At 40.0% G+C, this 72,089-nt stretch overlaps 3 protein-coding genes and 1 long non-coding RNA gene across 5 annotated transcripts; 1 reads left to right on the forward strand and 3 right to left on the reverse strand.

Moving 5' to 3' along the window:
• The first annotated feature begins 3,742 nt into the window (after positions 1-3,742).
• LOC103697761 (nuclear transport factor 2-like) lies at positions 3,743-20,555 on the forward strand. The gene is made up of 9 exons (XM_008779684.5): positions 3,743-4,132; positions 4,238-4,375; positions 4,500-4,782; positions 4,890-5,134; positions 6,341-6,518; positions 6,601-6,722; positions 6,819-6,884; positions 19,428-19,494; positions 19,860-20,555. Exons 1-9 carry the CDS (start codon positions 4,076-4,078, stop codon positions 20,111-20,113), a joined length of 1,410 nt encoding a protein of 469 aa, XP_008777906.4. The 5' UTR covers positions 3,743-4,075; the 3' UTR covers positions 20,114-20,555.
• Positions 20,556-31,856: 11,301 nt separating this feature from the next.
• LOC149753615 (uncharacterized) lies at positions 31,857-32,181 on the reverse strand. Its single transcript, XR_016400409.1, has 2 exons — positions 32,129-32,181; positions 31,857-32,032 (listed from the first exon to the last, which is right to left on the reverse strand). It is a non-coding gene; the product is annotated as an uncharacterized LOC149753615 (long non-coding RNA).
• Positions 32,182-32,361: 180 nt separating this feature from the next.
• On the reverse strand, positions 32,362-34,226 carry LOC148703452 (uncharacterized). Of its 2 annotated transcripts, none has more exons than XM_089930344.1 (6): positions 33,854-34,226; positions 33,576-33,773; positions 33,251-33,495; positions 32,964-33,167; positions 32,770-32,862; positions 32,362-32,672 (listed from the first exon to the last, which is right to left on the reverse strand). In XM_089930344.1, exons 1-6 carry the CDS (start codon positions 34,017-34,019, stop codon positions 32,553-32,555), a joined length of 1,026 nt encoding a protein of 341 aa, XP_089786470.1. In that variant the 5' UTR covers positions 34,020-34,226; the 3' UTR covers positions 32,362-32,552. The 2 variants fall into 2 exon arrangements, with proteins under 2 accessions (XP_089786470.1, XP_089786471.1); XM_089930345.1 differs by having other exon boundaries at positions 32,368-32,672; positions 33,868-34,004.
• Positions 34,227-56,600: 22,374 nt separating this feature from the next.
• LOC103707152 (ER lumen protein-retaining receptor) lies at positions 56,601-67,301 on the reverse strand. Its single transcript, XM_008791535.5, has 6 exons — positions 67,010-67,301; positions 64,183-64,382; positions 62,611-62,751; positions 62,444-62,524; positions 57,014-57,141; positions 56,601-56,903 (listed from the first exon to the last, which is right to left on the reverse strand). The coding sequence occupies exons 1-6, from the start codon at positions 67,239-67,241 to the stop codon at positions 56,858-56,860; spliced, it is 828 nt and encodes a 275-aa protein (XP_008789757.1). The 5' UTR covers positions 67,242-67,301; the 3' UTR covers positions 56,601-56,857.
• Positions 67,302-72,089: the final 4,788 nt, after the last annotated feature.

Below are 72,089 nucleotides of genomic sequence, written 5' to 3' on the forward strand. Positions count from 1 at the left end.
TCCCCTCTACTAAGGACTTGTTCTTGGAAGAAGTAGGTTTAAACTTTGGTGGTGATACATTATCAATAAATTTTTTAACAAAAATAAAGTAAAAGAATAAAATTTAAATAATAGCAATATAAGTGTTATCTTGTGGTTTCGGTAGTCAAAGTAATTATTGTGAGGGTTAGATTAGAGTTCTACATTTTGTTAATTTTAGTTAATAATATTACATCCGAATGAGATTGTATATAAGGTTGGACTAAATAGGATTATATATAGATAGATTTTATATTCAGGTTCAATTTATATGTTGTTAATCAAATTGCCATATGGTTATTTTAAATTAAGTTTTTCTATTCTATTTATTTTGTTAGGCTTGGTAGAATCTAATCCAAAACAATTTCAAATTGATTCTTTATGGAGAAGAAAGTTGCCTTTATGTAGGAGGGGAGATGATTTTTCTTCTATATTATTATATTTTTCTTTGAATTTATGATATTATCAAGGTAACTAAGTTAAAGGAAGGACATGGGTTTGAATCATATAAATGCTATTTTCTTTCTCCTATGTCCTTTTTATTTTCTCTAAAAATTAGGACAAGGTATTTATCTTCCTTGTCCATTTAAGCAGTATGGAAAAGAGATACATAGAAGAGAGAAGATAGGTAAAAGCATAACAAAAATTAAATGTTTGGACTTTGTATTGGGCCAAAATCTACTTGATCCAAAATGAAATTTTTTTTAGGTCATTAAATGAATCCCAACCCAACTCCTTTACTTCAAATAAATAAATAAATATTAAATAATCCTACTCAATCTTACCATACATTATAACTTAAAAAATATTTAAAACCAAGTTGAGCATATATGGTTCAATCAAGAATGACATCTTTCAAATTGAAAAAAAGAATTACATATAGATAATAGGAGTGCATAATGGAGGTAGCCTTTCCCCACATTACTCTAAATCCTAATAAACTTTGGCACAGATGTGATTTAAACTTGTCTCTTGTACAACTACCAAAAGACTAGAAACTTGATATTAACACCTTCGATATAACTTGGAAGTTAAAAGGTCGAAACCATGCTTTTGGTAGTTCCATTTTAATAATTGGCACTAACAAAATAACTTTTATTGGAATGAGATTTGTTGGGCAGAGAGTTCTATAATGGCAACCTAAATTGAATTTGACTCCAGCTATATTGAATATACCTCGATTTTCACCAAATAATCTGAGCCCATTACTTGTTATGGTAGAAACAATGGCAACTATCTTCTTAACTTTTTAACAGGATCTTTTTGGAATAAAATAATGCTTACACCTTTTTTCATGAAATTAGAACTAAATATGAGAGTACCGAAATAACGATACTGCATGATTATTTTTGCTACCTAAATTGAATAATTATTTTCTATATGAACATAAGTATTTAAATTTCAAAACTAATTTTCTAATTAGATAAATAAGGAAGATATCAAATTATGACTATTATTCCTGCTGCATAACAATGACTATTTAATAAAATATACTTAGATATTGCACAATATGTCTATTCTACTTTATAACTAGTTTTGAGAGTGGAGTCCATTCATGAAGCTTTGCATCCTTGCACTGCCATATAATGTGCATTTTGCAAATACCATACTCCAATTTGCAGTAATGTAGCAAGGTATCTCCAAAATTATTATAATGGACAAATCATAGCTTAAAAATGAGTTAGTACTTACTAGTCCAAATCTTATTTAGATTCAACATATGCACAACTAGACTTTACATGTGGGTCAACATCCATGGCCTGAGATGAGCCCTTTGACCCTAACTTCTTTATTTTGCAAGGCTCATCTCTAATGGATCCAATCTAATACATCAAATCCAATTCTTACAAATCTTACCAGCTTAATCCACTAATAATTGTCAGCTTAGTTGGTTGGCACCTCTTTCCTTAAACACTTGCTCTAGAATGAGATCAGATATTCAAACCTTGGACATTATTAAAAAAATGAAAGAACATAATTCAACCTAATGTAAATTCTCCTAACCTAAATCGAACTCTGCCTCAATGATCTAAGTTGGATCAGAACTCTAATATCTATTTTAATATATTTAAAAATTGGATTAGAAAATCTGGCCCATACTTAATTATAGCTAAAGTACTGCCAGTACAAACCTACCTCAAAATTCAGATAGGATGGATCCAAGTTTGGTTGGATTTTTGTGTCTGATCAATTTACCCCTAGCTTTAGTCTTGTCAATCCAAACTAATTTGCTAACAGAATGGGTCCAAATCAATATAACGTTCCTCTAAAGGCGTCAAAGGGATCATCATTTTTATCTATTAATAAAAAAGAACTTTAGTAAAAGAGTAAGTATTCCAACTCCCTAATATCCAAAGGCGGAACAGTCCACACCGACGTGGATCATCCAAGGCCAAATGCCTAAAGATACTCCTTTCCACTTTCTTCCTTGTTTCAGGTACAATGATTAGATTCATCCAAAGGGCTTATGGTTTCCTCCCGTATTGGTGACTCTCCATTCTCTCGCAGCTGATCGGTTGGCCACGAGGCATCCCGCCACCCACTCCGTGCAATAACAGCGAGATCCAACGGCTCCCATTCCCCTGATTGGTAGCCTGATTGCCAATAATTGTAAATAAGTGCACCCACAACCTGTAACGAGCCCGGAACGCAACCTAGAACTAAGTGGGATCGGTTTCCTTCAATCATATCCATCGGTTCCCACTTGGATTCCACCTCTCTCTCTCTCTCTCTCTCTCTCTCTCTCTCTCTCCCATCTAAGGCTGCAAATGAGTGGTGTTGACCGGTAACCTGATTCGACCCAACCTAGTTAGACCCGACCTAACCGGTTTTGGAGGATCTGTAAGGCTGGGTAGGGTCTAAAATTGGACCTGCTTTATTTTTCGGGGTCGGATCTTGATTTATTGAATCTTGACTCGACTCGAATCCGACTCGATCTATTTTTTTTTTTTTGTCAATTTTGAATCGTTTACCAAACGACCTGATCTGACACGATCCGTACTCGAATTATCCATTTAGGTCCGCAGGGCGTGGCCATAGCCTGCCGGAGAAATCACTCTGAGGTATGTTCACTGCTTTATTAAGCTTTCAGCCCAAGCTTAGCAAGAGCCATAAGTCCATTTGCTTTCTCTTTTGAATCTCGATCATCCGAGTCCTGATTTTTTCCTAAAGGCTGCGGCTAATCTCGATCACTCTGAGACATGTTCACTGCTTTTTCTTTTGAATCTCGATCATCCGAGTCCTGATTTTTTCCTAAGGGCTGCGGCTAAGGTACATTTGGAAAAAACCCTTCTTTCTCGGATGGATCTTCTCCTTTATGCTCCTACAAAATTTTAGAGCGATTCCGCGAGTCTCTTCGCATGCATCTCCTCACACGCATCTCAAGACACGTGTGCTCCCGTTCGGCGAGTCAACGGACCACGCCCTCTCCGTGATTCCACTCCGGCTGATGGAATCGCACGTGCGCCGTCATCACAGCCTTTAGCGGACGGCAAATCGACAGCTCGCACACAAATTTCTCCGCAGCCGTCGTCACGGAATAGTTTGTGCGCACGTGCGATGCGGAGAGCCGCATTCGTACGCGTTCGCCGCTTTTCTCCCAAAGCCGAGGGAATGTGGCGATAAAAAATGCAAGCCGGTCTCGAGGGGCGGTTGCGTAACTTCCTTACTTCTTCTAGATTTTTTTTTTCAAAAAATAAAACAATAAAAGGCAGCGATTTTTTTTAAAAAGGCAAGAAAAAAACCCAGAGAATTATATAAAAGAAGAAGAGAAGGCGAGGGCCCTCACCGCCGCCCCCTCGTCTCCCGCATCTCCGGTCCTTTCCTTCCAGATCCGAAACTCCAAACCCTAGCAGAGCTCGAAGGAGGACCCAAAGGAAGAACACGAATCTTAACCCCAATCTACCTTTGATCGACCTCCGAAGGGTAAACTCAATCGATTCATCGCCTTCTCCTCGAAGCTCCTTAGCTGTGATCCGCGTCGATCGCAGTGATCCGACTCGATTGGATAGCGTTCGGAGGTGTTCTGTGATCGGTGTTGAGAGTTTTGTTCTCCGACATGGCCGCCCAGCAGACGACCGCCGCCGCCGCCGGATCTTCCCCCTCGGCCCAAGTGGTAATGGGAAGTTGTTTTGGATTTTGTGTCTGGTTTTTCTATTTTGTGGTTTTTAGAATTTGGAGAAATATCGGATCTTTTTGACTGATTTGGATGTTGGATTAGGTCGGGAACGCTTTTGTTCAGCAGTATTACCATATCCTTCACCAGACGCCGGCACTGGTGCACCGGTTCTACCAGGAGAGCAGCAAGCTCGGACGGCCCGAGGACCATGGCACCATGATTTCCGTCACCTCCATGCAAGTAAGCAGCACCAAACTTTTTTTTTTTTTGGAAATTTCAGATAAAAGTGGAATCTTGATACTGAAAAATTCTGTCTTGATGGCAAATTCTTTGCTTTCCATCGATTTATTTGCATTGGCAATAGGCGATCAACGAGAAGATACTGTCTATGGACTTCCACGGAGCGGAGATCAAGACGGTTGATGCCCAAGATTCGCTCAACGGCGGGGTGCTCGTCCTTGTGACGGGTTATGTCACTGGGAAGGACAATGTTAGGAGGGACTTCACCCAGTCTTTCTTCCTGGCTCCCCAGGACAAAGGCTTCTTCGTTCTGAATGACATATTCAGGTATGTCGGAGAGGCCGAGCACCAACAGGGAAGCCAGGGTTTGGCGAATGGCGCTGGTGCCCCTCTTTCACCGGAGCAAGGTATGTTTGAACAGTAAATCTTGATTCATTTGATTTTTATAACCTTTTCATAAACATATATGGGAAATGTAGTTGGATTTATTGGTTTCTTATACTGTCACTTTCAGATTCCCCTCCACAACAGGAGCAACATGTTCCGGAGCATAACGTGCCACCACCAGAAGAGGAGGAGGAAGCCAATGAGGAGGAAGTGTCCAACCCTTTGGACAATGGGGAGGGTTCAGTTGTGGAGGAGGAGGCCCCGGTGGGTGAGGTGGTTGATGAGGCCCCAAACAGTTCTCAGGCAGTGGTGGTTGATGCAGCTTCGGCTACTATCCAAGAAGAGGCACCGAAAAAATCATATGCTTCAATTGTAGGTGTTTAGTTCGAAAAATATTCAACTTCTCTCCATTCTTAAGGACTCTTCAGAAATCATCCCGAGTCATTAAAGTTAAAGCTGACAGGTATAATATAAACTGTTAAATGGACATTAACACAATAAATACATATTGATGAGTCATTCTGACGGGGCATTGGTCCTTAACTAACATTTATGTATTCCAGCTTTCTAAATTGTAGGTCTCTGATCATGATCCCATGCACTAATCTTATTCAGAAAGATAAGTTCCATTTAGTTACTATGCTATATGTATTTGTTTTTCAAAATGCAACTCTGTGCTTGTCGCCATCTTACCAAATGAAGTTCAATCATTTCCCATGAGGAAATAAGTTTATCTCCATTTAGAAGTCTCAATAATATATAGTGGCAACAATTTAGAAGTTTATCTGTATGGAGACAGGACTAAGCACTGCTATAGACATTTGAAACTAGAAGCAGTCTTTTAACATGTAAAGACAGGGTTATATTTACTGCAGCCAGGCTGGTGGGGGACATAGCCCCGGTTTGTTTCTCTATGGCTCTGTTTTATTGTAGAATAGGTTATGGTGGAGTAAATGGGTTAATTTACTCCTAATCCACTTTAATCTGGAAGAAACTACCCTGCTCTACATGGTGAAATTGTTTGCTCAGGATTAGGTGGAAAGTGTAGCACCGCCAACTTTCTCAATTGCACCGTACCCTTGGGATAAATTGGTTTTAATCTACTGTTTGGCAGGTTAAAGTGTAATAAATGGAGTGACGACCCTTTGTTCCATTTAACCCTCCTTTAACCTGCAACCAAACACATGATTGTAGATAAACCATGTGAATACCAAATTTTCTCCAGCATTTCCTATAGAAATATATTCACTGGGAATGCATGCAGCTTCTTTCCACTTGGAGTAATTTAAGCTGGAGCTATTATTTATTTATGTGGTTTTATATAGCATTTACATATTACAAGAAGAACTTGGGATACAAATGAGTGTTGTTATGGCATATGGATAATGAGTTCAGAATGCACCTTCTGTTTGACGTGTATTGTTCTTTTTAGTCTGTAAGTTGTTCATAGTTATGTGAGCATAGACCTGTCTCATAATATAATTTAGTCAACTTACTATATGGCTTAGGCATGTGCATTTCAATCTGTTTGATAATGGCTTAAAGAATTGATCTTCTTATATGTTGTAATATATGTAGGTGAAAGTCATGAAAGATAGTGCTGCTGCATTCTCAGCTCCAACATCTGCTTCTGCAAGGCCAGCACCTGCTAAACCAGAACGTCAGGCAGCCCCTGCTCCTATGCCAGCTACAGCACCTGATACTCCTGCTGTCAGTTCTAGTGCAGGTGAAGGCAGCGGTGTACAAGAGGCAGAAGGTAATAATGGTCCCATATCAACTTCAAACACACTCTTTTCGATACCATACCACAACTATCTTTTCCCTGCCCCTTTTTTCAGCTGATGGCCATTCAATATATGTAAAAAGTTTGCCGTTGAGTGCTACACCCGAGCAGCTTGAAGAGGAGTTCAAGAGGTTTGGTCATATTAAACCTGGCGGCATACAAGTTAGAAGCCATAAGGTTCATTTGTCTTTTACTTTTCTGTTTACTTGCATTTAAATGCTTTCCAATCTGCATGTTTTATAATCTAAGAACTTTTCTTCTTATGGAATGTAGCTTCAAGGGTTCTGTTTTGGTTTTGTGGAGTTTGAGGAGGCTAGTGCAGTCCAAAGCGCAATAGCGGTAAATCTCCATATGTCATCAATGATCTACATGTAAATTTGCATACTAGAAAATAAATGATTGACTATTGGTGTATCTAATATATCTTGTCATTCCCTTAATTGTCATTTTTATTATTTTTCTTGCATGAATAAAGATTCAAGAGTTACTCTACTTCCTTTTTCATTCTTTCTTTATGTGCTTGGAGCTTTGGTGGTCCTTTATGGATTTTAGTAAATTGACATTTTGCATCTTTGGAGGTGCATTTCTAGTACTTTGGACAATGTGCTATTGCTTTTTCATGGCTGCAATGCTGTTTGCAGCCCTTTAACCAAATTCTGTTTTTATGTTCTTCTCTTGTATGGTTCGCTAGTTTAGACTGCTAACATGATATTATAGCCCTTCATTGTGTCTTTGCAATTCGGAAGTATTCTGTCTGCAGGATTTTTCCTAAGTTGTATGTCTCTTTGTTGTTTGTTGCATATATTGTCAGCACTTTTCTCTTTTATGCTTGTTGGACTAATCTCTCTTTATTTTTAGGTCTCCAAGTTTGTATAAGTATCATAGCATGGATGGTATACTTTATCATGAATTTGGCTTGCGTTACTACTTAGTTGATTCATCTTGTAGTGAGGCTAAACTCTTCTACAATTAAGTAAATCTAGCCCTTGTAAAACAGAATATTAAGCATTGGTTTTTGCAAAGACTACTTTATATTGTACCATATATGGTGGTTTTGGCCATTGGTAACTTGCAAGATGATCCCAAATGCATTTTATATGCTTTTCTTTGCTATAGAATTTGAGCAAGTGGACCGCTGTTTGATTAAGAGCTGTTGTCCATCAATCTGATTGCTTCCAGTGGTAGTCATATTGGCATGGATTGTGGAAGGAAGAAATCCTTGTGTTGTATATATGGAAGGATATGGTCAGTGCAAAGAATGCTGAACCAGGCCGAACCGGGCGGTTCGGCCCATACTGAGCCGACCCGATGGAAAATCGGGTCGGTTTGGCCTTTAGATTTGACCGCTTTTAGATTTGGTTCCGGCCAGTTCTGGGCCGGAACCAATTTCAAATTGGCTGGAATCGGTCCCAAACTGATCGGAACCGGTCAGAAAAGGTCCGAATCAGATCTTACCGGTGTGAACCGGCCGGTTTCGTTCGAAGTTGGTGCAAACCGGCCAGTTCGCACTGAGTTGACCCGGTTTTGAACCGGGCCCTTCCTTTTTTCCTTTGTGTGGTGTTAAAATGTTGTTGGAAAGGCCTCTTCCTTGTCGGTATGTATGTTGTACTTTAAATATATGTAATTGATTGTATTATTTTATAATTTTTACCTTACTATTTGATTTGAGGATATATCATATTGCTCCCTGTAGCATGCAGCAGTGAGATAATCATTTTATGATTTGTATCATTTTAAAATAGTAAGATGCATCATTTAGGTTATACCAAAATTATAAAAATATAAAAAAATATAAAAAATATAAAAGCATTAAATTAGACTTAAAATCATTGAAAAAGTTCAAAAAGACCGATATCTCATTCTTTTAATTTGAAATATTCCAACAAAAAAAAATTGGGTGTGCCCGTATGAAACCGGCACGTCCTATCGTACCATGTATCTGTAGGTACTGTACCATCCCGTTTGCCGACCGGTACGGGTCTCGATACTAGTTCGGCGGACCTTGGGTCAGTGTCTACATTGAATAATGCTAGCTATATTGGATTCTTTTAATTCTCTCATGAAAGAGTGCTCATAATTTCTGCAGTCGAGCTATGTTTGGCCCATATAAATTGTTATTATTTATTTTTTAACAAAAACAAAAACAATGAAAAAACAAAAACATAAGTATTAGCAAACAATGAAAGTGAGATTCCATGATAAAATGACACCAATAAGATGACACCTCATGTAAAAGATTTGGCACAAGCTACATGTTTTGGATATCAAAGAGTTTATAACATATAAAGCAGCTTGTGGTTGTTGCATGGAAATCCACAAAAAGGGAAAACTGAAGATATTAAAGGTTAAAGTATTGATTCGTATTGGTACTTTGACTAGATAAATGATGTGCAACAACTTCGTTGATACAATACACAGCCTTCAGTTTTTTGAGTTACAATGAGCATTAGATATTGACAGGCATTTTCCTGCTCATGCTCATGTTAGATTGTATTCTATGATTTATGATGGTCTGGTACAACAGGTTGCTAGTTATTTGTAAGGATTGGAAAACTTTTCATTAGATCCACACATACACTTACAACAAAAGATCGACTAGACTAAAGGAAGAATAAAACCTTAATGTGGCAACCAATTAGGGTGCCTTTGGATGTACCATGAGAATCATAATATCTTTTGATACTTTAGGTTTTTGAAATCATTATGATTTTAGGCAACATAGTCTTGATGGTTAAATGGAATTTCACAAAAGTTCCCTCAGAACATGAAATTATAAATTTATATTTTCAGTAGAATATTGTAAGTAAATGATTTTGAGTTTTCTGATGTCTTATAACTTTTAATATTCTGGCCGAAGTCATTCTTCAATTTTGACTCTAAAATATGTTCTAAGCCATTCTTTTGAATCCAATCCATTGCCCTTTTCACTCATCCTCATCACCCCCCTCCCCCCCACCAAAAAAAAAAAAACTTCTAAATGAAATAAAAAGGGAAAAATCAGAGGAAAAATACTCAATTCTTTTCCATTTTAGTGTAGCAATGAGACAGAGGCCTTAACAGGGATGTAAAAGTGAGCCAAATCAGTTTGTGGCCAATTTGGAGATCAACAGTCTCCAACATTTGCGATCAACCTCATCATCCTCCTAGCCTAGTATAGAACATGTGAGCACCTTGTAAAACACATTGTGGCTTTATCCACCATCAATAATTGCTTTATGGAGGGTCAATATGCTTCTTCTTTTTTCCATTATCATTCTTCTGTTCCTTTGGTGGAGCTCAAACATTGAGTTTTGTGGACAGATGGTGGAGGCACAAGTTTAAAATGTTTCTAGTGGGAACAGATTTCTTCTTACTTGGTTACATCAACTCCGCCAATTCCTTTTGACTTTCGACTTCTTATTGAATTATAAGTGGTGCACAAATTGTTGATTTCTACTAGGTATAAGTTTGTGGTTTATGTTGGATGATCATGATTGTCAAAGCATGATCTACAGGTTATGAGGACTTTTCAACAGGAATTTATTGACGCATTCATATATAGCATAGTTAATGGTATGATAAGTATGCTGATTTTTGGAGGACTTGATTGCGCCATTGAGACCGGGTGTCATGGGTTGGAAACACGAAAATAACTTCTTTGCATGTAGGGATAACACTGTGTACATTTGACCCCTTGAGACACCATGGTGGCAGGAGTCTCATGCATGAGGATGCCCTTTTTGATGATAGGCAAGAAATCTATAAAGCATGACTTGTTGTTAATAGGGAGTTTAAGCCTTGTATATCCCATTCAATATATTAGATTTTTGTTTTGCAACTTTTATCATATTCGAGTTGGCCGTGGGTGTAAAATCCTCTTTTTTCTTCCATATATGCCTGCATGCATATGTGCATATATGCATTTTCTTCGATATACGTGCATGCATGCATGGCATGCTTAAAGAATATGTACACACATGCATGCATGCCATGCTTAATATGCAAACATACATGCGTGCATGCATGCATAAGTATATCCATAAATGCACAAAAAATAGATGTATGCTTACATAGATACTTGCATATATTGAGACAGAATTTGTGTATATGCATTTGTTGATTATAGATGATAATCAGGTCGCCCTTCAATTCAGGCCATGGAGGTAATGAGCATAGGAGCGTGAAGTTTTGTTAGAGGAAGTTCTAGAACCTGGACCTTTTTTGCCCGCCAAATCTTATTTACATGTTATTCTATAACTGAGACTTCTGGTTTGCAACCTACTAATTTGCACATGTGTACTCAACCTCAAGCATGTAATGATGCCACTTCTTTCTTGCTTAAATTGTCATATTTTAAGCAATTTCTCTTGATTTTCATGTGGGGGTCCCTATGAAGGTTCACTATCTTATGAGAATTGGGGTTAAACCTCAAGATGGAACCTATTATTAGCATGTAGCTATCCTCTGCCCTCTAAATTTTCTGGTTTACCATGTTTTGTTTGGTCCCTCTTGGGCTATTCTTATCATTTCTTACAAGTGATATATTCGTTTCATTGGAACCACCATTCTTTGGCTATTAGATTGTTCACAATGCCTTTCTTCACTTGCATCATTCAACTTCTTTAGATATTTGGTCTTCTAACACCTCCCCCCACCACCGCGCGCCACCACACCACCCCCCACCCACTCCCCCCCAGCCCCGCCCCGCACCCACCCAAGAAAGCATTAAATCCCTGCAAGGAACTTTGCTAACTAAGGTTTTAGTTTTCTCAACTTACATATGAAGCTTGTTAGAGGTTTTGGATTTAGGATTTTCATCTTCAACCTTAAACTTGATTACATCTTAGTGAATATCTATCATATATTTGAACAGTTTTTTGTCACTCAGAATGAGTTATGTCCTTCAATGCTTTTCTATATAGACTTAGTGTGGTAAATTAGTCTTGGCTTAAGGCTCATGAGACCTGTTCTTTACCTTCATTTGGCTATTGCTGTTCTTTACTCAATCTCTATACCATCTGTGAGCTACAATTACCTTTTGTCACAATTTTGGGCATCCAAAGGTGGCTTGCATTCTCCATTGTGCTCCTTGGGTTTGCTTACTTCTTCGTCTTGTTTGGTGATCATTGTTGCTTGTTTGTAGTTCACAACGCCTTCTTAGGCATGATGTGATCTCAAAGAGAAGGAATTTCTTCCTTCAATCTCCTCAAGTTGAATCTCACACCAAAGAAAATAACAAAGAATGAAACAAATTTTGTGAAAAATTAAAAGCAAGTATGTCGCTCTCTTTACTTTTTGAAAACATTGATGTACAAAAGTATGGTTCAAAGCCTCTATATGTACTAGTGATGTTCGATTCTACTAGTTTGAGTTAAATTACTCTTCCAGTTGAGAGGTCAAATTTTTCCAAAATAGAAAAAAATACAACATTTTCCAAAAATGGCTATAAAAATTGGACACCAACTCCTATCTCAACTTTGCCCTATGGTGCATTGCTAGATTGTTCATTGATTAGGAGATCTTCCCCGGTTAATGTTTACCATTGTAAGTCGAGTTTGATTTAAAATTTCAAACTCCAAATAGCTTGGAATCAAGGTTGTTTCAAGCCCAACTAGTCTATTGGTAGGTTGCCATGTCATAGATGCCATTCAATTTCAAAAGAGAAAAAAGAAAATACTAAAAACAGAAACTGTATGTGAAAGTTGTGCCTGTCAAAAGATTTGCTGTAGGAATTGATCCTAGATGTGGAAGATGTTGCTCCTAAACCCTGTCCAGAGTTACACAAAGTGGCCTGGTTAGTCCACAGTGGGTTTTGTGAATGGCTTGCATCAAGTCATTTGTAGAATTATCAATGCCGCCTCACAAATTGTGGGCATATTTTGCTTGCACCTCATATATAATTTTATTGTTATTTGACTTAGCTAGCCAATAGCTAATGCCACCTGACTTATTAAGCTTATGCTTTTGCTTTCAGCTTCCATAATTAGCCTCTTAAGTGTGCAATATCGATCTTGGATCAAGGATCCTGCCATGTGCTGCTTTGTTTATCACTTGTTCAATGCCATCTTGATGCAATTGTTACCATTTTTAGCTCACTTGCAAATTTATCCCGTTACGCTTCATTGCTTCGACTAATCAGCTGTATCAAAGCGTTATTGTGCTCCTAATTCTTTCTTAGTGGTCAATCTTCATATGCCTTCTTAGCTCTTATGAGTTCATGCATAAGCCATCTCTAGTTAAGTGCTACCTCCATGGCATCCTTTCTTCCTAGTTAGTTGTTTTTTTGTTGAATATAGACCTTGTAAAAATCTGTATTTTACATATTTTGGTTCATTTCATTATTGTAAAATATATATAAATAGGGGAAGGGGAATCTTCTTCCATCCTCCCCTCCCACTTTTGGTATGCCTTTGTCTCTCCCCCATGCTTCTCTCTCTCTTAATTTCTCTCCTCTCCCTCTCCCCCCGGCATGCATTAGATAATAGAACTTGTAATGGTTCAGTCCTCTCAGTTATGTTATATTATTTTAGATACCGACCATTATAATTGTTTTGATCTCTCTTTGCTATATTATGTTATACTAGATTATGACATGGATAGCACACGTTTTTTTTAATAAGATTGTAAATGCTAGAGGAAGGTTTTGATCTTTTGACCCTATACTTTAAAAAGAATAAAATAAAATAACAAATGTCAGAGGAAGAGCTTAAACCTTCGAACTTATGGTTAATAACCACGTGCATTGAACAACACGGAGTGAAGCTACAAAATGAACTTTGGCTGGGACGTAAGGAATGTGATTGGGAAACAAAAAGGGAAGCGCAGATGGCTAGGCACGCCTCACACGGAATATTAGAGGACATTGCATTTATTAGAATAAATATAATATTGGGCTAACCTATAATTGTTATTATACCAAGTTATTTTGTATTACAAGGCCATAAATCATATCTGATATTTGATATCTGTACTATTCCTTTTATTAAAATATTTTTTTCCAAAATTCAGTTTTTCAAATTTTATCTTTTAAAAAAGTTTGTACCATCTGAATTTATTTTTTAAAGAGGAAATAATTTCTAAGAATATTTATAGAGGTTTCAGCCCTTTGTTATATCACAAGTAATATTGGGATTAGTGTTCGCCGAACCGGTATCGAGTCATACCGGTCGGTGACCAGTATCATATAGTACCGGTACATACATTCTGCATTATGATATATTTGAACTGGGGAGAGAAAGGAGGGGGAGGGGGGGAGAGATGTCGAGGCCTTCGAACACACTTGAGAGAGAGAGAGACTGAGGCTGAGGCGTCTGACAACAGCTTTGTGAGGGGATATAGACTGAGGAGGGAGAGGGAAAGAGAGTGCTTCGAGAGCTTTAAGCCATTGATGGAGAGCTTCGAGAGCTCCAGATCTGACGACGAGGATCGAGAGAGAAGGGGGGAGAGACTCACCTGGACGAAACATCATTGTTATCATCGTTATACGCCATTGATGGGGACTGAGGGCTTCAAACAGGCTCAATGGGGACCAAGGGCTTCGAATAGGCTTGATGAGGACTAAGGGCTTCGAACAAGTCCTTTTATAAATTCCATTTTGACCGGTTGAACTATGCTGATAATTGACCGGTCTGAATCGATGCGCCTTCAATCGGCCAGTTTGACAGTTCAACCTACCCTGATTGGGATTAAGGGAAACAATTGTTATATCATATTTTGATTTTATAACGGTTTCAGATGATATAAATTATTTGGTATTTTCATTGTTCTTTTAATAAAACATTATTTTTCAAAACTCTCCCTCCAAAAAGGTTTTTACTATCTGAAAAATTATATTTTGTTCAGCAGTGATTCTAGATAATAATGCTATCATTTTTATTTTTTTTATTTTCCATTATAATGCTATTCTAGTGGCCATTAGAGTACTTATTAGTTTAACATTTAATAGAAATATATTTGACATGTGCCTTGAAATGATTATTAATGGTTTTGTGAGGGATCTATTATAATAGAATAACACCACCATGAAAATCTTGTTTGATACCAAAAGGTGAAGGTAAGATTTGAATATTGGCATTATTTTGTTATCACGATTGCAATCAAGGTCCGTAAAACCGGTATTATGAATCACGTTAGTATGATACCAATTTAGTACGGTATAATCTCTAAGGTACAATATGCACCCTATACCGAGACAACGTCCCAATACTTTTTCTCACTCCTAGTCATGGTACTGCTTGAAACCGGCTACTACGGGTCAACACAGGGTGGTTCCACTTTGTTCAGACTGTTTTGGCTCAAATATCATTAGTGCTGCTTCCTTCGTAGGTTAGGTTAAGTTACCCGTTTAATGAAATGATTAGGTTTGGGTCTAGATTTTTGACCCGTTTGATAAATATGTCGGATTCAGGTTGATAGATTTTTAATCTGTTTTTGTATCTGACCTGACCTGCTTGCCACCCTTGACTGCAGGCCTCAGTTGCAGAGCGTTATTTGTCTCATCTTATGTTAATTGAATCATTTCACTAAAATGATGTCTATTTCAATGATTGTTCTAATGTTGCTATCAAGGATTGCTGTGTTGATACTGGAGCCCGTAGTGGTTGGCTGGCGGTATGGTTCGTTATGCTCACTTGTTGTTCTGTGTCGGGCCCTTATTGCTATGGGAGAGGAGGAAGAGGGAGGGATAGGAAGAGGAAGGGAGGGAGAAGGCCGGCAAAGTGCGGCCCCGACACGGCAAAGACGGTGGGGGAGAGGAAGAACATGATGGAGGAAAAGAGAGAAGGGGGAGGGAGAGAGATGGAGGCTGGCGGAGGACTTCGGAGTGTGGCGGAAGCCTCTGGAGTGTTGCGGAGGGCCATTGCTTTGCGCCCCTCTGGCGGCCTCCGTCGGCCGTCTGCCACCCTCCATCTCTCCCTTTCCCTCCCTCCTCTCTTTTCCTCTCTTTCCTTCTCCCTTTCTCTCCTTCGTTGGTTTCTCATTTTGAATGTTGGAACTGTTCCGGGCCACCGCCAGTATGGTTCGGTATGCTCCGAATCTAGCAGTTTGGGATGGTTCCACGTTCCTTGGTCACTATAATGAAAATAAGGATCCTCCACCAATATCCTCTCTCCTTTCTGCTTAGCCCTCCTTTCCCCTAAGGAGGGTTGAAACTTATCAGATTGATGACTTCTTGGTTCCATCATTAATGGTCAGGAGGTTTTTGTTCGTCTATAGAGTCCTTTGTGTCCCTCCCCTCCATTCTCTTCTTAGACTTCCGTGACTCTCAGTGTAATCATGTTAAGTGAGCTTGAGCTAAGCTCGATGTGCCTTTTAAGCTTAAGAGTTTGTTTCAATCTTGCTTAGAGTGACACAAGTGAAGTAGCTTGACTTGGCCATGTTCAATTCTGATGGAGCTCTAGTTGGCCTAGCTCAGTCATTCTATGGATAAATGGGTGAAGGGGCACCAATATTTGGTAAGGGAAATTGGTTTTAACCCTCAGGAGAGTTTCTTGGGTTTATTACAATAGGTAAAAATCCCTTTCAAGGATTTAGATGATCTCATTGAGGAAGGAAAGGGTTATTTTATTGAAATGAAATGGGAGCTTAATTTGGTTTGAAACATTTGTGGGGATCAAATTTTATGGTTGGCCATCAAGCCATGGGCAACTAGAGCCTTGTTTGTCCTTAAGAACTAAGTGTGTGCATTAGATTTCTGATGGAAAAATCATCCACCTAATTTCTTGAAAAATAAGAGAACTAGATGGTTTGCTAATTATTTGATCATCATTTGAGATAGGAACAGGAATCTATACCTTTTAGATGCTTCCTTCTAGTCTGTTCCACCTTTGGGTGGATTGTAGGATCAAGAGTCCATATACATGTATACTCTTTCAGCAAGTATGGATGCTTTTCTCCTAATAAGGAAAGAAAATAGAGTGTCATGGGTTAGAGTGACTGTAATACCTTCTGGATGGGTTATTACTATGTCAATTCGAGAACCTGTTTCATGAAACAACTAATTTTCTTCTTCTTAACTGGAGCATTTTTGCATGCAAGATGGGAATGCACCTATCAGTTGGCTGCATTTTGTTTTTTTAGACTTTCATTGTGTTTCCATATTTAAACAAATTTGTGTGATATTTGATTTCAAATAAAATCTCATACGTAAAATAGAATCTGGTTGCAAGATTGCTTCACCAGCAATACCCTAAATATAATACATCAGAATATCTCATATGAATATGCAATTACTAGATTAACTTTTGTAATTTCACAACTCCTGAATGTGGATGTTACTTGAAATTATATTCTGTCTTAATGAGTCCATAGTGTCTATAATGAAGTTCAAGAGCAAGTTTTGCTCATGGGTTGAAGTGCTGGATGGCACAATAAATAGAATATAGACAAACTCTAGTGCCTTAATGCCTGCCACACTAGCACAGTATTGGTTGGATGCTAGTGCTTGGCATGCTGATGTTACTTGAAATTGTATTCTGTCTTAATGAGTCCATAGTGTCTATAACGAAGTTCAAGAGCAAGTTTTGCTCATGGATTGAAGTGATGGATGGCATGATAAATAGAACATAGTACAAACTCTAGTGCGTTAATGCCTACGATAGTAGCACAATACTGGTTGGATGCTAGAGCTTGGCATGCTGAGGTGCAGTGTGTGCCAAACACTGCATGGCATGTCATGGCACAATATTTAGTATGCTAGGGCCAAGCTGGCATGACACTGGTACACGATAGTCTTTTGGATGAATCCACATCTCGTGATGCAATTTCTTGTGTTGAACTGAATAATTGTTTGTAGCTCCAAGAAGATGTTATGGGCCAACTGTTATAGAACCTTACTCGTTCTCCCCTCAGTTATCATGGTGGAGGTCCTGTGGATGTTTGGGCTGTTAAGACCATGATGAAGTTGCTAATACAAGTAGTATTCAAGAGAGAAAAGAAAACACATCTGTTACTTTCAAGATTATCTCTTTAATTGCTAATAGTACCTTCCTAACCAATTCATTGGCATTGTTCTTTTAGCACTTGTTCACAAATCCATATATTGGGCGATTCTAGAATCAGTAAAAATGGCTCTATCTATGGTGATTCTTTGTATAGTTTGATATTGAATGAGGCTATTCAATGACGATTATAAGTAGCCTAGAAAAACAAGCATGTAAAGCCTGCATGCTTTAAGAATAAATGATAAACGCAATGTGACTTAGGTTGTTATGTTGATTAAAGTTGCCTACCTAAGGGGGGTGGAAGATGGAGCCTTGTAACTTAAATTTGAAATAAGAAAATAGAGAAACCATCAACCATGCAAAACACAAAAGAAAAGTTTTAGCAAAGATAGGTGGGAAAACATGTGCGCATCAGGAGGTGTACAATTAGTCAAAAAAAAAGGGCATTCTAATGCACTAGGCTCCTGCCAGGGTCACATGTATGCAGCCTTACCCTCATGTTTAGAGAGGCTGTTTTTGTATTTCAAATCCCACTCAAGTTACAATGCAGCAAGCTTAGTGTTGTGCCAAGGCAGATCTCAGGTGTATAATTAGTCATATGAGCCAAAAAGCCCAAGCATGCGTACAGTTTTGTATTTAAGCTGTTATACACGTGTACTCCATCTATTTTCTTTTTTATTTAAATACAGCAGAATTAAACAGAACCAAACATGAGCAGGTCTACTTAAACAGTTTATTTCCTTTCTGAAAGATTGGTTTATTTGATGATTGGTGATCTGAATTATGATTAGACTTGATCAATCCTATGATTTCACAAAAAGAATATAATACTAGTCATTAAAATTCAAACTAAAAGCACTTTGTTGTATCTTTGGGTTATATTTCATATGAGTAAATCATGAATTCCTGGGACATGATAGGCCATCAGTTGCTTACTCAGGGTGCCATGGAAAATATCTGAAAGACATTTCCAGATCCCATCTAGTCTATTAAACTGTGCCTGTGATGTCAGCTTAACCAGGACAAGGCAAATGCAATTTCTTGCTTCTTGTTGTTTCGTTAAAGATTAGCTGGTTGTCATACCTTAACCTTCTAATTGGCTAACAATCATAATTTTTTCATGATCTTTGGGTTTTTTTTTAAGTTGGTAATATCCGGCTAAGTACTAATATTTTCCTTTCTAAGATGACATTCAATTTTACAAGAAGGGATGTCAAGGATTAGAAACTGTCTGTTTAGTTTAAATATACGGTTTCTGAATGCTTTCTTGTCCTTTGGTTCCCTTTGGTGGGCAGAAATTTATTCCCAGCAGCTCACTTGAGACCACCCAAGTAATTGCTATGCAGCGAGCGGCATAGTTCTATCACTCATCTTTGTCTTACAGCACACTTGAGTTTAAAAGGTTGTGTTATTTCTAAAGATATATTTAGTAAACTGTTCAATGGTTTCTGCATTTCTGTGCAAGTTTATGTGGTGAAACTTGTGCATGATTTACTGGGACTGTAGTTCAGATTGGTAAACTTATGAAGTTTATGTTTGCACTATGTCTCTTTTCCAATGCCACAGGTTCTTTTTTTTCGGGTTTTCTTTAGTTAATTGTATCTATGTATCCATTTCCGTTCTGGCTTGACATTGCAATGAAATATGTCCTTTACATGTACCGTAAGCTGATATAGATAATTTAACATATCGAAAGATAGCTCCAACTTTAGTATATAAAAATTTTGTATTCAAGTCCTATTTATGTTGACGGCGTAGAAAGTTCAAAAGAAATTTCAATTTTAAAGTTGCCGTTCGAGATTTCCTGCTTCTTACCCATGTTTATATCAGATTTTGGTGCGCATGTTCTTGTGCCATTTTCTGTAAGTCTTAGTATTATATGAATCTGCCAATGGCATTGGGGGGATTCAGCAAGTTCCATTCTTTGCATATAACATATGATGAGTTCATTACACTATTTCAGGCTTCGCCCATAATGATAGGTAGTCGCCAAGTTTTTGTGGAGGAAAAGAGGACCAATGGTTCACGAGGTAAGTGTGGGATAAACTCTTTATTTCAGTTCTTTACACATGAATTTATGAACTTGTACAATGCTAGTTATTATTCTCCTAAATAATGTGACTATTAATACGGCAGTAAGTATCTTGTGCAAAGACCTAGTTTTGACTATGTTTATTTTATTAAAATACAAATATAAAATCTCAAAATGCTGCAACAGTTGTAATATGGGGACAGACTGAATGGTAGGTTTCTCAAACCCAGGTTGGGGAACTCATTTTAGAACTGTTACAGAGATTGTACATGGCCAGACATTTTGATTTTTACAATTCAACAAATGTTTTCCTGGCTTTTCTTCTGGGTCACAATTACCAAAATTAAGATTTGTTCTCTGCAGTTAATAACAGAGGAAGGTTTGGACCTGGCAGAGGGGTTGGATTCCGGAATGATGGAATGAGGGGGCGTGGCAGCTATGGTGGTGGGAGGGGTTATGGTAGGGGGGATTTCAGTAACAGACCTGATTTTGGAGGCAGAGGTGGCAGTAGAGGTCGTGGAGGTGATGTTGGATATCAAAGGGTTGATTACATGGGATCAAATGGTGGCCGTGGAAGCCGTCCTGGATCATCAGCTGTCGGTTCAACCAAACATTGAATAAAGGTGCTGCTCACTTTTGGATTTTCAGTTTCAAGGTTGTCATCCATCTGCTCCTAAAATTGTTTGGGTTGGATATGTCTGGCACCTTGTTTTTCTACTGTTTCCACATGAGAATATGAGAAGCTTTTCTATAGATTGTGAGGTATCTCTCGTTTTCTTTCCCTCCCCACTATTTTTGGCAGCTGCGAGAAAGCTTGGTACCATTGGTTGATTTGTAGAATATGGATGTTATTCGAACATAGATTTAATAAGTAGCTGACTTTTCTGTTTCAATTTAGGACCTTTAGTATTTTGTTCTTCTGACCATTGTTTGAGCTTTATGGTATCATTTTCCCTTTCCATGTTGGGTTCCTGAACGACTGATTGATTTGTATTGGGATTTTGGTGAAGTGATAAGCTAGTAGATAATAACGATGTCCTCTAAATTGTTCAAACGTCATTATGTCGTGCAAACCATTTATTTTCCTTGAAGTTTTATGTGTGCATATGAATGCTTGGGATATGACTCTGGAAAACTAAAATCTTGAAATGATTGTTGTTGCAAGTCAAAAGGAAATAAATCTCGGTTCTTTCTGGTAGCTAAAATCTTCAGCAAGCCCTTTAGCTGCACGTATTGGTTTATCTTTGGCTATTTCCTTGTTTTGGCATGTGCTAGACATGTGGTTATGGTCTCAATCCCATCAATAGATTTTATGAAATACAATATGCATTTTAGTTAAAACCATTTATTCTTTTCTCTTAGGTGTTCGGTTTGCCTGCAGGTTACAGAACAACCATTTGGATGTGAGTACTGTTGCAGCTAATTGCAATTTGATTGGAGTTTGAGTCAATGATGGTTGATCATTTTTAACTTCTCCAAGAGTTTTTTGACTGAATTAGGAGGATGCTATTCCACCCAATTTTTAACTCCCCTAAGTTGAAATGGAACATGAAAGTTTGGTTTCATGCAGCTCCTTATAGAAGATTGATGTATTTCCAGACAAGATTTAGATCCAGAACATCTATATTAGCTTTGGATGCAACTGAACATGAATCTTTGTATTCCCATATAAAAGAAATTAGATCTTGAATATCTATATTATCTCTTCTGTATTGGTATTATATGTTGTTAAGTACAAGATTAGCAATATAATAACAATCATCTTGAATTTGAAGTACTATGGTACTATATAATAACAATTAAGTATAATTAACATTATTATCAACAATGTTATGTTGTTTACCTTCTAATGCATTAGCAAGGTGGCAACTTAACTGCCATTTTTCAAATATGAGCATTAATATGTCCTATTATAACATTTATGAAATTATATTAAGATTTACTAGATCATTATTTACCATAAATGATAACATTATGATGCAATATGCATAGCACATCAACATTATATGATAATAAATATATTATAATTTTAAAATTTTAATATCATAATTGTTATAAAATAAATAATATAATATAATTTAGTACGTTGATATATGGCAATTTAATATATACTAATTGTAATAACATAATAATATCATTATTACAGAAAAGGTACTATGAAATGCATATATATATATATATATTTGACTATATAATTGTAGCCAACTGCAATTTGATTTAAGTTTGATTCGCATAGTTTTCTTACCACAGTAACACCATTCTCATCTTCATGCACATCCCGGCAATATTTCTATATAATAATATATTGTTATGTAGTATAATAACACTATATTATAATATAATTTAATAGATTGATCATGCATTTATTATATAATAAATTATATTCATGTAATTATACTATGACATGTACATGCAACTATAGCAATAATACATGATTTAGGATGTAATACATAATATATAATATTATTGTTATTATAATTTTATTCATCGTATATTCATTTTGTAATAAATTACATAATATAATATATAAATAATGCTACTATAGCAATACCATATGGTTTAGGATATAATATACTGATATAGCACAATATTTTGTCATGTTAACGATATAATACATAACATATAATTATTGCATATATTCTAATTATGTAATAAATTATACAATATACATTTTATCATGCTAACTTGTTATTGGCGTTATATATTATATAAATGTGTAACTATAGTCATAGTATATTAATATAACATTATATTAAAAAATTTTATTATAGTGATTGTAATGTATTATATCATATCATATTATGTTTTATTTAAAATTTCTAGCTCTTCTAAGTGGAGGCAAAGTGGTCCTTTTATTGAATTTACAAGTTCTTAATGAATCGACAAAAAAAAAAAGGTTCAAAAAAATTATTTGGGATACTGTAAGTAGGAGTGTTTTCCTTATTGGTGGAATTGATTTTATTATGATGCTGCAGGGCATGTATCTTGGTGAGATTTTTAATAATTTAAATTACCATGTTTGGATTAGATTACTGGATCCTTTTTATATTTATCAAAGAGTATTGGGTGCATTAATTTAAAGTTAGAATTTAGGTTTTGAGTCAACCGAGGATCATTTGCCATTGTTGTTGAAGCCACCGACAAAATAATTTGAAGTAGAGAAAATGGTTTGAGAGGCTTACATGAGTTTAACAAATCAGTAAGAAGACTTCTGGAGGGTTTGCCTAAAGATTCTAAGAATTATGGTGAAGGAAGCTCCGAGGAAGATAACTGAGTTGATTCTACTCATAGGGGAGTTGATTTGAGACCTAACTCATTGTATGAGCTTGAAGTTAATCCTTATAAAAGATAATTTTATTAGAAATTTTTTAATTGAATTGTTAAGGAAACCCAGGGTTAACTTGGTTTCAATTGGATCTAGAATGTTTGGGCCTTAGAAAGGTGGTGAGGCTAATGCAGTGAGTTCAAATATGGCAGTTGGCTCTATGGTTAATCATAATGGTTATGCTCGAGGCAAAGTAAAGACAAGAAAACTCAAAAGTTCTGCTTCGATTCTACTCTAGATTGAAAATTTTGGGTCTTCTCTATTTTGTACAAATAGTATGTTAGTTAATAGTCATTTAGTAAACCATAGAATTTTAGTGGGTTGAGTCATTTTAAAGTTGGGCCAGTTATTAGTTTTCACTTGGAGGATGCTATGGTGGATGGCTTGATTTAGCTTTTCTGGAAAATAAGTTTTTATTGATGAAGGGAAGGAGAAGGTTAATTCTTAGACTATCTGGATGTGGTAGTGTTGTTCTCATCGATGGATTCTCCTATTGTAGGTGGTGTTATGGAAAATTTTTGGACATCTCAAATCAAGGGCCAGCAAGCTGTTGGTTTTTTGGTTGATCTTGTGTTTGGAATGTTTTGGCATAGGTCTCTTTTTTCTAACTTTGAAGTTCCTGCACCGTCAACAAATATCATTTTCTATTTGTTTGAAAGAGTTTGAGGTTATTTAATGTTAAAGAGTCAAGTAATTAAATTATGGAGGATGCTAAGTAGATAAGCAGGTTATAGCTCCAGAAGAGTGTCCCATAGTCATGCGCTCTTCTGCTTCTGCTAGTATCACGCCCCCGCCTGTGCGGGGCACGTAAGGCACCCAATGCCCACGTAGGGGCCACATGAGAGGAGAACATGGAGCTCCCTTGCCATATATTGTCCGGTTCCGGGGCCCCCGCGCGCGCGTCGCTTAGACCCCTTCCCGATTTCGTTTTCCATCCAAAACGCGTATGCAGGATTTGGAGACATCCGCCTCATATGCCCATGCTTTGAAATGAGTCTAGCCGATGTGGGATCTTTCATTCACCCATTCTCGGACTAAAGCCGTCCTCGGCTCTGATACCAAATGTCACGCCTCCGCCTGCGCGGGGCACGTAAGGCACCCAGTGCCCACGTGGGGGCCACATGAGAGGGGAACACAGGGCTCTCCTGCCAGATATTGTCCAGTTCCGGAGCCCGCACGAGCCGCTTAGACTCCTCTCCAGTTTTGTTTTCTACCCAAAATGCGTGTGCAGGATTTGGAGACACCCGCCTCATATGCCCATGCTTTGAAACTAGTCTAGCCGATGTGGGATCTTTCAGCTAGATAGAGATCAATTATGATTTTTTGTAGATAAATTAAAGAAAGAGCAATTGATGTAATTAGCAAAGAAATGTGGTTATATATGGGTTAGAATGCTGGTGTTTTTAACAAAAGACAAAGACTATCCAATTTGGCTTGTGGACAAGAAGGAGCAAGTCATATAGAGATATCCTGCCAAAAAGGAGGCTATTTGGGATCTCGAGAATGAGATGAGGGTTAACTATCCTTAATTTTTTGATGGCTCAATTTAGTTAATTTTGAGGATGAAATTATTTTTAGGACGGGAATGTGAGACCTGGGCCACTTGGCCCAGCGCCACCTTCGAAATGGACCAATTGAATAGGACCTCCTATTTGAGTTGGAGAAGGAGACAAACTTGGTCTCCTTCTCAACTTTGTGGAGAAAAGGAAACCCTAACCTCTGGCTCTATTAAAGCACCCTCTATGCTTTTCATGATGCGTCATCACCTATACATCTCTCTCTCTTCCTTTTCTCTTTTATTGTTTTTACTCGTCGATCTCGCGGTGTCGTTCTTGATTTTTCCTCGTCTCTCTCGGTGTCCTTCGTTCTTCCTCGTCTCTCTTTATAATTATCAGATCTATTCCTACCCGTATTAGTATTCCCACTCTAAGTAAAAAGTTTAATAAATATAGTGTTATATATATATTTGGAAAATCCTGGTTTGGATTGGATTTTTTGTGGATTCGTGGAGCAGCCAATTTAGGTTGGGCCCCTATCAGCCATAGTCTGCCTTGCCATTTTATGCGGGAGATGTTAACTTTGAAGGCTTTAAATCGTTGAAACAAGAATAATATAAATTGCAATACATCTGAGTCTGAAATTTCACATTTTGGTTTTCGAGTAATGGCTATTATTTAAGAACTCGATTTATTCTCTCTAAATAAGCAACCAACAAATGCCAAGGAAGCTGATTTAGATTCCTTGTTCATCCGTTATTGATCCTTAGTTGTTCATCTGTTATTGATTGTGGCATTCATCTCAGCAACAGCTGTTGGTTTAGTTTTAGCAAAGACATGAGATCAAAATGCTGGTTATGGAGATTAAGATGAAAATAGTTACATCTTGGGACTGCATCCCTATTGCAGTTGCCATATACTTTATCATGCTCAAAATATACAAAAATCAGATGGATATGTGCAAACTTTGGGTTCTGATTTCTGTCTGGCCGCTATGTGCATGCAGTTGCATGTTCATCCCATAATTGAAATGACATTGGTCAATATGATCAAAAACTGTATGCCATGGTTCACTTTACATACATTTATACTATTGGAGTAGGGTTGCAAGAAGGGAGGGAGAGAGAGAGAGAGAGTTTTGAAACATCAAAAGCTGGAAGAAAGTAAAAATTCACTCATCCCATTGATGTTGAAGGAACTATGACAATCTTCTTCAATGGCTGGGAGACATCAGTGCAGCCTGCATGGCTTAGAAACTCCAAAGGTGTGAAGATGCTCCCATGGCAGAGACATACAATGTTGATTCCATCATGGGTGTAACTCCGAAGTAACCCGAGGATGGTCTTAGCATCAGGGCCATCGCCCTTTACAGCAACATATGGCAGCTTATATCCGCATTCTTTATCTTGAGTATTGCCTTCTTTTATTGCTATCTGGTTGGAAGTAGCCCCTATGTGAAAAAAATCACTCTCCCCTACAATAGGAGCAATTAGAGAAATTTTTTTGGACAATTTAGGAGTTCAATTTGGTTCAATAATAGGTCCTGATTTGTAGAGGAGCTTGAATGGGGCAGAATCTAGATAGAATTAAGAAAATCTATAACATTTTATGAAGAGAGGGATAGAATCCAGAAATCTAGACATGAGGAAGAGATTTAGATTTGGACATTACATACAAAAGTAATGTTTATATTCAAGAGCACACAAAGAACATAAACTTTAAATATGTAGTCCAAATGAAACAAAATTTCATGATTAACTTTAGTGCCTGCTAGGTGTTGCTCTTATTTTCTTTTCTGCTTTTTTTTTTTTTTTTCTGTTTTCAGAAAACCAAGAAAAAAAAAAAGTGAGACAGAGTGACATGTATGATGATTTTTTTTATAGAATTTTTTCGTAAAATCTTTAGAGTTTTCAGTAGCAAGATTTATTGCTTGCAAAAAAGGAACAAATGAAATAAAAATAAGAAATAGCAGAAGTGTTGTGCAGATGCTAATCTTGAACATATGCATCAATTTCAGTGTGGTATTTTAATAATTTGTAGAGAAACAAAAACATAAAAACAACAATGGCGACATACTTTTTTTTTGTGCGTGTGAGAGAGAAGGAAATAGGAAGAAACCTAATTAACAGCCACAACTTGCTGATGCATGTTTCAATTATGAAATATGGGATTTTAAACACATCTAAAAATATGCAGTTAAGAATCAACTGACCCACAAAAACATGCAGGCAGATCAAGATCTTGAACATTCAGAAAAACCTACAGAAATATTAGAACTAGGAGACATACAATGAAGAGTGAACGAGCTCAGAGAATATGACAAATTAAAACATCCAGATTCAAGATATAAGGGGGAAAAAAAAAGTTGGAAAGAAACATGTGTACCTTGTAGTACCCCTTGAAGCGTGTATTTGAAAGGGGTCTCTCTAGTTGAATCTGTCCATGACTGAACCCCTTCGATGTTCGATACCACGCCATAGGTGATTGAAGGCACAACAGCAGAAGGTAGCAAAGAAGCTGCATTTCTCAAAGGCTGCACCTGGTTCAGATATGGTGTTGGCATCAATGGAGTAGATATGGTATTAGACTGGGGTTCCAATGCCACTTGTTCAGTTGATATGCCGATTTTAGGGGATGAGAGCTTGCTCAAGTTCCCATCACTCCCCTTGAGGAGGAGCCTTCTCTGCTGCTTCTCCTTCATCTTTCTCTTCGCCTCCTTGCGGCGCAGTGCACAGATCTCTCTCTCTTGCAGTAGGTCAGGTGGAACTTCGCCATCAATGTCGACGGAAGCATTTGGATTTTTGGAGTTTCTGGTGACAGTCAACCCAAGGCTGAGCTCTGTATTCTGCTCTTCTTCGAGATCCTTAGAAAGTTTCACTTGACCCGAGCTGGCCGCCATTTTTTTCTAACATACTTCCATACTTTTCTTCATTAGAGGAGAATGTGGAGACTAGAAGGGCAAAGGCTACTTTTTATAACCGCAATGTAGGCTCACTAAAACAGAATCCTCTACCGTTTGCACCGTAAAATACCATGCAATATTGGATAGTGGCTATCAACAGCAATATATTATGTATGATTCATAAAGCTATTTCGTTTAATAGATGTCCATCTGATCATCATATTACACTACACAACGCTGTAGTTTAAACTGTGCACTACAAAGGATTTTTTTTTTTTTGTTTTGTTTTTTTTACCAACCTCGAACCACTTGAAAGTCTGAACTTGAAATAGCTGACATGAAGTGACACCCATACTTTTCAGACCATTCTTGTGGGCCAATAGTACGTGCTCATCTTGTTAGGACTTACAGGAATCAGCTAAAAATATGACCTTCGAGGAGCACCACACCATGCTCGATATTTGTAGCAAGACCAGCGGCGTCACCAGGTGAGACGTTCGAACAAATTTTAGACGCATACTCTTACTTTTTCATTCACTTAAATGTTATACCAATCTGCATGTCGTCATGCAGGTTGGCGAGGATAACTGAGCTATAAAGACCTCCCACTTGTTCTGCACGTACCACTCCAACAGCATGCGATCTCGCCACGTGTGTGTTCGTATAACTGTGGCCCACTTTTTGTGGGTGTTTTTCTTCAGGGCTGTGGGGTCCATGCGGTAGTAAAATCCTCATGCAATAAATATTCTCACAGCTTGGGATTAAGATAAGTACAGAGGGATCTGAAGCAAAACGGATGATAAAATTTGAGTTTGATGGTAAGAGGCGATAAATACATCAGATCTATTTGAGTTTGAAACGCGCGGACGTTGATTAAATTTGAAAAAGACACACATAATCTGCAACTTGTATCGAACATTTCTTGATAGAAAGAGGGCCCAGTAGTGGAGCTACTACGCGGGTGGGCCCTCCCTCCTATTTTTTACCAAAATAAATGATAAAATATTCAGGAAACACCATGTGAGACAATGTGCTCTTGTAGAAAGAGAATGGAGACAAAGGAGGAGAGTTTGGTTGGTAGGTTTGTCTCCTGCAGGAAGATAATGAGCCCACATGTCAAGCACAGGAAGGAAGACGGAGGAAGTGGTTGTAATGGCCAGTCGCTCATTTGTAGCTAGAAAATTCATTGCGATTTACCTTTAGTTTTGGAATGTTGAATATTAAATAAAAATTAAATAAACATAAATATATTTTAGTGGGAGATTTTTGGGCAAGAGAACAGCATATGAAACTTTTCTTAATAAACAAGATTCTTATTTAAAAGCTTGAAAAAACTAAGAAAAAAGTTATGGTAACCATATATATCTAATTGGAAGCTATTGTATAACTTTCTAGTAGTTTCTTGTCCTTTTCGCTAGTTGTTTAAATGAAAGCTACTAGTGCAACTTAGCTGCTCAACCAAACTAAACCTTGATCTCAAACTACTTGAGGTTAGTTATATGAATTCTTTTCCGCCGTTCTACTTTATTTAGGATCGGACTTTCTCAAAGATGGAGCACTATCAAGTCATTCATCTATCTTCGTCCCCTTCCTTCTACATGTACCAAATTACTCCTTCATACAGATGCATCTCTTAGCCTACATTCCACATATCCAAATCATCTAAATTGTCTTTCTCTTAATTTATCCTTAATTTGTGCTATCTATATCTTTTTAGGTATGACTTCATTTCTCATTTTATATTTTCTTGTATTATCATATATCCTTCTTGACATTCTTATTTCAGCCACATTCATTCACATGTTATTTTTTAACCATCCAACATGTTATATCATAAACTATAACCGGTCGTATGACCATTCTATAAAAATTTTCCTTCAATTTAACAGTATTCTATGATTACATAATATATTAGTTTCATTTTTCTATTTTAACCATCCTACTATAACCCTATAGATAACTGTTGCCCAAAGAGACAACCCAAGAGGGGGGGTGAATTGGGTTTGGATTAATTATTGACAAATTAAAAACTATGATAAGTAAATAATTAAATCTAATGCAAGCAGGTTAATTAAGCTACTTGATGAGGAGATTGGAAGAGACAAATTGCCAATGCAAACACAAGAAAATTTTATAGTGGTTCGGAGCCAACCCTTGCTCCTACGTCCACTCCCCAAGCTTCACTTGGGAGTTCACTATAATTCCTTGGATTACAGCCGGTTGTTTTACAAGTTCACAACCCAACTTGTTGTTTTCGCGAGATCACAACGAACTCGGATGGTTTTCACAGGCTCACCGATTAGAACCACCCGATTGTTTTTCCGGAATCACAATCAAATCCTTACACCGTTGGTTTTATCTTTGGCTCACCAACAAACCTTACAACCCTTGATTCAATCTCCTGATTGAATCAAGTAAGAAAAAAAGTTTGGAAAAAGATACAAGGAAAGCTTCTTAAAAAGCAAATATGAATCAATATGAATAGAGTAAAGTTAGAAGCCCTCAAACAGATTTCAGAAGAGGAAGAAAAGACTTCTCGAACTCTGAGTCTCTTCTTTGAGTGCACTGAAGATTCGATGTCAGAAGAGGAGCCTTAAATGCGAAGGAAAAACTTCTAGGAATGAATTGAATGCGTTTCTTCCTTCTTTTGCTTGTCTTTTCTCTCAATGGACTCTTGGTAGTTGGAAATGCCTTAATGCACAGATGGAGTAACTCTCTCTTTTTCTAGTATTGTTTACTCTGGCTATTTAAACAGTTCCTTTTGAAAAATAGCCGTTTGACACTGATTTGGGGCCGTTCTGTACAGTCTGCATATCCTGACAATGTATCTGTTGGGGTCGGAGTCGACTCGCTCGATCTGGAGTCGACTCGGCTGTTGTGAGAGTCGACTCATGCTTCACTGGAGACGACTCGCCCATTGTTCAAGATTTGAATTAAAGTGATGTCCCGTCCTCCCGTCCTGGAGTCGACTCGGTCCAATCCTGGAGTCGACTCGCCAAGATCTGGAGATGACTCGGTATTTTGGAGACGGCTCGTTCTCAAGATTCTAGAGATCTATTTTTCTGCATTTTTCTCTCGAGTCGACTCGGATCCTCTTGGAGTCGACTCGGTTCTCAGAGCCCGAAAAACTGATCCTCTGTCTGTTGATTTGAGCTGCCTCGGAGTCGACTCGCACTTTGTTGGGGTCGACTCGGCTGACTTGGGGTCGACTTTGGAATTCTCGGAGTCGACTCGTTCACAGGATAACTGAGTTTGGTTTTCTGCCTTTCAGTCCGCTTTCCTCTGAGAGTCGACTCTGGCATGATTAGGAGTCGACTCGCCAAACGTTGGAGTCGACTCGCATCCTTCTGGAATCGACTCGGTAACAGGGTCTAGAAAATACCTCTCTGTCTTTCTATCTGTTACTCCTTGGAGTCGACTCGGATCTGTAGAGAGTCGACTCGTCAAGCATCGGAGTCGACTCGAAATCTTCTGGAGTCGACTCGGTAACAGGGTCTAAAAACCATCGTTCTGTCTTTCTTTTGTTACCCTCTGGAGTCGACTCGGAACTGTCGGGAGTCAACTCGGCAAGCATCGGAGTCGACTCGATATCTTCGGAGTCGACTCAGTGACAGGATCTGAAATTCATCTTTCTGTCCTTCTGTCTGTTTTTAGTCGGAGTCGACTCGTAGTGTACCGGAGTCGACTCGAGCTTGTGCCAGAATCTCTAAAACACTTAGAGTCGACTTGCAATCTCCCGGAGTCGACTCGAGCTTCAGACTTTGGCTCAATTGAGTTCAACACTTAGCCAAATTACTTTGAACCAAGGCTCGATGATGCCGAACCAGATCCAGGAAGGATGACTGCGGTGATGATGTTGTACTTATGGTGAGATGAAAGAGGAAACGAAGGAGGAGAAGAGAAGGAGAAAGAAGAAGAGAAGAAAGAGAAGGGAGGAGGAGGAAAGGAGGGAAAACATGGGAAAAGAAAAGTCTTAATTCTTCATTAACCCTAATCAACATAAAAGTTTCCTATAAATAGGGCCCAATAAAAACAATTAAAATAAAACCTCCTTACACAAAATAATTCCCAATAAACCCAAACTACACAAATAAAGTCCAACAATAATAAAATTCACTACAAGAAAACTCATCTTTTCCGACGCTTTTTATAATTTTTACCGACGCTTATAAGCGTCGGCTAAAGTTTCCGCAACGCAAACAGAAGCGTCGCAAAAGCGTTGGCAATACCGGAGTGGCAAATGTTTTTGCCGACGCTAATAAAAGCGTCGGAAAAAACTGGGCTTTCCCGACGCTAACGAAAGCGTCGGCAAAAACAACATTCGCCGACGCTTTAAAGCGTCAGGAAAGCCCAAAGGAAGCCCAGCTCTGGGTTTTCGCCGACGCTATAAAGCGTCGGTAAATGTATTTTTACTGACGCTATAACGACGCTTATATAGTGTCGCCTAAAGGATTTTTACCGACGCTTTGTAAGCGTCGGCGATGGCGTGCCAGCCCGTGCCAAAGGGGGTTTTTAACGACGCTTTAAAGCGTCGGAAGTGGATTTTTTTTTAAAAAAGAAAAACAAAAACATATTAAAAAACATATTATAGCAATATGAACCTGCATTACATTTACATCAAGACAAACATACAGATCATTCGAAACATTCATATTGTCATATAAGATTAAATTTACATAAGTTTAGAATTACAATGTATTTTGAAAAATATAAGAAAGATACATATAAAACTCATTAAATAACAGTCTAAAAAATATTAGGGACCGCATTCAGCCCCATCATCATCTCTGCGAGCTGTTGAAGTATCAGGAACCTAAAAAAAAAAAACTTTAGAAGTCAGGAATATGAAAATTATTAACTCATGCAAAATAATAATTATGTATAGTCATCAATACATATAGTTATTTACCTGAGGAGGGAGAAATCGCTGTAACATAGATGAAATATGCTCAAGCTGAGACTGCAAAGTTTGTTGGTTTTGCTTCAGTTCTGCCAACTCTGCCTGATGGCGATCCTTCATATCTTTAATTGTTGCCCGAAGTCTACTAACTTCTGCATTGCTACTGCCTTCTCCAGCATTTCTTGTATACATGCCCACTGCAGACAACTGAGTGGGAGTAACTCCAATGCCATAACCCCTCACTCGACCATAACGCTCTGGGCCCAATAATTCAGCGAGCACCTGAGCTTCGATATGACTGGTCGCGTCGGATGATGATGACTCTCCGACGCGCTCTGAAATAAGAGTTGTTGCCCTGTCCTATATCTCTCAAAAGAAAAAGTCAAATTAATGTATGCCAATAATAGAACTAATAATAATATCGTTGAAAGATTCAAAGATGAATACATACAACTATATTTCTTGACTCTTTCCGAACAAAACTGCCATCTCGGTGGGTGTGAGTCATCTTATAAAACTCCACCTTACCAGGCTCCCTCCCATTATCATCCATCTACAACAAAAAATATATTGGCAAGCTAGTTATCTTGATACATGCTATATGATAGAGTAGTTAAAAATAGTTTCAAAGAGTTTCAAAAAAAACTTACGAATTCAGCTCTACGCCTAGCATAACTCATCGAGCCTGAAGTATGAGGAACAGTCTGAGAGGCTCGTGCAGCTCTACCAATGTTGGAATATGTCTTCCAAAAAAAGAATAAACAATATAATATATTTAATGTATAAATTTGTAATATATATTATTAGTAAATACAATCTAAAGTATTGAAAAAATATACACAACCTGAGCTTTCTCGGAAAACCAGTAGTGGACAAGCTCCCTCCACTGATGAGGGATTACATCAGGAGGACAAACATGGGCAACCTCCTCTTCTGTCATACCATCGTGCTTCCAGTCCGCCTTTAACTTGGCCCTATATTCTTTCCACTTGCGGTTGACGGACTTCAACACCCAATCATGGCTCTCTTTAGGAAGCAAAAACTTACGCTACACCAAAGTAATTAAAGAATATTATAACAATATTAAATCAAAAAATAAAATTGTGATAGTAAGCAAATTCAATTATTTACCTCAATAACTTTAAGAAGCTCAACCTTATGCGAAGGAAGCATTTCATTCCATTTCGTATAGTTGAGCGGACACAACTGACCATTCCGCGCAACCGATCCTAGAAAAGTCGATAAAATGCTTGCAGCCCTCTTGATGGGCTGTCCCAGTTCATTGCAATGGACAACGATCTTCTCATCCTCATGTAGATTCCACACATCCCGTGCTCGAGTGGGTCCTCGTGTCCTCCTCATTCTCCCCAGTCCATCTATAAAAATAAAATAAAATATATATTAATTAAAACATTAAAGGCAAATGATTTAATATATAAAATGTAAATCAAATTACCCTGGATATGCACGTCATCCATGTCTGGACAATCAGCAGGTGACACATGCTCAGACTGAGACTCGTGTTGAGTATGGAACTCGTGCTGAGAATGGGACTCGTGCTGCTGGGACCGTAGGAACTGATCGGAAGAAGATCCCACGGATGTGTGCTGAAACTCAACATCTCTGAATCGTTTTCCTCGCGGCATGTTGTTACCTAGTATGCACAGAAAGAATCAAGGATTTTCATCAAAAGAAGAATAAAAAAAAAGGATTGAAAGCCTGTTGAGCTGGCACCTGAAAAACTGCACCTGAACACTATAATCAGATACAATTGGCCCAACGTATAAAGAGCGTGCAATGTGAAGCTCGGATTGCAATGTAGACAATGCTTTGAGGAATAGAATGTGATGACTGAATGAACAGGAGCCCTCTTGTTCAAGAATATCCTCTTATCAGACATGACAAGTTAAAAGCAAATATCCATATATTATTTAGGAAAACAAAAAATATTACACTATCTTCAATCAAAATCTAGGATAAAGAAATGTTATATTACAAAATGTAAAATAAAAAAAATACATAAAGTAATAATAAATGAACCATCCCAGTATTAAATAATAGCAGGAAATTACTTTTGTCATCTACACTTAAAACCTAACAAAACCAAGAAAATATAAAACACCATATGGCTAGCATCGTGATAAAATAATTCTTGTAAACGACCACAAATAAAGAAGCATCATTTTTACTACTGAGGGTGAGTATTGTATAAGTAAAACCAATTGACGTCAATAAAGAGTGACCAACATCGACATTTATCCTCTATGGTGTGTACTATGATGGCAAACTGAAAGCAACCATGATTTTCCCAAAATTCTTAACAAGAGAGTAGCATAAAAAGGAGTTAAAAACGTATGTGGCCAACAAGAGAGTTAGATATATTTGTGATTTGTACTTCAGTTTCACTGATTGATAGATTTTTAACATTAATTCTGTATACTCTAATTGCAGATAAATGTGACCATGTTTCTCCAGTTTCCTTACCAAGGGAGAAGCATGACAGAACAGATGGAAATAAACAAACACGAGGTCTCAGTAAAAGCAAACAATAGGCTTGTAGCAATATGTCCACAACTTATTAATTCATGCAGTTACCACCCAGGAAAAAAGAGAATTAAAGAAGAGTTCATTAACAAGCATGAAACTGGATCCTTAATGAAAAACAGGGTATCTTTAACAGACATTGGAAATGCCAAACATAAAAAAGATGAAGTTGACTACATAAAAACAAGTCAAATACCTATTTTGGTTTCAATGCATCTTCAGAAGATCCTAACTTTATTCTCTATAATCTCTGCAGTTGTCTTGACATGATATAACGGAAATATGAATCCATGGACTTTGACAAAATACATATTCAGGCGAATCCTCTGTGTGTGTGTGTAACAGGCCCCCATGCAAGCAGAAAAGTACAAGAAAAAATGTCAATTAATAAAGAAAAAAAGGAAAATAAACAATGAGCTAAAGAATCAAAAGGACAAGAGATGATTGTATATATAGACACATGCACACACGCACACACGCACACAGCTGTTAAATGTGTCAGCATATGAAAATTCATCAACTAACCTTCAAGTTCTCAAGATGTCGCCATAGCTCTTCATCATTACCTTTTAAGAGTTCAGATAAACGTGAAAGCGTAGAGTGAATTCCCACAGAGCTATTATCTAATTGTTGACAGAAATGGTCCACAGAATCACTCATCACTCCTTGCTTCTAGAAATGCAGCAAGAGGAATTACAAATTTGAAGCTTCTTATTTCTCTAGCTTGTGATGTATGCCTCAGGCGACAAATGCATGCAAATGTCAAGCAAGGATCTGAAAGAAACTCTCTCATCGAGTGCATGAGATACAGGTTCTGTCAGAAAGATCAAACAGTATCATTTGCTTTTCTTATAAAGCATCTAAACATTTGTCCTCTATGTATCTCCAGTAGAATTGGGTACAATGGCGCTCACTCCTTGAATAGAGACGAGTGAATTATGTTACTTACCGTCTAGTAAACCAAATAATATAGTAGAAAACATATGATGTTGATGAATTTTGGCTTCAACAAGCTTACATATGTGGAAGTGCAATACATCCCTATTTTGCCCTCTTTCTTGCTTATCAGTGAAACTAAAATGCTCACTTTCTGGGAATTAATTGACCTCTTCACTGATGAACAAATACCAGTTAAAAGAAATCCGAAAGAAAAAAACCAGTCCATGTTTCTTGAAGCCGCATGGACAAGAATCAAAAGCAAGTTCTAGTACTCTTTTACGTTTTATCTAATCGCATGGCAGACAGTTTCATCAAAGCCCAGGGGTTATAGATCAAGTCTAGGTCTAGTTTGGACATTAGAAACTAGAAATAATCCAGAAAAATCAACCAATTTGTGTTTCTTGAACCCCAAGTTGAGAAAGGGAACTTTGTGATATGAGGAGAAAAAAATGTACATGAGAAAAGAAAAATAACCTTGAGAGCAGAGAGAGCCTGTTCGATTTGATCGGCAGAGAAACCTTCGAGCGAGAGCTTGTCGTGGATGGTCCGGAGCCTCTTTCCTTTTTGAGCTCTCGAAGCGGTGTCCGTACTGGTGGCCGGTCGCTCGGCGCCGGAGACGAGAGAGGAGGATGCGGACGGTCGCTCGGTGCCGGAGAGGAGAGAGGACGAGAGGAGCTTGGCGGAGGACGTCGCTCGGCGCCGGAGAGGACAAGGGTCGGTCGGTCGCTCGTCGTCAGAGAGGAGGGAGGAGGAGCCAGAGGAGCTAGGGTTTGATCGATTGGGATGCAAAATGAGGAGGAGGGGGGCGGCCGCTGGTTTTGTTGTGAATTTGACTTTTGACGACGCTTATAAGCGTCGTTTTAGGCGGAAAATACGACGACGCTAATAAGCGTCGTCTATTCCTAAGAATTGCCGACGCTAAATGAAAGCGTCGGCAAATGTATGAGCGGTGAAATTTTTACCGACGCTTCATCCTAGCGTCGGTAAAAAAGAGTCGGAAAAGGCCCATTTTCCTGTAGTGATTGCAAACAAACCCAGAAATAAAAGAAAATAAAATGCAAATAAAGTTGGGAAGACTAAACGGCAGGGTGGTCAGCTCTGATGTCCCTATCAACTCCTTCTGGGTGGGAGAAGCTCGACCCCGTCGAGTGCAGGTCTGGCCAGCTGTCGTACTGCTCCGGAAGGTCAAGGTCAAGGCGTTGCAACTCGGCTCGCAAAATTCACGTCACATCCGATTCGGGTCGACCTTTCCACCGAACAAGGTAACGTTGGTAGCTTCCTCTCATGGTAGATATAACCTGCTCATCTAATATATGTTCTATGTGTTCTCTGCGTGCATGAAACTTTGGAGGTGGAGGCTCAATAGCAGATGATGGGTCAAGGTAATTAACAGAGGCGGGTGTATTAACAAAAGGATCAGAAGGAATGAATGTGGACCATTTGTATGGGACTAAATCTTCAATATTAAATGTCGCACTAATCCCATAGGCTTCAGGAAGATCTACAACATAAGCATTCGAACTGATTTTCTTTAGGACTTTGAGCGGTCCCGCACTACGGGATTGCAACTTTTTGAACGTTCCCGAAGAAAGTCGTTCAGGTCTAATTCTCACCATGACAGAATCTTCTACATTCAACTCTTTATAACGTCTGTGCAAATCAGCAAGGAATTTATATTTTAAGTTATTAGAGTGAATACGTTTGCTGATTTTCTGATGCAATGAATGCAGGTGTGATGCAAATGATTGTGCAGACTCAGAGACTCTATGTTGATGAGACATGGGAATCAAGTCTATGGGCTGCCTAGGTTTATATCTATTCACCACTTCGAAGGGACTCATGCCTAAGGACTTATTGACCGAACTATTATATGCAAACTCGGCGGTCGGTAACACTAAATCCCAAGTCCTAGCATAGGCCAACGAAAATTGTAATTTAGTGCCAATCATGTGCCTAAGAATTTTCCTAAAGGAGCTCACGAATCTAACATCTCTATCATATGTAATAGATTTTGGAAGGTCAGGAGGTCTAACGACTTCATTGAAATAAAGTTTGGCAAATCTAGAAGCATTAGAAGTCCTAGGAAATAGAAGAAAGGGAGCCATATTTGAAAAATGGTCCACAACCATAAATATGGAATTGTGCTTGATATAGGTACTAGGAAGTCCTAACACGAAGTCCATACTGACATCTTGCCATGGGATCGTGGCACTAGACATAAAATCTAAGAGGTCGTCCAGCCTAGGAATGGAAAAATGATACTTAACCGTGAATTTATCAATGGCATGGCTATCAATGCACATCCTCCAAGAGTCATCTTTCTAGGGAGTGAGGAGTGCAAGTACAACACAGGGGCTCAAACTCTCACGAATATATCCTCGGGTGTGGAGTTCGTCAACTTGACGTTGCAGTTCAGTGTGCTCGTTTGGGTTGAGCCTATGATGGGGAAGATTTGGCAAGGATGCTCCGGGAACGAGGTCAGTCGCGTGCTGGATGTCACGCATCGGAAGAAGTATATCTGGAAGATCCTTAGGAAAAACAGAGTGAAACTCCTCCAACAGGGGAACTACTGCTGGTGGGTGCTCAAGGTTCGACTCTATACTGATGGCTCTAGTCACAAGGGCAAACACAGATGATTGGCTTTCGATATCTTTCATTATCTCTTTCGAAGTAATGATGTGAAATGGTTCATCTTTTCGTAGAGTGGCACTCTTCTTTTCAGGGGCAGACTCTCTAGGAGGCAATGAGTTCAGTATAATTTTCTGACCCTGGAACATAAAGCTACACAAATTCGAACGCCCATGAAGTGTGACGTCCATATCGTATAGCTAAGACCTCCCTAGGATGACTTGACCTACATCCATCGGAATGCGGTCGCACCAGATTTCGTCTTTATAGGATAGGAATTGAATCGGGACGAGGCATCTTTCCAACACCGAAAGAGATGTCTTATCTACCCAAGCTACTTTATATGGATTGGGATGAGGGATAGATTTCAGGCCGAAGCGGGAGACAACTCCGGAAGCAATGGTATTAATACAACTTCCGCTATCAAATAGGATTTGCATGTTTTATCATTGATCTTAATGAGTGTGTAAAATAGGGAGGTCCTACGCCAATCTTGTTCGGTCTTAGTCTGAGTTAGAGTGCACCTAACCACATGAAGCCTAGGGTTTGGGTTATTTGGATCAGTGGGCTCCTTTTGGGGTTCAAAATGGAGAAACTCTAACCCGGTCTGTTCATCTCCAAAGTCTTCTACAAAATCCTCAATGTTTGGCTCATAGACTTCTTCAACACATTCATTCGCTTGAGTCCCGACTTCTAGTTCAGTCATGAGATAGGTCTTGGCATTACACTGGGATGCTATATGGCCAAATTTTTGGCACCTAAAACATTGAGTTTGGCTTCTAGAAGGAGGATTGGGACCTAGTATGCCCTTTTCTTTATGGACAAGTATCGGGGATGTCCTAATCGGTGCTTGGCTAGGGCCGGGCTGGTTAGAAGGATTGGGAAACTGCCTGGGTTGTGGGAGGTAGTTTTGATTAGGTCGGGCTCCTGGGGCCATGGGTCGAGGGTCGGTACGCCTCACTATAGGGGCTTGTAAGAAACTATCTACATCTTGAGCCAACTGGTATGCTTGGCCAAAAGTAGTAATCTCTCGGAGGATTAGTTCTTTCTGGATCTCCTCGCGGAGTCCTGCCCGAAACCTAGAGAGAGTAACAGTCTCCTCTTCGATTACACCGCACCTCATATGAAACTCCTCAAATCGTGCAATGTAATCAGCAACGGTTGATGTCCCTTGAGTTAGTTTCTGCCACCTATCCATAAGGCGTTGTCGGTAAGAGAATGGCAGATACTTCTCATTCAGCTTTTCCTTCATATCCTCCCAGGTAGTGATACGAAGAAGCCTTTGGGTCTCATGCATATGTTCAACATTATGCCAATACCAGTGAGCTTGCCCAATAAGCTTCATTTTAGCGAATCATACTTTTCTATCGTCAGTCATTTCGTACCACTCAAAATAGTTATCCATGGCTGCTCTCCAATCAAGGTACACACTCGGCTCTAATTGACCAGCAAATATGGGGGCATCTACTCGTACGGTACGAAGTAGTCGCTCATCAAGATCGTACTGGTGCTCAGGAGGAGGTTGGTTCCTAGGGGGATGGGGAAAAGCTACAGGTGGTGTGGTCAAACCAAGCTCGGGATAAGCTGCAATTGGGGTTGACGATTCAGGAGTCCTAGGGTGTTGCACTAAAGCACGGATCTCTCGTTTGAATTCGTCTTGATCAGCTCGTAATGCAGCTAATTGTCCCAAAATATCTTGTAGAACTCTGGGGTCCATGGTGGGTAAAGGGGTCTGAGAGTCAGTGAGGAGGTACTCTCTACCACTACGGGTTGGCATGCAGGGACTACTCTAGTTGGTGATATGATATGCAATGCTACTAATGAACACTAACTTACCAAATGCAATGCAAGACAACCTACTAATGCAATCTACTATGAATTCGGAAATCAGTAAATTTTCACAAAGATAACTTAAAATTAAATATTACTAATTTGTACTTTGGTTATTTCAGAGTTAAAGTAGGAAATTAATCACTATGAGAAATTAGGTTGCAAGCACGTATTACAGTCATTCTAATCCTAAAGTAATCTAATCGACGGATGTTGAGAATTATCCTGTTGCTAAATTATGCTAATTTAATATTTAGATTTAAATGGTGGGTAGGATGGGTGTGGTAGTAAATGTTCTAGGTTTTGCAGTTTGACAAGAAAGTAAGTTTTCAAAATAGGACCGTCATGCAAGAGAACTAGAACATAATTAGATAAACAAACCCAAAAGAAAGAACAACCTGTTACCTGTGGTGGATACAGTCAACCGGAAGCGTCCGTTGTAGAGTCTCGAGTACGAAGTTGGCGCCGAGCGCGGCTAGCTAGAGCTGTGGTCCTGGATCTGCAGCACAAGGGGCTTCTGGGCTTCTGGAATGGACTGAAAAATGGCTGAATCGGGCATGAGACAGGACCTGCAGCTGCTAGGGCCTGGGCCGCGCTCAAATGATAGCCGGCCTGGGTCAATACAGGAGCAAGAGCGGCTGGGGTGGGCGACGCGCTGCTTCCGTGGGTGGTACCTGCGGGCCCGTGGTTTGTGTGGGACGAACCGGGAGGAAAGAAAAAAAAAATGGCTGCAGTGGGAAGGATGGGGGGCCAAGGGGAAAATCAGAGTGGGAGAGAAGTGTGAGACGTCGGGGAATGGCGGCCGAAGTCGGGGAGGTAGATGGAGGAGGTTGTTGCAGCGGCGACGGTGGCGTAGTGGCGGCGAAGGGAGGGCGGAGCGCGAGGGCGGAAGCTTCGGCGGCGTTGATGGCGAAGGCCAAAGCCGGTGGCCGCAGTCAAGGAGGCGCTGCGGTCGGCCAGAGTGGCGGAGCAGAGGAAGCGGCAGGCGGATGGCGGCGGAGCGACGGCGGAGGCGGAGCTCGAGGGAAGAAGTAGGAGGGGTTGGGCGGCACGGTGGAGGCAGACACCGAAGAAAGAAGGGGATGGTGGCTTCGGCCGGTGGAGCGGAAGCGGCGAAGGGTGGGCGGCGCGCGGCGGAGCTCGGCGGCGGCACGGGTGGAGCGGCGCTCAAGGGCGGTAGCACAGCGTGCGGCCGGAGAAGACGAACAGAGGTAGGGTTTTTTTTTTCTTTTTTCTTTTTTTTCTTTTTCTTTTTCTTTTTCTTTTCTTTTTTTTTCTTTTTTTTAAACTCAGACCCGTTAGGATTCGGGTTAACGGGTTTGACCCGATCCGATACCCTTTACGGACCCGTCATGTGCGGGTCACGTGAAACTTTTTTTGTTTTTTGAAGCAGAACCGGGCTAACGGGTAGAGATGGGCATTGGGGAGAGCCGCCCATGGCCCGGCACAAAGCGGGCCCCGCTTGCTACAGTAATGGGCCGTGCCTAGCACGGCCCATAAAAGGGGGCCGGGCTGGGTTAAAAATTTCTGGCCCGCGGGCCGAGCCCGGCACGGCCCAAAGGGCCTGGGCTGGCACGATTCGTGGGCCAAGCACGGCACGGCCCGCGAGCCAGCCCGGCACAGCCCATAAGGGCCTGGGCCGGCACGATTCGTGGGCCAAGCACGACACGGCCCGCGAGCCAGCCCGGAACGGCCCATAAGGGCCTGAACCGGGCCTGGCATGGCTCATCCCCCTTAAAAAAAATGGAAATAATTTTTTTTAATAAATTAATAAATATTGGGAACTAAGAATTTATTAATATAAAGCCACCTTAATGGTGGGGGGTTTGGCATAGACCCCTACCAGTTTATTAATTTAAATCAAAATGGTACATGAAGGGAGGTTTGGACCTTGGTCTAACCTCCAGAATACAATAAGAAAGGAGAAAAAATAGAGATGACTCACTTTAACAATTAAAAAAAATAAAAATGTACATTGGAAACTAAGAATTTATTAATATAAAGCCACCTTAATGGTGGGGGGTTTGGCATAGACCCCTACCAGTTTATTAATTTAAATCAAAATGGTACATGAAGGGAGGTTTGGACCTTGGTCTAACCTCCAGAATACAATAAGAAAGGAGAAAAAATAGAGATGACTCACTTTAACAATTAAAAAAAAATAAAAATGTACGATTATAAAAAATTAAGAAATAAAAATAAATGATCAAAATCTTACTAATCATCAGTATTCACTATTCAGTAGTGTTTGTGTTAGAACCCGCCCATGCCGCAGAAAAATTTCAAAAAATTCAGATGGCAGCGGAAGAGGCATGCGCGGGATCAACCGTTCATCGCATGAACGTTGTTCAAAAAACCGTTCGTAGTTAGATAAAGATTAAAACTTTTAGAACCTTTAGAAGATCAGATCTTCACCTTGTGCGGATAGATGATCACCGCAAACTGGAGTTCGTGGTTTTAGGATGAAGGTTCGCTTGAAGCCGCACAAGCGTCCGGCCTCTACGGGTATCCACACGAAGCAGAGGACTGATCAAAGCTTTCTTGTCTTCCCGGGGTGCTAGCTCCCTTACAAAGACTACTTTAGGTGGCTGATGTCTTCCCTTTGAATCAACCCTTGATTGTACTTGGGAGGAGGAAGGGATATGGAACATCCAAGGAAGAAGATCACCAAGCTTTGCAGCCTTTATCTTTTCCCTGCGTTGGAAGAAGGAAGGGAGGAGGAAGGGAGCCGTCAAGCTTCTTCTTTTCTTCCTCTTTGCATGCGGCTTGAAGACCAAGGGAGGAGAGGGGGCGACAGCTGAAAATAAGAGGGCTTCACATACATTAGGGCGCCGGCCCTTGCTCCCCTTTTAAAGCCATGTAGGGCTCCTACAATTTAGGAGCCCTAGACTAACTTCCTAAGAGGGGGCGCCGGCCCCCTCTCTTCATGCCGCACCAAGAAAAGGAGAGGGGCTCATGCCCCTCTTATTTGGTTAACCTAATCTTCCTCCAAGGAGGATTAGGTGTCCCTCTCATGGTTTAGTCCTAATCTAATTAGGCTTGAATCAATTTGGTTCAATCTATACTAGTTCTAATCCAATTAGAACTTGAATGAACTATGACTCAATTGAACTCTTCAATCCTAACCCAATTAGGAGTTACGTTGATTCATTAGATTAATAATTAATTAGGACTTAAGAAATTCTAATCCAATTAGGACTTATTTAATTTTAGTCCTAATCCAATTAGGACTCTAATTTGAATCCGAAGTCCTAATCCGATTAGGACTCTAAAAATCCTACTCCAAGTAGGAATCCAATTTTAATTCAAAAGTCCTAATCTAATTAGGATTGTAGGAAACCTACTCCAAGTAGAAATCCCAGTTCTACTCCAATTAGGATTCCCAGTTCTAATCCAATTAGGACTCTAGGAATCCTACTCGAAGTAGGATTTGTATTTAAGTCCAATTAATTAATTCCATTGTTCCTTCTTCAACTGAATATCAATCGAATTGATTACTTGTGATTCCTAATCACGATTCAACCATCGGATCGGTCAATACTTCTAGTGTGTGTGACCCCATAGGTTCTATTCTGACTGGTAGTGAGATATATTATGATCTCTATCACAATATCATTGAAAACTCCTTTCAATGGGTCAGAACGATTCCAACTTTACTCATTAGGGTTTATCGATCATCGAGATAATCCCTGTGAGTCCCACCATCCACCAGTGACACCTAGCAGCATGTAGTGGCTACCCAGCAGAATGGAATGATGAACCTCTAGGTGCAGTTATCGTGTGATACAGTCCTACTATCGTGGATCCCTACAGGACGGAGGTCATGGACAACTCGTCAAACCCCATCGCATGTCATATGTCAAGATTTATTCGACTTAAGCTCGAGAGTGGAAAACTCTTTCTCCACTTTACAATCTGCCCCGGCCAAGGTCTTACGAACTCAGTCTTATAAATCACATAGGATCTCTCCTTATCTATCAAGGTTGATAGATTCCTTATAGGTGCATACCCTACTCCTACAGTGAACCTACTGTAGCCAATCTACACTGCATGGACCCATATGGCTAGAGACCATGTATGTGTGCAGTTAAACTACAATAACCTCACTGTGAGTAGCCGAAGCATCGCAGGTCAAAGGACCAGTCACACTACTGCAACATCAAGCAAGTCACTGACGAGTGGATAGACATCCAAGTGACTTTTTGTATTGGTCACGCTCAGTACCCTTGTTCTCTAACAAGCACCTGCACTATTACTTCAGTGTCTCCACACCGTGGACTCGAGTCTCGTCCATCCATAGGAAAAGTAATGTGTGCACTGATCTCATCGGATCGATCACCGTCCTCGTGATGATCCATCGATCAGGAGCATTTAGAAATTAATCACTAATGATACATGGCTCAAATTCTCAACTCTTGAGAATATGCATCATCATCTTATTAATTCCTTGGACGATACATAGACACAATAACAATATGAATGAAAAAGATGCCTTTCATTTTATTTAATAATAATAAAGTCAAGTACAAATTATGTCCCAGAATTAATAATGTGTCAGCCAAAATTGACTTCTAGGGCATATATCTAACAATCTCCCACTTGCACTAAAGCCAATTGGTCATATATCTTAGGCCCATCTTCTCAAGATGGGCTTCAGTCTTTTGCTGACTCAGCTCCTTAGTGAATGGGTCTGCCACGTTGTCCGCGGAGTCTACTCTCTGCACCTCGACATACTTCTTCTCAACATAGTCGCGTATGAGGTGGAAGCGCCGCTCTATGTGCTTGGACTTCTGATGAGACCTTGGCTCCTTAGCAAGAGCTATGGCGCCATTATTATCGCAGTAGAGTGTTATGGCATCTGATGTCATCACATCCAACTCTGCAATGAATATCTTGAACCAGAAGCCTTCTTTAGCAGCTTCAGAGGCGGCGATGTATTCAGCTTCCATAGTAGAATCAGCAATGATCGGTTGTTTAGAACTTTTCCAATTCACCGTACCACCATTACACAAGAACACATATCCAGATGTTGACTTTCTATCATCGACATCAGTCATGAAGTCTGAATCTGTGTACCCTTCTACCTTTAACTCTGATGATCCTCCAAAGACCAAGAATAAATCTTTAGTTCTTCTCAAGTACTTAAGAATATTCTTCACAGCTGTCCAGTGTTCTTCACCTGGATTCGACTGATATCTGCTTGTGACACTCACAGCTAGGGCTATATCAGGTCGTGTACATAGCATGGCATACATGAGGCTCCCTATTGCTGATGCATAAGGGATCTTGCTCATGCGTTGAATCTCTTCAGATGTATTGGGGCACATCTTCTTGGAGAGATGAATTCCATGTCTTAGGGATAAGAGACCCCTTTTAGAGTTTTCCATGCTGAACCTTTTCAGCACTTCCTCTATGTACATCTTCTGTGATAGGCCAAGCATCCTTTTGGATCTATCTCTATAGACCTTTATTCCCAAAATATAGGTCCCCAAGGTCATTTATGGAGAATTCTTTTGACAACCAGACCTTGACCGAGGTTAGCATGGGAATATCATTCCCTATCAGGAGAATGTCGTCCACGTACAGTACGAGAAATACGACAGTACTCCCACTAACCTTTTTGTAAACACACGGTTCCTCTTCATTTTTGATGAAATCAAACGTTTTGATTGCGTCATCGAAACGAGTGTTCCAACTCCGAGATGCTTACTTTAGTCCATAGATGGACCTTTGCAGCTTGCAGACCTTGTGATCTCCATCACTGAAAGTGAAACCCAAAGGCTGTTCCATATAGATATCTTCATCAAGATATCCATTCAGGAAAGCAGTTTTCACATCCATCTGCCAGATTTCATAATCATGAAATGCTACAATGGTAAGCAATGTTCGGATGGATTTCAGCATGGCTACAGGTGAAAAGGTCTCCTGATAGTCAATGCCTTCGCATTGACTATACCCTTTCGCCACTAGCCTTGCTTTATAGGTCTCTACCTTTCCATCCGAACCTATCTTTCTTTTGTAGATCCATTTGCATCCAATAGGTACAATACCTTCTGGTGGATCTACTAAGGTCCAGACTTGGTTGGAATGCATGGAGTCCAACTCTGACTTCATAGCTTCCAACCATTTCTCGGAATCGATATCAGATATCGCCTCGTCGTAGGTTTTGGGATCCTGTATGTGATCCCTATCTCCCACTAGGAACATTTTCTCGGTATCCTCTTCTAGTATACCTAAGTATCTATCGAAAGGATGGGAGACCCTACTAGATCTTCGAGGTGGTTGAGGGACATCGTGTACTGGCTCTGTATGAATGGGTTCGATAGGATTCATGACTCGTTGCTTTTCAGAGACTTTCTCTTCAAGCTCAATTTTTCTTCCACTGCCTCTATCAAGGATAAACTGGTTTTCCAAGAAGATGGCATGACGGCTCACAAACACATTGTGATCCTCTGAGACAAAAAAATTGTATCCTAATGACTCTTTAGGATATCCTATAAAACGAGCACTTATGGTCCTAGCCTCTAGTTTGTCCACCTGTAGTCTTTTGACGTGGGCCAGACATCCCCAAATCTTGAGATGACCAAGACTTGGTTTCTTACCATGCCATATCTCATACAGTGTGGGAGGAACGGATTTAGAGGAAACTCTATTTAGTAGATATACTGCGGTAAGTAAGGCATCTCCCCAAAGAAACATTGGTAGATCAGTGAAGCTCATCATGGACTGGACCATATCCAATAGAGTCTGATTTCTCCTCTCTGACACCCCGTTGAGTTGAGGTGTACCCGGAGGAGTCCATTGTGAAACTATGCCATTGTCCTTGAGATAGTCCCGGAATTCTCCACTAAGGTATTCTCCTCCTCGATCTGATCGAAGAGCCTTAAGAGATTTTCCAGTTTGTTTTTCTACTTCATTTCTGAACTCTTTGAACTTTTCAAAAGATTCAGACTTGTGTTCATAAGATACACATACCCATACCGTGAATAATCATCGGTAAAGGTAATGAAGTATGAATAACGTCTCCTGGCTTGCACATCGAATGGGCCACACACATCTGTGTGTATCAGGGTAAGTATTTCAGTGGTCCTCTCCCCATGTCCTATAAAGGGCAATCTAGCCATTTTTTCTTGAAGACAGGACTCGCAAACTGGATATGACTCGGAAGTCAATGAGCCGAGAAGCCCATCTTTATCCATTCTGTTCATTCTGTCCTCTCCAATATGGCCAAGCCTGAGGTGCCACAAATATTTTTGGTTTATCTCATCCCTGGATCTTTTGGATCATTTGGCATTCACTTCTTGCTCAGACACATTTATAGATACATCCATATGCAAATCATAGAGACTGTCAATCATAAAACCACGTGCGACTATTTTATTTCTGAAATAAATAGAACAGCAGTCTTTGTCAAATGTAAAAACATGACCTTCCTGTGCTAGATATGAAACAAAAATCAAATTTCTGCTAGCAGCAGGTACATAATAGCAGTCTCTAAGTAATAAACTAAAACCAGACGGTAGTCGCAGATGGTAGGTGCCCACAGCCACAGCAGCAACTTTTGCCCCGTTGCCAACCCGAAAGGTTACCGCACCTTCCGCCAGCCTTCTACTTTCCTTTAGACCCTGCATGGTAGTGCACAAATGAGCACTAGAACCAGAATCTATAATCCAACTAGAAGTAGAAGAAACCGTTAGATTAGTTTCAATTATGAGCAAGTCTATACCTTCTGAAGGTGTGTCACCTTTCTTGTTCTTCAGGCTCTCGAGGTATGAAGGACAGTTTCTCTTCCAGTGGCCGTCGACATTGCAGTGGAAACATTTTCCTTTGTCATTAGCCTTTTTCTTTTGAACTTCCTTCTTTGGCTTCTTGTCTTTCTTCTGCTTCTTAGCAGGCTTCTTTTTTTTCATAGTAGACTTTCTCTTGGAACCAGAAGTCAACTCAGCAGCAAGAATATTGCCCCTTAAACCTTTCAAGGCTCCCTCAGCAGTTACCAACATATTTATCAGTTCAGTCTTAGTGCATTCAATCTTATTCATGTGGTAGTTTACTATAAACTGACCAAATAAATCAGGAAGGGATTGAAGGATCAGATCTACTTGCAATTCCTTGTGCATGTTCATACCGAGCTTCTCAAGCTCCTCTAGGTCCTTGATCATAGTCAGACCGTGATCATAGACGGACTGCCCCTCGCGCATCTTTGCTTTGAAGAGCCTCTTGGACACTTCAAAACGAGCTGTGCGACTCTGCTCACTATACAACTCTTGCAGGTGTGCCAGTATGTCCCTAGCAGTCTTCATATTCATGCTGGCATTGTAGTTCATTGGACATGGATGCCATGATATAGCACTTGACTCTGATATCATCATCCGTCCATTTTTGATGCGTCACACGCTGATCATCAGTAGGACGTGCTGGTAGTCTAGGAATATCATTTTCGAGTATGTAGCCCAGTTTCTCACAATTCAAAACAATTTTGAGGTTTCTAAGCCAGTCCTTGTAATTGGTTCTGGTCAGTCGGTTGGTCTCAAGAATACGGGTCAAAGGATTTGAGGCTGACATTATGATCTGCAGAGAGTAAAAATTTTAGTTAGACTTTTGTACTTGATCCTTAATCTGTTCTAAGGTCTTTTAGAACAAATGTACCTCCCACTATTTTCTTGAAACCCTTACACTCCCCTGGAAAGAAAACGGAAATCCTACGCGACTAGGGTTTCTAGTAGGTACTGCGGTCTCACCAATCTACATGGCACCTCACCTAACAGTTATTGGTGACACATAGATGGATGAGTGTACAACTCTTGTACAATACTTCTCAAGCATGTTGCAGTGCAACTTGGTCTCTAAGCCATGAAGACCTCACCAAACAGTTATTGGTCCCATTTCTTAGTTAAGTCAGACCCACTATATAACCGTAGAAATAAAGTCGTCATTGGGTCCTCACCTAACAGTTATTGGTGCCCAACCCCACCTTTACCCTACAACATCTCATGTCTATAGAGAGGTCCAGCCCCCCGATGCAACTTGCCCACTGTATCCAGCCGAGACAAATCAACATCAGAAAGACCTTAGCAGCTCTACTACAGTGGAAGACCTATTGACTTAATATTAGTTAATCAGGTCTTAGTGTTTGCAACTTGAGCTCTTCATAAGAGGTAATCGAACAATTGGCCAGGTAAGCAGGTGGGAGGCTCCCCTTACTCAGAGAGTAAGGTCCTAATTAAGTAACCACCTTTCATGCTTTCCTGGACACCAATTAGATCAATTAATCTAATATGACTCGCTCATGTTGGTTCACTCTCGACTTGATTGAGGAGGTTTTAATTTAGGTCTCAATTGGGTTTGTTACATCACATGTAAACCTATATACCCCGCACTCATTCACATCACATGCAAACGGCACATCACATGCAGTTATAATCGCAGCATCAAATAAAGCTAAACTTTAAATAGGTGATGATCATGGATTCTAATTAGGTCGTATTACAAGCACATGCACGTCAATCGATCAATTGGTCTTCAACTCTTGAATTGGTTCCAAGCCTCCTTGATTCGATCCTTGATCAACTCTTGATCCAATCGCCATCAACCGCTTAGATCGCTGTTCATCTCATGCCTTGTCTTCAATTTGATCGTTGACGTACATCACATCACAGAAATACAACCAGATGTAAAATAAAAATAATAATAAATTACATCCCCTTTTAGGAGGCACGCAGGCCTCTCAAAACATCAAATAAGATGCATGCAAGCATCTGAAAAATTACATGACATTACAGATCACATCGCAGGTCATTACATTTGATACCAAAAGGGTTTGAATCCTATGATCATCACCACATGCAGCAATTATAATTTTCAGATCTGAAATCTAATTGATTATCTCATGACATAGGTTGCTGATCATGCTAATCATGATTATAAACTTTGTAATCCCATTAACAATGCAATTAGAATCATCTTTTTATCACATAAAAATCAACATGCAAAAATCAGCACCCTAGAAAAAATCTGCATGCATAACCATTTAAATTTCAGATCTAATAAGCCTATTAATAATTAATCCTTACCTTAATCTACGATGCCTAGGCTCTGATACCACTGTTAGAACCCGCCCATGCCGCAGAAAAATTTCAAAAATTCAGATGGCAGCGGAAGAGGCATGCGCGGGATCAATCGTTCATCGCATGAACGTTGTTCAAAAAACCGTTCGTAGTTAGATAAGGATTAAAACTTTTAGAACCTTTAGAAGATCAGATCTTCACCTTGTGCGGGTAGATGATCACCGCAAACTGGAGTTCGTGGTTTCAGGATGAAGGTTCGCTTGAAGCCGCATAAGCGTCCGGCCTCTACGGGTATCCACACGAAGCAGAGGACCGATCAAAGCTTTCTTATCTTCCCGGGGTGCCAGCTCCCTTGCAAAGACTACTTTATGTGGCTGATGTCTTCCCTTTGAATCAACCCTTGATTGTACTTGGGAGGAGGAAGGGAGATGGAACATCTAAGGAAGAAGATCACCAAGCTTTGCAGCCTTTATCTTTTCCCTGCCTTGGAAGAAGGAAGGGAGGAGGAAGGGAGCCGTCAAGCTTCTTCTTTTCTTCCTCTTTGCATGCGGCTTGAAGACCAAGGAAGGAGAGGGGGCGACAACTGAAAATAAGAGGGCTTCACATACATTAGGGCGCCGGCCCTTGCTCCCCTTTTAAAGCCATGTAGGGCTCCTACAATTTAGGAGCCCTAGACTAACTTCCTAAGAGGGGGCGCCGGCCCCCTCTCTTCATGCCGCACCAAGAAAAGGAGAGGGGCTCATGCCCCTCTTATTTGGTTAACCTAATCTTCCTCCAAGGAGGATTAGGTGTCCCTCTCATGGTTTAGTCCTAATCTAATTAGGCTTGAATCAATTTGGTTCAATCTATACTAGTCCTAATCCAATTAGAACTTGAATGAACCATGACTCAATTGAACTCTTCAATCCTAACCCAATTAGGAGTCATGTTGATTCATTAGATTAATAATTAATTAGGACTTAAAAAATCCTAATCCAATTAGGACTTATTTAATTCTAGTCCTAATCCAATTAGGACTCTAATTTGAATCCGAAGTCCTAATCCGATTAGGACTCTAGGAATCCTACTCCAAGTAGGAATCCAATTTTAATTCAAAACTCCTAATCTAATTAGGATTGTAGGAATCCTACTCCAAGTAGGAATCCCAGTCCTACTCCAATTAGGATTTCCAGTCCTAATCCAATTAGGACTCTAGGAATCCTACTCGAAGCAGGATTTGTGTTTAAGTCCAATTAATTAATTCCATTGTTCCTTCTTCAACTGAATATCAATCGAATTGATTACTTGTGATTCCTAATCACGATTCAACCATCAGATCGGTCAATACTTCTAGTGTGTGTGATCCCATAGGTTCTATTCTGACTGGTAGTGAGATATATTGTGATCTCTATCACAATATCATTGAAAACTCCTTTCAATGGGTCGGAACGATTCCAACTCTACTCATTAGGGTTTATCGATCATCGAGATAATCCCTGTGAGTCCCACCATCCACCAGTGACACCTAACAGCATGTAGTGGCTACCCAGCAGAATGGAATGATGAACCTCTAGGTGCAGTTATCGTGTGATACAGTTCTACTATCATGGATCCCTACAGGACGGAGGTCATGGACAACTCGTCAAACCCCATCGTCTGTCATATGTCAAGATTTATTCGACTTAAGCTCGAGAGTGGAAAACTCTTTCTCCACTTTACAATCTGCCCCGGCCGAGGTCGTACGAACTCGGTCTTATAAATCACATAGGATCTCTCCTTATCTATCAAGGTCGATAGATTTCTTATAGGTGCATACCCTACTCCTACAGTGAACCTACTGTAGCCAATCTACACTGCATGGACCTATATGGCTAGAGACCATGTATGTGTGCAGTCAAACTACAATAACCTCACTGTGAGTAGCCGAAGCATCACAGGTCAAAGGACCAGTCATACTACTGCAACATCAAGCAAGTCACCGACGAGTGGATAGACATCCAAGTGACTTCTTGTATTGGTCACGCTCAGTACCCTTGTTCTCTAACAAGCACATGCACTATTACTTTAGTGTCTCCACACCGTGGACTCGAGTCTCGTCCATCCATAGGAAAAGTAATGTGTGCACTGATCTCATCGGATCGATCACCATCCTCGTGATGATCCATCGATCAGGAGCGTTTAGAAATTAATCACTAATGATACATGGCTCAAATTCTCAACTCTTGAGAATATGCATCATCATCTTATTAATTCCTTGGACGATTCATAGACACAATAACAATATGAATGAAAAAGATGCCTTTCATTTATTTAATAATAATAAAGTCAAGTACAAATTATGTCCCAGAATTAATAATGTGTCAGCCAAAATTGGCTTCTAGGGCATATATCTAACAGTTTGTATCATCATCATCAGAGGATGTTGTATCATGTCCACCTTTATCTTGAAGTCTCGCCTCAGCATCCAACCAATCTTTGAAGCAGAGAAGCAACTCAACCGTTTCGCCAGTCATCCTACTTCTCTTTTCGTCAAGAACACGCCGACCTGCACTAAAAGCGGATTCCGATGCTACTGTGGACATCGGCGCAGCTAAAATATCGCGTGCTATTGCAGACATAACAGGATATTGATTTTTAATACTTTCACCAAGATAATATATGTAGACTCTCTATTTGATTTTCATCATATGCAGACTGAAGATGATTTCGTAAACGGGTTCGGTACTTACCCGCTAGGGCTTTCTTCAACCTCCCTATGGTTACGGGAGGGCGTGCCGATAATCGTGGCGGCGGCTGTTGGCGGATGGAGGGCGCGGCAGCGGCTGCGAGATTGCGGCGACCGACGGCGACCGGCCGCGGGGCTCCACGGCGGCGGTCCCCTCTGCGGATACGACGCAGGCGGCCGATCTCAGGCTTCCGCAGGCGGCAATAGGGTGCCCGATGGTGGCGGAGCGCTCAGGGCGCGCGGCGACACTTCGGAGGGGGTGGCGCTCGGCTTGGCGGTGGCGTGATGCAGCGGCGGTGGAGCGTGAGAGTGGTGGTTGCGGGCTTGGCGGCCGGCGGGACGGGGCCGACGAACAGGGGTCTTCCCCTCTTTTTTTTTTTTGATGAGAACCGAGAGGGAGGGAGGGACCTTCTCTCTTTTTTTCTGTGTGTGTGTGTGTGTTATTTTGGTGAGCACCGAGGGGAAGAGACAAAGATGATGTCTCGGGTGGGATTTTGGTGGAGTGAATGAATAGGGCTAGTGGACCGTAGGAGGTTGAGGGAGAAAATGCTTGATCGTGTCTTTGGCAACGGGGGCAAAGCCAGGGCTCTAATACCAAGTTGATGCCGAACCAGATCCGGGAAGGATGACTGCGGTGATGATGTTGTACTTGTGGTGAGGTGAAAGAGGAAACGAAGGAGGAGAAGAGAAGGAGAAAGAAGAAGAGAAGAAGGAGAAGGGAGGAGGAGGAAAGGAGGGAAAACGTGGGGAAAGAAAAGTCTTAATTCTTCATTAACCCTAATCAACATAAAAGTTTCCTATAAATAGGGCCCAATAAGAACAATTAAAATAAAACCCCCTTACACAAAATAATTCTCAATAAACCCAAACTACACAAATAAAGTCCAACAATAATAAAATTGCAAACAAACCCAGAAATAAAAGAAAATAAAATGCAAATAAAGTTGGGGAGATTAAACGGCAGAGTGGTCAGCTCTGATGTCCCCATCACTCGACGCACTTAAACATAAATTCACATATATTCGCCTGAAATACTAGATTGAATTCATTAGTACAACATGAAATATACTCAAATGCTTTGAGTTCATCAAAATCAAATAGGGATATAATCAATCACTCCACAATAACATCCTCTTCAATCTCCTCTTTCTTATTAACAATCAACCTAAATACCAAAAGTGATTATTTTTAGAAATTTAATGATTCTCAATTCGCTCTATCTCTATCTCTATTTCTAGTTTTACTTAAACTGTATTTTATGTATTTCATCTTAGTCCTACTTAATTTAAAATCCTTAAATTCTAATGCACTCTTCCATATTCCAACTTACAATTAGTTCCAATCTTAGCTCCATCCACTAAAACTATATCATGCAAATACCATACACCAAAAAATATCCTCCTGGATATACCCAGTAAGCTAATTTATAACTTGTGTAAAAAGTTAAATACTTAGAGGACATCTTTGATACAAATATATTGTCATAGGAAACTCATTAGTAATCAATAATTCTCGTACTATTATTCGCTCTATCACACATGTCCTTAATTACATTAATAAACTAAGAGAGACTTCTTTCTTTTCTAACACCTACCATAAGAAAAATGGGAAGCTTTTTGAGTTTAATAAGATTTTAAAGATGACATCTTTGATATAAATATATTGCCATAGAAAACTCATTAGTAATCAATAATTCTCATACTAGTATCCACTCTATTACACATGTCCTTAATTACATTAATATAATTGACAGAGACTCCTTTCTTATTAAACAAATTATAGCCAATCAAATTATTCTCATGTAGTCGGGAAGCTTTTTGAGTTCTTGAGCCCTGTATATACCAAAGATATTCCTAGCACACAATCGATGTGGACTAAAGACATGCATCCATGAGCTCACATATACTCCCCCATGTCAGCCCTGTCATTCTCACCAGGTTAAGAATCCAAATTTTATGAAATCCAATCATAAATGTGATGATCGATCCTTGGTTAGCTCCAAATGAGCCTTTGCTATAATGTTCCATATTCCACATAGATTGTAGACCCACTGTGCTCCCCAACTTCAGATTTATCATCTACTTCTTTGCATCACATAGGTATTTTGCTATAATGATTATTTCAATCATTTGCAAAGTTTGCTTCACCAAATAATCAACAATAAATTCATAACAAGGAACAAAAACAACTTTGGCAACCACCATTCCTTGTAGACCCACAACTGCTAAAAATGGACTATATGGAATATGGTTCACTCTCAATAGATCTGCAAGGCAATATTCTGATAGATTAGGCTCTGCCAATAACACTTTTTCTTCCAAGTGGAGCCGCTAGCGAATTCACGTAATTAACAAAATCCAATTATTAGAGAACCCATACAGAAGAAGGATACACTGAAAAATGTTGTGTTCTTGTTTCTTTTTTTCGGACAAAAAATGAACAGAGAATAGGGCTACAATGTTTTCTGCCTTCTCAAACCCTTCTTTCTCTGCTCTTAAAGCTAATAAATCTTGCACTGAATAAAATGAATAGACTAGGAAATGGAACTCCAAGTAAATTAATAAATAAATCCATGGCATCCAACTTCTTGTAAAACCTACTTAATTTCTATCTTAATCCCCCGAGCAAGCTTCCACTCTTCTTCTAACTCAAGAATATAAGCTTGTTCTCTAATCTCTCTGTGACAATCAAGAAAAACAACATCCAGGTAATTCACAAAATGATTTAAAAATTTGGATAGGATTTGAGATTAGATTAGCTTTGGCTAATCTGAGTTAGCCATCAGTTTGCACAGTTGGTGCAAAACTAAGGAAATCTACTTTAATTGTTCCATGTCCAAGGCGCTAAGGTCCTCTTACCAGGGCCGGCCCGAGCGTTAGGCGACCGAGACGGTCGCCTAAGGCCTCAGGCCAATGGAACCAAAAGGAAGCAAAGGCTCCATGTAAAAATGGGAACAGGAGCTGGCTACGAGTCTTCCCCCTTGATGGAAGGGAGGTGGAGAGTTTCCTGGCCTGCAGAGGGACAATTTGGGAAATTGGGGACAGTAGTTTTGTTTTGGGTGGAGAGGGAGGGAGGGAGAGAGAGAGAGGAGGGATTTGGTTGGCTTGATACACGCCTGAAGCCACTCTTATCTTTCATCCCTTCTCTTTTTTGGTTTTGGTCTTGGTTTTCCTTCCCTCGCATTACTCCTGATCCAGCTAGGCCATCAGGAAGAAAGATAGGGGGATTGGAGATGGACTTCTTGGAGGGTGGAGATTCTTTTAATTTTCTCCTCTCGGTTTCTTCTCCCCTCTTGGGTGGTAGAGAGAGAAAAGGAGGGAGGGGGTTGAATGGCTGCTGTGCTGTGATGTTGCAGTTGTTCCTTGGGTACTCACTTGAAGGGGAGATGGTGGGATGGGACTTTTATTATTTAGATGGAGTGAATTTCCCATAATGCCCCTACTTTCTCTTATAGAGAGGTTCCTTTCTGGACAAATTCTTTTCTTTACCTTGACCATGAAGTGCCACGGGATGACCTTCTCTTATTCTGCTCTTGCTTGACATGGTAAACAGTATTGCCAAGCATTATCTCGGTTATTTAATCAGTTTCATGGTCCTTCTTTTAGGGCAATTACATTTCTGTGCTTCCATTCAAAAATCATATTAAACTGGAAAAGCTTCTTATCTATCTTTATTAGATTCATGTATCTTTGTTGAAATAGTGTACTTGATAGCTATCTATTTTCATATTATTTTTTTAAGTATTTTATACTTATTAAAAAAATTATTATTAAAAAAAAAGAGATCTCATTCATTGGATTCGTCTTAGGCCCCCAAATGTATCGGGCCGCCCCTGCCTCTTACAATGTTACAAGGGCAAAACACATACTAATTATACCACATATAGTACTCTAAAACATTTTGTAAATTAAATGCAAGGATTCAATCAGAGTGTGATTTAAAGATAAATGATGCTAATGGCAATAAACAAAAAAACTGCCTGTGCAGACTAATTGTCAGGCATCATATAAGCTAGTTTGTGGCTTCAGGTTATACAGCTGAAGGCAACCTTGGCAGCAGTTGGCCAAACATGGAGCTGCAAAACAATAGAAGGTATCATTAGTTAACCCATGATGCAAGTTCTTAAAAAAAGCAATGATGGCTTGCAATGTGTTACAAAAGCCTGATAGGTCACAGAGAACACACCTTTTGACATAGTAGTAACAGAAGTCAGCCAGGATGAATGTTTGAACAATTTCTGAGAGGAGGAGCGCAGAAATCCAAAGGAAGCCAGTTCCCATATAGGCTAGAAAGTATCCACGAGTCTCGATTAACTGCACAATGAACAACAGTTTGTTTTAATAAACAGGCCTATTTTCACTTTATTGTATTGCTTACATTAAATTACCAATTGCAAAATAGAATACAAATATTTTTGGCATATGGGATGATGCAACTATGATTAAGAGGATCGAATGAGACGAAGAAATATCGATTTGGCTGCAATCCTATAAGCAGATTCAACTTATGGGATGAAATTCAGGCCATGGAAATATTTCCATTTATGTAAACCAATAAACAAACTCCCATTTTTGGTAAATCTGCTCTCTCTCTCTCTCTCTCTCTCTCTCTCTCTCTCTCTTCTCTGTGTGTGTGTGTGTGTGTGTGTGTGTGTGTTTAGAGAACTAGGACAGGTGGAAGCCTGGCTGAAAAAAGGGCAAGGGCAGGATTGAACACAAGCCTATTTTATCCACACGGGATTTCATCAACTCAACCAATTGGCACCTTCTGCTGCTCTTGTTAGTATTTCTCTGATACATGTTACAAAGAAAGATAGAACTGAGTGGTCTACAAATCTGACAAGGGAATCAACTTCAGGGGGCTCAATGCTATAGCAAGCTTCAGTAACTGCCCTCATTCTATGTATTACAAGCACACAGGGAGCACAGATAAAAGGTACTTGGATTTATTATGGCACAGCCATGGAAGCATTAGAAGATAATTAATTGTCAAGGACATAATAACTAAGTTGATGCAGAAATAACCAAAGCAATTTTTGCAAAAGTATATGTATTCATGTTAGTATTCAGCCCCCAGAGTGATGAAACTAGATCCATAGGTTGACTGTGAAAGCAAGACTACTGTTGGTGATGGAACAAAAGTAGTTACAGTGGAGAACACAGACCTACTCAACACGAAAGAAAAGGGAAAATAATTTAGAAACTCAAAGAATCTCACGCTAAAGAATCACTCAGCTGTTGAGGACATCTTTGCTTCTTCTAAATTGACACCACAGAGTTTGCTTAGTCTCAGGACCAAGATGAGAGCTCTGCACCAGCTGAGCGATTTTTTGACCAAGTTTTCTGGGTTACACTAGCAGTACTCAGAAAGAAACATATTGGACATTGTCTCAATCCTCAGACCAAAATCCAATAATAGCCCATGATTAAAGCACATAGATCTTAGAAAATACTTATTAAATTATAATAGGAAAACTTTCCCAGATAAAACAAAGGGGAAAAATCAAAGGATATGATTTTGCAGGATTTTCTAAGTTTGTGCAATTAGAGGTAAGTTTTTGTCACTTGGCCCACAGCTTGCAACCAAGATCAAGCAATTAGCTGTGGATTAAAGTCTCATAAGTTTGCTTGGCCAGAGCTTATGAATACCTAGCCCAAATTACATCAACGTCAGGATCAAGTGAAAATGTCTAATAAAACAGTCTTAATAAGGCCCAAATTCTTTAGCAGTCAAACAAAAGGGGAGTATCGAATATAGCCAGAACCAAAATATTTGGTTGCTTTCAGATGGATAGGGGACATTAATGTTTCTTGAGTTAGGAAAACCAACTCCAACAATTACGCGTGAGCCCAGAACTAGTAGGGCTCAATACATGGTGAGATTCATTACATATCTTTTAGGTCATTTCCATTCATCTTTATCGAGAAAAATGCATTCTCTAAAAAAAGGCTTTAATTGACACTATGATTTAGCTTTGTTTAGGATTAGGTTGTAATTAATGATCTAAGATTAGGCTTCAGTTACTGGTCTAGGATTTGGCTATACTTAACGGTTTGGGATTGGGCTTTAGTTAGCAGTTTGAACTGTGCTTGGACTAGTTTTAAGATGCCTCCCACCCCTCTCAAACTCACATACACCCCTCTCTCTCTTTTTATCATGTTCACCCCCTTTCTTTGTTCTCTCAGGCGCCAACTCTTGATAGCACTTGCACCCACACAAGTTCAGCCCTCATCACAATAAACATATTTTCAAACTTAATCCCTTTCAATTGTGAACAGCATATTTTTGGGTAGAAATCCAAAACCCCAAGAGGCAAGAGATTTAAATTTGGTGTGACAGAAAATAAATAATTAGGTTCTTTTCTAGAAACTAAAACTGTATTAACATATTTTTCAAATAACTTTCTGCATATGTTATTTATTCTAAAAGTTTCTGCATAGTATAATATCTGTAAAATTACTTTTCAGAGAACTAAATCTGTTTTAATTTATGCAAACTAATTTTCTAGTTAATTATTACATTCCATATATCATATTTTTTTGATTTTAAATATTTCTGTCAATATAAAAACTCTGCACATTAATTTCTGTGAACTAATTTACAGCCAATTGAATTTCTGGTTATTAGATTTCTGTATACTATAATTCTGTAACTTATTCCATGAAATAACAATTCTGCAAATAAACTTATGTGCAAGAAGTTACAGCAAATTAAATTCCTAATTATTATATTTCTGCATGCTATATTTCAATAAAATAAATTTCTACTTGTTAGATTTGTCCATGCATTATTTCAGCTATCAAAAGTTCTGACAATTTTCCAAAAGTTCAGCATACAAGACCACATGGTTAGAATTTAAAGATCATCCAGCCCACTATGCCTTTGTTAATGTTGAAAATGTTATAACAGAGGTGTGATGAGTTGGGCTCTGTTTTTTTTTACTTTGAAATTTTAGGGTATTAACAAATATAGAGAACATTAGTTTGGGGGTTTTATTATTATAATTAGACAATTAGGGGACCTAGTTGGTTTATGTGCTTAGAACAATAGCAATGCAAGTTTTGGGGCTAAGTGTAACTTACTTGAATGCATAACCTTCTCCGAGATTCCTAGGACTTACAAGAAATTATTAGGGTATTTGTATAAATTTGGAAACTTAAGTTATAAAAATCATCTTGGTCATATTTTTGATCTCTATACTGCAATATGGTTATTAGGTCTTTTAGGGCACCGGTTGACCATTTGGGCATTTATTTAGACTGTGTTGCAAGGTAGGTAACCAACCTTTAGCCTTTCTAATGTTTTTAACTCATTATTCTCTTGAAATATAGTTATGTTAAATAACTTCGTAAAATATTTTGAAATTTACAATTATTAAATATGAAAACCTCTTTTGGATCATTTACACTGCCTGACCATCATGATGCTTATATATAAACCTCTTTGGGTTATTTCCAAAATTCATAGTTTTACTTTATGTAATTATTTTGTTAAAATATTTGTCTTATTTGGTCCAACTAGTTAAGATTATTGGTTACTTTCTGGGTGTAGAGCTCACTCTTATATCCTTTTATTTTAGATAGTACAGGGGCAGATACATTGCAGTGTAAAACATAAGATAAATAATTGTGTATTTGAAGAACAAATAATCTATTTCCATTCAAATAGCTTGGATAAAATTTATTTTGTGCAACTTTGATTGATAAAAAATAACTACATAATTCATGACACCAAGTGAATGTAAGAGAATACACAATATTTGCCTGATTAGATATTTAATTCAATAAGAAATCTTATGCATGATTAGATATGTGTCTGCGAGTTCATAAAGCACACCTTCATATAAATAATTATCTTTTATTAATTATGTTCATATTTGATAGTTCCGTACAAACAACATATACATAGTAGGTTATTTGACACAGAAAAAGATACTAATTATGATAAAGTGATGATATAATTTAATTACACCACTATTGGTAAGAAAATATAAAAAATTAAATTAAAGAGAATTATTAGATGCATGCATAACATGGCTCTTCATTTCCTTATAAGTACTTGTATCTATTCCAAACTTTCGTACTAAGCTCATGAAACTTCGTGAAGTGTGGTTGATCTGACCCAGTTATAACCATTCCCAACCTCAAAACTCACCATTATTATATTATCAAAAGAATATAATATTATATTACTGGTCTAGGAGATCATGAATCGCAATAGTTCATAATAGCTTGAATGCACATTACTTATTCCATCTTTTAGTACTAGTGAAAGGTAAGTGAGGTCATTAAATAGTCTATATCACTATTAAATTAATGATCATCGACCAAGAAAAATAAATGTAGGAAAACCAAAATAAAGTTTATGTTGTCAAATTCGTTGAAAATTTTTATGTCAGACCCATCTATTTGATGTCACTATTTTTGGAATATGTGGTAGGTCTAAAATAATAGCCATTGTAATGGTTCAGGAGCCCTTTCAAATTGTTATAGCACAATAACCAAATTTTAGTAACTATATAATTTTGCTATGACTTCATTATAGCGGCCATTATATCAAAATGAAAGTACAGTCATTGATTCACATTTTTACTATGTATTCCATCATAAAGAAATATTTTCACTTTTATATAAATAAAATGATATTCCCAACTAAAATATCTTATATTTATAGCAGCTTAGTTAATTTTTCATTTTGAAATTGATGGTATAATTAAGTAACATAGTTATGTATTATTACTAACCATTATTTTCTAGTATAACATTTACATATATTTTTCTTAATATTATATAACATATATTTCTCTTGAAAATCTGCCATTGCGAGGACCTCGAACCCTAGACCTTCAGTTAACCAACTACATCATGACACCCACATGATAACAATCTTTAAAAAATTACAGCTCCCCATCCTAGCCAGACCAAAATGGGTGCTAGGATGAGAAGTAGGATGAGGAATCAATAAAAGAATTTTCCCTTCCCGTTTTTAGTGTAGATAATAGAGTTTGAAGATTATGAGCAGGCATGACTGATTAATTGGGGGAATTGTTCTGATCTTAAGTTCATAGCTATTATCTCGATCTCGATTATGTGTTTTAGATCATATTTCCGGAGATATATGGCATTGGCTTAGTTTTTTAATTACATTACTATTTGGAGATTTTTTAGGCTGAACTAAGTTAGCACCACAGCATGTTATACTGGAATTGATACCTGGATTATTCTTGTGGAAGACTGATTTACGGGTTGGAGACTCGAATGCATATGGGGTTAAGCTCTTCTGGTCTTTCGCAGTTACCATAATTTACAGATGAATAGTTAATATTAAACATTAGATCTTTCTTTTAGTTAAGAAGAAAGCACCTAGAAAACAATTGAAAAATAATGGAGACAAGCCATGCAGCATAACTCAGTCTAGACTTTGATTCTAAGGAAAAAACCTACAGAATATTTATGAACTCGAAAGGAGCAGCAAACTCCCAAACTGAAAAAAAATATGAAAACAAAAGTGATATAATCTACACTACATACTTGAAATATTTAAGTGTGGCTGGTTGTTTCTTATGGATTTCATATTAAATTGAGAGCTACAAATTGAAAGTTGAAAGCAAGTCACCCGAATTATCCAATGTGCACAGCCCAAGAATCTTGAAACTCCCAAAGCAAATACATAATGAGCTGTGAAGGGTTCAATCATCTGCAAAGTTGAATATCAAAAAATATTAAAAGTGATTGGGTAAAAAGTATAGATATCCAGAAAAGACCTAGTGTGACCTCTTGCACCTTAGCATTTTGCATTAGTCTGAGTTGAGGAAGCACTGATACAGATTCCAGATACACACAAAAGGCCCAAAAAATTCTATTGAATTGGAATAAGTCGACCAAGGGATGGATGAGAATTGCTAGCACAGCACAAGGAACCACCTGCAGAAAATATATTACTCATGTAGAAGTGAAAAAGTTGATATTCACTCTGTTTTCTAAAGTACTTAAGTTTCTCACTTTAAACTTCTAATGAGAAACCTGAATACAAGGGAGCTTTAAGGAGAGAAAATTCAATAATATGCAATCTTGCATGCTTTATAACACGACATATAATTGGGATTCAAAAGTAACACCACCAGAGCTAGCACAATCACCGTCAACTAAGATCACTTTATACCACCATTCAATCACAATCAAGATATTAAACTAAAGAACTGCAGAAATATTTAACATGATGTAACTTCGCATCTTTGTGAAAGAATTTATGCACCAGGGGCAGAAAATGTGTCATATACCACCTGATAACATTAGTTTATACTGTATATGGAAATTATAATGATGCGTTTATTATGATAAACAATTGTTTTAGAAAGTAAGCATATAGTATATGAATATATTTTAACATGCCATGTAAATCGGTGAATTGATATAAAATACAATAAACATATAGAAGTATGAGCAGAAATTAATACTCCATTAACCCAAACTACAATTGCAAATTTTAAATCCAAAACATAGTGTCCCCTATTAAATGTGTCCAGGCTTGGATCCAGATCCAGTTCCAAATTTAGGCTTTAGATCCCAACCTGAAAACCCAAAAGACCAACCACCATGAGACGATAATGAGTCCTATCTTGACAATGATGCTAATTAGAAATGCAGCAACTACTCATCAGTTTAAGTTGTGCTTGTTCGAAAATTAGTATTGCTGCCGAAGTATTTATCTGTTATGTGAGCACTCCCTCATCAAGATATTTCAAAGGGGCCCTCATATATCTAAGCATACTGAAATTAACGCATGGATCCAATGGACAGTATTAAATTGTCAAAAAGACATTCTACATTGTTTCTCTGAAGTATATCTCAATGGTGTACCGATGATGAGAGGTTATATAGCATGTTAAAAACATTCTAACTATTTTGACCAGCACTATTTCATTTGTCTTATAAGCTTCCAAGTAGAGCAACAGGAATCAACCCAGAAGAGCCAAAGCAACATCCAGAAACTACCCAAAACCCATTTATTAATAAACCCACCACGATGTATGGATTTAATTTTGGAAATCAGATTTGAATCTGGGTTTAAATCCTAAGAATGTTGTCCAAAATTGGGCATGGATATAGCATGATCTGACCTGAATCTGACCCATCACCTCCCCTATTTAGCTATTTAAGAGTTAGGTATTAAGCTTGAAAAAAAATCATGAGAATGCTATATATGAGAAGAAATTAATCACAATGTAGTACAGTAAAAGAAGATCTAGAAAAATCAAGGTCTAAAAAGTTAAAGCAGATAGGGATTAAACAGATAGAATTATCAAATCCCATTCTGGAAAACATATAAGTATTGATGGCAGTGCAGTTTATTACCAAGTAATATCTTGGCATACTGTCTAATTCTTTAATGTAGCTTGACTTCAGTCTGAATCGTATCATATATATAACCCAAAGAGTTGGGACAAGTGTTGCAAAATCAAGAACTGTATGAATGTTCATTGTAATCATGAAACTGCAATACAGCCGTACAGCTAGGAATGTTGCAGTTAACTCTTGCGATTTCAACGAAAGACCTAAGGACAAGAAAACAGAGTGTCAAAACATGGATTATTTGAATAATAAAAACAATGGCATCATAAGAAGAATCTAAAAAAAAAAAAAATGAAAAACCACTTTCATTCTTTCAACTGACAATTTGCAGGTATAATATACGATGTAAAAATAACAGGTCATCTTTCTTTGCCTGATTCTTATAGAGTTCAGCGATTTCCTACAAAATCAAGAAAGGTCTGTCAATGGCCCATTCTCTCGAGTTCAAATTGCTACACATGTCAGCAGATTTAATACGTGAATCAGGAATATTTGCCACAATATATTATATCCGAAACGCTACCTTAAGTCGACATGACTGCTAAATTGTTAGTATACTCCTGAAAGAAACAGAGGTTGTCATTAACATTTTTTTTAATTTCATGACAACAAAATCACCCTTTGGAATCTGCACCATTCCAGCTTTGTGTATACAGTTCTTGGTATCTAAACCACTCAAGATTACACTACTCAAAAAGATATACGATGAACCACTAATAGGGGTCTAGCAATCCCATCGCATATCCTCCTTCCAAAAAATAATCAGAACACCATCACCATCCAAGTGTTTTTTCATCAAATGAACTTGCTTGTGAAGCACAATTCTTAGTGGAGAAGGTTCTATGCAATAATAATTAAACTCTTATAACCAGCTGTCAACCTGACATCAAACATCTAGAAAATGGGTAAAGGAAAATCCAGGCAAGAGAAGGTTATGCAATAAAACAACAAAATCTCATAGAGAAAGATAAGATTACAATTCAAAAGATACACATTTCTAGTTTTCTACTGAAAATTGCCCATTCAAAAAATTCTTCATTCCTGTATTTCTCAAATTGTCGAGAGCTCAAGTCTTAAATCACTCTAAAGATATAGATATACAGGGAGACTTGCTCACCAAATTGTTTATTTTGACTAGAAAAGTGCTAGATGCCTAGCCCTAGAGAGAACCTTGCTGCCTGGATGCTTATCAAGATCGAGGTGCTTTCCCCTTCATTCAAAAATTATGACCAAAAAAAGATTGTTACTTGCTCCATCTCCAAAATCTAATACCTATTCAAACCCCATAATAATCTTATTATTTAAGTGACCAAATATGTTAGCTGACTCTCTTATCATTAAGTTTTTTTCTAAGCCTAGGTATTAAATCTTCTTCCCATTGGTAAAGAAAACTTAATTGGATGCATAAACTTTCTTATCCAAAGAAATTTCTGCAATTCTCAAAGTTATGACTTCCGTGGTCTGCTGATTCCACCAAAAATGTAAACCAAAACCTTGTTGTAATACCATTACCCATCTACAAGCCGATGCCCATTCATGAAAGTTAGATGGCTTTTATCACTAGCGTACATGGTAATATAAGAGCATTAGGTCCAATATGAAGGATTAGGATGACTCTTTCATGGCATCTACTTGAATTGCTCTCCTTAAATTATTATCCCTGTTCACCCTTCTCCACAGCCATTTGTCTGACAAATTTAAAATTCTTATTAAGAAATCCAAGTTCCCGAAAAGGTTTGTAGGTTATGCCCCGTCTCATCAATTTATGGTTCCATCTCATCAATTAAGAATAAATAATTGTTTCATTGGAGAGCAGCTTTTAGTAAGACCAAATTACAATGCTTGTGCCCAAGGTTCATGACTTTACCATCCAACCAGCTATGCGCGTTTTTACTCTCAAACAGAATCTAATCCCCAATATTGAGTCTGGTAGGTTTGAGATGCTAAGCAAATAGCTTATGGAAGTAGGTTTCCTCTGCTGCTGGTGAGAATAAAAGTTTCCACCAGCCACATCTATAGTCCAGTGTTGTAATTCCAAATATGGGCAATAGGCAACTTTCTTGAAGAATAAACACTTAATTACAGAACCACTCTTTTTTCCTAAAGTTCAATACAGAACCAAATCAGTAGTTCTTTAGTTGAAAATAACATCTTCCGATGATAGCATGAAATTATTATCAAATTGAACAACAATCAGGATATTGCAATTAGCATAAGCATTCAGGCCTTCAATCTATCCAATTGACTTATTTAATCGTATATTTTAATTCAATATCAAAGGAACAATAACGGAAAAAAAGAACAAAAAATAAAAAAAGAAGGCAGAGAGAGAGAGTCTCAATATCCAAGTCGCCTACAACTATGTATATACCAAAAGAATTATCAACTCGAAAAGACCCATACCCTTGAAGACCAAATTCAACACAATCCTAGGATTTTCAAAAAAAACAATAAAGAAAAAACAATTCCAATATGAAAAAAAAAACCCATCTTCACATAATCAAACGTAGGATCACAATCTACAATTAGTACAATGGCAAAATCAGCCTAAATTCTAACTTTTGGAAATAGAGAACCGACTTGGAACACAATCCTAAGCTTTGCCAAAAAGCCCAAATTCAAACAAAAAACTTTCATTTTCACATAGACCAAAAGCCGGATCACTATCTACAGCTAGTACAATGTCAAAATCAGGCTAAAAAATGTTACCATTTGATCAAACACATCGGCATATGCTTTAGAATTCGCAAAGCAGATACATTACATACTGCTAAATTCTATAGCAACAATTAAAAAAAAGGAAGTGAGAGAGAGCAAAGAAGGGGAAAACCAGAGCAGGTCTTTTTGGTGGTGAGCTTGTAGATGAGGACCAGGATGCCGGCGGCGTGGACGGCCTCGGCGGCGATGAAGAAATGGTTGTAGTCATTGACGAGGTTTTTCAAGGCCACCAGGGCCAGGATGGCCGCCACCGCCCCGAGAAACACCTTCACCCTCACTGACTGCCGCCGGACCCATCCGAACAGCACGTTCACCGGCCCTCTCGTCCCCCTCCGCCTCCCCATCTCCTCACCAAAAACCCAGAGAGAGAGAGAGAGTAAAGAACAAAAGATGGAAAAAAAATTCGAGGGAGAGAAGCTAATGCACGCCGTGGTTTTATAGACCCCCACCGGAAAACTAAGTAAGCCACGATTCACTGTCCAAAAAAAAAAAAAAAAAAAAAAAAAAAAAAAAAAAAAAAAAAAAAAAGGATTTTGTTTCAAGGTCAATATTTATTACCAAGATTGTATGTATCCTCCACCGGCATGCAAGGATTGAAATTAAAGCATTTATTATTATGTTGTGATGGATTCAACCAAAACTGCTGTAGATCGCTACAATGATTATAACGGTTAGTAGTTACCAAAAAAAAAATTTAGAACAGTCATTATTTACATGAAAACATTCTATTTTTTATAATTTTTTAAATAGAAATGAAGGAAGCAAGATGCTTCCCCCCAGCTTTTTATTAATAAATAGTGTAGATATTATTTTTACATAAAATTATCAGTATTGTAATAGCCGTTGTAACTATCTTATAATCGAAAATAATAGATAATTCAAAGTAAGGCTATTTGTTTTTTTTTTTTTCATTTTTTGACCCTGCTTTCCTTTTTTGGGATGGGAATGTCGCATTAGGATGTTGAAACTTGGGTTGGACTTTTCCGGTAATGCTTTTTTTCTTCTTATATTCTCTCATTTCAATCTTTTTAGATAAGATAGTGACAATTCTATCATGAAGGAAAGATAATTAGAAAATAATAGTGTTACGGGGGAACTTAGCCACCATGCCCCACGTGACCGGCACGCGCGCCCAGGAAGACTACGGCAGTCCCTTGATCCAGCAATCCGACCCCGAGTCGGACATCTTCGGCTCCGCAGCCCGACCCCGAGTCGGCTGCCCCTTGATCCAGCAATCCGACCCCGAGTCGGACATCTTCGCCTCCGCAGCCCGACCCCGAGTCGGCAGCCCCTTGATCCAGCAATCCGACCCCGAGTCGGACATCTTCGGCTCCGCAGCCCGACCCCGAGTCGGCTGCCCCTTGATCCAGCAATCCGACCCCGAGTCGGACATCTTCGTCTCCGCAGCCCGACCCCGAGTCGGACATCTCTCGACAACGACAGGCTATTCCCCAGAGGCACGCCGCAGCCTCCTGCTCCACTACTCCCTGCAACGGTTGTATCTGGCGCTGCTCCACGATCCCCTGTAACAGCCGTACAAGGCGGAGCTCCACTACGCCCTGTCACGGTCGTACCCAGCGCTGCCCCACGACGCCCTGTAACGGCCGTGTCAGTGGCAGCCCCATCGTGCCCCACGATAACGAACCCCCCTGAAAGACCCCCCAGCCTGGTATATATGCGGCTGGGGGGAGAAGGGGGGGTAAGCAAGAACTTCCAGAGCATTCTCCTACTTGCTACTATTATCTCTCCTTCTCCTCCAATCTCCTCTGACTTGATCGTCGGAGGGCCCCCACTACCCCAATGGTGGTGCGAGGCTTGCTTGCAGGTTTTCCGGTGGAAGGTGGAGCGCAATCAACACCAACCAAGGCAACTCAGACGGAATCCCGTTCACACCGCTGTGCCAATCGTTCTCGGTTTGGACCACCAGCAACAGTTGGCGCTAGAGGAAGGGCCCGAATCTCAGAGCGATCGTAATGGCACGGCGAGGTGGTCGTGGAGCTTTCAATGCCTCCGGTCGCGGGGCCTCTCGCGCCTCCGGCCGGGAGGCCGCTGCGTCTCCAACACATTCTCAGCAACACTCCACCGTTCCACCCCCCATTCAGATGGTCGAAGCCGCTCAGTTCGACCAGTTAGCCCAGCAGGTTCGCACCCTCGCGGAGGCAGTGCAGAACCTGCAGGGTGTGATGTCTCGGGCGCCGCAGCGGGCCCAGGAGCCGCTGCTCCCTGAGCGCTCACCTGTCCTCCTCAACCCGCGCTCCTTCCTCTCCCATGGGGAGGAGCGCCGGCGCGAGGAAGATTCTCGAGCACGGTCCATTCTGCCGGGACCTTCCCATCGGAGCTGCGCGGGGTACGAGAGGCGGGCCCGGGTGCGTTCCCAGACCCCCCAGTCCTCAAGGAACCCGCGCTCCAGTCGGTCCCCCTCTCGGTGCACCTTGTCTCCCACCCATCGGTCGCGCTCCCTGGACCGGCGGGTGGACGATCTCCACCGACAACTCCAGGTCCTGAAGGGCCACTCCAAAGATCCCTTCGCCGACTTGGAGATCTCCTCCCAGCCGGCGCTTGCCTCGAGGATCCTGCGGACCCCGAATCCGCCGGGGTTTAAAATGCCGGCAATCGAGCCCTATGACGGGGCGGCGGACCCGCGGGATCACGTCGAGAGTTTCAGGACCCTTATGCTCCTCCACGGAGCATCAGATCCTCTCCTCTGCAAGGCCTTCCCGGCGACCCTCCGTGGCCCGGCAAGGGCGTGGTTCGCCGGCTTGGAGGCTAACTCAATCCAGTCCTTCGACCAGTTTACTCGCCTCTTCATCACCCATTTCGCCGTCAGTAGCCGGCGGCGACTGGTCTCCGACTCCCTCTTTGATGTCCGGCAAAACGAGGGAGAAAGCTTGCGGGATTATCTTACCCGCTTCAACAAGGCTACGCTGGAAGTCCGGAACCTGAGCCAGGAAGTGGCTCTTTCAGCCCTGAAGCGTGGCTTCCGGAAGGGCAGACTCACCTTCTCCCTGGACAAACGCCTGCCGCGGAGCTTCCCGGAGCTGTTGTCCCGGGCGAACCAGTATGCAGACGCCGAGGAGGCGGCCGCCCACCGGAGCAAGGAGGCCGCCGAGATCCCTCCAAAGCTCGGGAAGAAAAGGCGAAAAGAGGCACGCCAGAGGATGAGCCCGACGCCTCAACGTCGGCGCAGAAGCCTGTCGCCGGCGAGGAACCACGGCGCCCTACGCCCTCGTTCTCCGCCCCGACGTTTCAACCGGTACACTCCTCTCCTGACTCCCCGGGCCCAGATCCTCATGGAAATCAAGGGGCGGGAGGACCTCCGGGTCCCGAGACAGATGAAGAAGATTCCTGGGAGGAGGCCCTCTCGGGCGTACTGTGAGTACCACCGGGACCACGGCCACGACACCGAAGACTGCTTCCAGCTTCGGGACGAGATCGAGGCTCTCATCCGCCGAGGGCGTCTCGGTCGATATGTGAACGACCGACGTCCCCCCGCAGACCCGCGTCCGGCCGATCCAGCCCCTCAGGAGCCTCGGGAGCAGAATCGACCTGTCGCGGGCGTGATCCACACTATCACTGGGGGCTGCCCCCGGCCCGAGAGGAACGCAGGGGGCTCGACTGAAGCGTCAGGGGCAGCCGTCGCAAAGAGGCAGAGGGTCGGTAATGTAATCACTTTTTGTGATGAAGATGTAAAGGGGGTTCAGACCCCCCACGATGACGCTATGGTGATCTCCCTCACTATGGCAAACTATGATGTAAGGCGTGTTCTTGTGGATAGTGGAAGCTCAGCTGATATTTTGTTTTACGAGGCCTTCCAAAAGATGAGCTTGTCCAGACAATTGTTGCACAAAACATCCACCCCCCTCATAGGATTCACTGGTGACGCTATCTCGGCCGAAGGTGTCATTGAGCTGCCTGTGACTGCGGGCGTTGCGCCCGCAGAAGCCACGGTGCGGCTCGGGTTCTTGGTCGTCCGTGTTCCCTCGGCCTACAACGCTATCCTCGGACGACCCGGACTGAACGCCCTTCGCGCGGTGGTCTCTACGTACCACTTGCTCATGCGGTTCCCCACGGCGGCCGGGATTGGAGAGGTCCGAGGTGACCAACCGACCGCAAGGCAATGTTTCCTAGCAACTCTCAAAGGGAAGAAGCCCGTAGAAGCCTTAAGCGTCGAGTCCCTCGACGCCAGAGACGAGGTGGCCTTGCGGCACGGGGAGCCGGCCGAGGGTGTGATCGAAGTTCCCCTCGAGGAAGGTCGCCCGGACAGGACGATCCGGGTCGGCGCCAATCTCGACCTGGGAGCTCGGGCCCGGTTGGTGGAATTCCTCCGAGTCAATGTCGATGTGTTTGCCTGGTCGGCGGCCGATGTACCTGGGATCGACCCGGAGGTCATTTCTCACGCCCTCAACGTCGACCCGACCCACCGACCGGTAAAACAGAAGAAGAGACACTGTGCCCCGGATCGAATCCGAGTGGTCGACCAGGAGGTAGACAAACTCTTGGAGGCAGGATTCATAAGGGAGGTCAGCTACCCCGAATGGCTGGCAAATGTCGTACTTGTCCGGAAGGCGAGCGGAAAGTGGAGGATGTGCGTCGACTACACCGACCTGAACAAGGCATGCCCCAAGGATAGCTTTCCGCTTCCGCGGATAGACCAACTGGTCGACGCGACTTCCGGATATCAGCTGCTGTCTTTCATGGACGCCTTCTCCGGCTACAACCAGATAATGATGGCTCCACAGGACGAGGAGAAAACTGCCTTTATAACAGACCGAGGGCTGTACTGTTACAAGGTAATGCCCTTCGGTCTGAAGAATGCTGGCGCCACTTACCAGCGCCTCGTCAACAAAATCTTCAAAGAGCAAATCGGCCGGAACATGGAGGTGTACGTGGACGATATGCTGGTGAAGAGCCGCCATGCAGACCAGCACATCGCGGATCTGGAGGAGACTTTCGCCACCTTGCGGAAGTTTCACATGAAGCTGAACCCAGCGAAGTGCGCCTTTGGCGCTTCGGCCGGGAGGTTCCTCGGTTTCATTGTCAACCAGCGGGGGATCGAAGCCAACCCGGACAAAATCAAGGCCATCCAAGATATGTCCCCTCCGACCAAAGTGAAGGAGGTTCAGGAGCTCGCTGGGAGGGTCGCCGCGCTCGGACGATTTGTGGCAAAATCGGCCGAACGCTGCCAACCTTTC

Source organism: Phoenix dactylifera, chromosome 4, assembly GCF_051530095.1.
Source record: "Phoenix dactylifera cultivar Ajwa chromosome 4, Ajwa_hap1_PhDact_Kaust_v1.1, whole genome shotgun sequence".
Classification (NCBI taxonomy): Eukaryota; Viridiplantae; Streptophyta; class Magnoliopsida; order Arecales; family Arecaceae; genus Phoenix; species Phoenix dactylifera.

Bases quoted from the DNA above. Each gene is read 5' to 3' on its own strand.
- LOC103707152 (XM_008791535.5), bottom strand. From the start codon at position 67,241: ATGGGGAGGCGGAGGGGGACGAGAGGGCCGGTGAACGTGCTGTTCGGA. The intron at 64,383-67,009 runs GTTTTCCCCTTC...TCTTGTCCTTAG, and splicing joins CACCAAAAAGACCTGCTCTG to GTCTTTCGTTGAAATCGCAA. The intron at 62,525-62,610 runs GTGCAAGAGGTC...TCAACTTTGCAG, and splicing joins GACTAATGCAAAATGCTAAG to ATGATTGAACCCTTCACAGC.
- LOC103697761 (XM_008779684.5), top strand. From the start codon at position 4,076: ATGGCCGCCCAGCAGACGACCGCCGCCGCCGCCGGATCTTCCCCCTCG. The intron at 6,519-6,600 runs GTAATAATGGTC...CCCTTTTTTCAG, and splicing joins CGGTGTACAAGAGGCAGAAG to CTGATGGCCATTCAATATAT. The intron at 19,495-19,859 runs GTAAGTGTGGGA...TGTTCTCTGCAG, and splicing joins GAGGACCAATGGTTCACGAG to TTAATAACAGAGGAAGGTTT.
- LOC148703452 (XM_089930344.1), bottom strand. From the start codon at position 34,019: ATGTCTGATAAGAGGATATTCTTGAACAAGAGGGCTCCTGTTCATTCA. The intron at 33,496-33,575 runs GTAATTTGATTT...TTATTTTTATAG, and splicing joins GGATGACGTGCATATCCAGG to ATGGACTGGGGAGAATGAGG. The intron at 33,168-33,250 runs GTAAATAATTGA...ACTTTGGTGTAG, and splicing joins AGCTTCTTAAAGTTATTGAG to CGTAAGTTTTTGCTTCCTAA.